The sequence below is a fragment of the Stylophora pistillata genome, chromosome 12 (genome assembly GCF_964205215.1).
Source record: "Stylophora pistillata chromosome 12, jaStyPist1.2, whole genome shotgun sequence".
NCBI lineage: Eukaryota > Metazoa > Cnidaria > Anthozoa > Scleractinia > Pocilloporidae > Stylophora > Stylophora pistillata.
Window position 1 is genome coordinate 11,651,348 of NC_142530.1, and position 72,089 is coordinate 11,723,436.

At 40.4% G+C, this 72,089-nt stretch overlaps 3 protein-coding genes across 3 annotated transcripts; all 3 read left to right on the plus strand.

The window, feature by feature from the left end:
• The first annotated feature begins 23,178 nt into the window (after positions 1-23,178).
• On the plus strand, positions 23,179-23,997 carry LOC111344404 (putative transposon-derived protein F54H12.3). The gene has a single exon (XM_022951627.2). The coding sequence runs from the start codon at positions 23,179-23,181 to the stop codon at positions 23,995-23,997; it is 819 nt and encodes a 272-aa protein (XP_022807362.2).
• A 3,187-nt stretch (positions 23,998-27,184) lies between these two features.
• Positions 27,185-28,402, plus strand: LOC111339828 (uncharacterized). Its single transcript, XM_088740010.1, has 2 exons — positions 27,185-27,254; positions 27,339-28,402. The coding sequence occupies exons 1-2, from the start codon at positions 27,185-27,187 to the stop codon at positions 28,400-28,402; spliced, it is 1,134 nt and encodes a 377-aa protein (XP_088596136.1).
• Positions 28,403-38,196: 9,794 nt separating this feature from the next.
• On the plus strand, positions 38,197-39,448 carry LOC148718831 (uncharacterized). Its single transcript, XM_088740011.1, has 2 exons — positions 38,197-38,320; positions 38,493-39,448. Exons 1-2 carry the CDS (start codon positions 38,197-38,199, stop codon positions 39,446-39,448), a joined length of 1,080 nt encoding a protein of 359 aa, XP_088596137.1.
• Positions 39,449-72,089: the final 32,641 nt, after the last annotated feature.

Genomic DNA, 72,089 nt, shown 5'->3' on the forward strand with positions numbered 1-72,089 from the left:
AAGAACATGATTTCGGAAAAGCCAAAACCATTTCTTTTTAATAGAATGTGTCAAAAGCTGTAAGAAAATCCTTAAATTTGCTTGATAACTTGATAACAGAAGCAACACTAAAACTTGCCTAAAACCCGTAGTTTCCTGCGAAATTTGGCCAGAGAGAGAATTGGGTCAAGTCTTGCTCAACTCATGCTGAAAGCTCGCTTTTGCAAAAATTATCTAGAAACAAGCCAAAACCAACGTTTTTTAATCGAATGTGTTGAAATATATAAGAAAAAACAGAAATTTGCTAGACACCGTGATGTTTCCTACGAAATTTGTGTAGAGACTAAAATGCGTCAAGTCTTCCTGACCTAGCGCTGAAAACAGAGTTTTGGGAAAAATTAGACGGACTGGTGACCAACTTGCAGATCGCTTGGTGGCTAACTCGGTAATTGAGTAGATGCTTTTCTGGGTGACCGACTGCTTGACTGAGTTAATGGTACCAGAGCGCCTGACAAAGTTGTTGACTGAGTGGTTGACTGATTGACAGAATTACTGGTTACTGACTGGTCTAAAAACTCAAGATGGCGGAAGTGAAAAGAGGGTCCCTTAACACTAACTCCATTTAACTTTTGACTCATTCATGCTTAAGCCATCAAACTTGTCCCTCTAATGGTCATTGGATTGAATTACGTTGGCATGAAACATGAAGATATTTTATGCAGATGTAACACAGTTATAGTGGTTAAAAGATTGCTGGGGGAGATGAACCATCGCCGAGGGGATATGAACCAAGGTGGTAGATTAACCGTAACCCCATCTAACTTAAACACCATTTCTGCTTAAGAAATGAAATTTCTTACACCATTATACATTGAATTGAACTACTTTGGTATTAAATATAAAGGTATGCACGATTGCGAGATAATATGCAACATCGCCGAGGGGATATGAACCATCGCTGAGGGGATATGAACCAAACTGGTACGTTAACCCTAACCCCATGTAATTTTGGAACCATTCGTACTTAAGCTACGAACCTTGTCACACTGTTGGGCATTATAGTGAACTACTTGCTTGATAAACATTAGCATTCCTTGGAACTCTGACCATCTAGCTTTTGAAAGACTGAAATTCTTAAGTATCATACTACCCCTTTGGAAAAAAGTCCAAGATAGCGGAAATGAAAAGACGGTGCCTTAACCCTAACCCCATCTAACTTTTTACTTATTCATGCTTAAGCCATTAAACTTCTCATACTAGACGTCTTTGGATTCAACTAGTTTGGTATGAAACAAGAAGATATTTCATGCGGAAGCGACAGAGTTATAGGGGTAGCAAGATTGGGAGGGGATATGAAGCATCGCCGACGGATTTGACCAAGCATTAACCCTAACCCCATCTCACTTTTAAACAATGGCTGCTTAACTCCTGAAATCTTTTACACCATCAGACGTTGAATTGAACTACGTTGGTTTTAAGTATTAAATTATTTCATTTAGAATTAAAAGCGTTATAGGGGTTAAATAATTGGGAGAGAATATGCACCATCGCCAAGGGGATATGAACCAAAGTGGTACGTTAACCCTTACCCCATCTCAGTTTTGAACCATTCCTGCTTAAGTCATAAGACTGGTGACACTTTTGGGCATTGCATTGAATTACTTTTGTGATAAATATGAGTATATTGCATTACTGAATGACAGAGTGCCAGTCTTTCGAACAGTGAACATCTGAATTTTGAAAGACTGAAATTCTTAAGTAGGGGTTTACGTGTTGAAAACAAGTTCTACAAAAAAAGTACTTTTCAGACAAAAGTAACTCTTTTAAATGATAATTAAACAAAAATAAAGCGATTTAGACACTGAAAATCTTGACCAGAAGTACCATGCTATTGCTTTGCAAAAAAAATTCAAGATGGCGGAGATAAAAAGAGGGTCCCCTAACCCTAACCCCACGTAACTTTTGTCTCATTCATTCTTAAGCCATGAAACGTGTGACACTATTGGCCATTGGATTGAACTAGTTTGGTATGAAATATGAAATTATTTCATTTAGAAATAATAGACTTTTAGAGGATGAAACATTGCGACAGGATATGAACCATCGCCGAGGGGAAATAAACCTTCCCCGAGAGGAAGTGAAATAAGGTGGTACGTTAACCCTAAACCCATCTAACTTCTGTCGCATTGATACTTAACCCATGAAACTTGTCACACTACGAAACATTGATTTGAAATAGTTTGGTATGAAATTTAAGTTATTTCATTTAGAAACTACAGAGTTATAGGGGTTGGAGGACTCCGAGAGGATATGAACCATCGCCGAGGAGATATCAACCATCGCCGAGGGATATGAACCAGGGTGGTACACTAACCCTAACCCCATCTAACTTTTGAACCATTCGTGCTTAAGCCATGAACCTTATTAAAATGTTGTGCATAGCATTGTAGTACTTGCCTGGAAAATAAGACTATCCTGCATTGCGAAATGACTGAGTTAGAGTCTTTGAAACTTTGACCATCTGAATTTTTAAAGACAGAACCTCTTAAATAAAGGTTTAGGTTTTTAAAACCATTTGTTCACCAAAAAAGTACTTTTCATACGAACGAAGGTAATTCTTTTTAATCATAATCAAACAATAAGAAAGCGTTTTAGACAATGAAAATTTTGACCAAAAGTACCATGCTACCCCTTTGGAAAAAAATCCAAGATGACGGAAATGAAAAGAGGGTGCCTTAACCCTAACCCCATCTAACTTTTGACTTATTCATGCTTAAGCCATTACACTTCTCACACTAGTGGTCATTGGATTCAACTAGTTTGGTATGAAACAAGAACATATTTCATGCAAAAGCTACAGAGTTGTAGGGGTTGGAAGATTACGAGAGGATATGAACTATCGCCGGTGGGATATGAAGAATCGCCGAGGGGATGTGAACCAAGGTGGCACGTTAACCCTAACCCCATCTAACTTTTCAACCATTCAAGCTTAAGTCATGAAGTTGTCACACTATTATTCATTACACTGAACTAGTTTGGTATGAAATATAAAGCTATTTCATGCAGAAACAACAGAGTTATAATGGTTAGAAGATTGAGAGCCTGCACAGCTGATTTGCCCACGTATGCTGATTTGACCCCTTTTTCTGCTGAACTGCCCACCTTGTGTGCTGATATGCCCTTGTATGTTATAAGGTCATTCGGGCCTGAAAAAAACAACAAACATTAAGGTACCAAAAACAATAAACTATTGGAGCTATAAATGACAATGGATCTCATTCAGGAATAACAGAGCTACAGTCTTCCAAAGTTTCACCATTTAAATTGTAAAAATTACTGTATTTGGCTAGTCTGCAAATACTGGGAAGAGGGATACGTTCCCCAGGAGATGAAAGATTCTATTATCTCAACCCTACACAAGAAGAAGGGAGACCGCTATGATCGCAACAATTACCGTGGCATCTCACTTCTGTGCATTGCTGGAAAGCTGTTTTCCCGAGTGGCATTTTACCGCCTTCAAAAGATCGCTGAAAGGGTGTACGCTGAATCCCAGTGTGGTTTCCGCTCTAGTCGGTCGACTGTGGACATGATTTTCTCTTTGAGACAGCTCCAGGAGAAGTGCAAAGAGCAACAACAGCCACTCTACATTGCATTCATCGACTAGAGAAAGGCGTTTGACCTTGTCAGTAGAGACGGCCTTTTCAAGATTCTGCCCTTACTTGGCTATCCTCCTAAACTCCTGAGCTTCATCAAATCGTTCCATGATGGGTCTCGGGGTACAGTGCAGTATGACGAAAACAGGTCTGAGGCATTCGATATAAACAGCAGCGTAAAACAAGGATGTGTGCTAGCCCCAACTCTCTTCAACATCTTCTTAACACTTTTACTGAATCATGCTTTCAAGTCCTCTGAAGAAGGCATCCTGATACGATCTCGTTCTGATGGTAAACTCTTCAACCCTGCACGCCTTAGAGCTAAGACCAAAGTGCGCAAGGTAGCCATCCGTGACCTTCTCTTTGCCGATGATGTTGCCCTCGTTGCTCACAGCGCTGAAAAACTCCAACTCCTCTTCAATCAGTTTTCTGACGCATGTGAGGCCTTCAGACTTACAAGCAGCCTAAAGAAGACGAAAGTCATGTCCCAGGACAATGCATCCACACCTGCCGTAACGATCAAATTTTACATCTGGGAAGCCGTCACACAGTTTACCTATCTCGGCTGCACCACCTGAAACAACAACTGCCTTGAGGTGGAGATTGGAAAGAGAATTGGCAAGGCTGCAACCAACATGGCTAAGCTGTCCACACGTGTCTGGGAGAAGAAGAAGTTAACTACCCAAACTAAAGTTGCTGTGTATCGTGCTTGCATCGTGAGCACCTTATTGTTTGGTAGCGAGTCTTGGATTACCTACGCTAGTCAGGAGAAGCGCTTGAACATCTTCCATATGAGATGTCTTCGTCGCATCCTCTCCATCTCATGGACAGATAAGGTCTCTAACAATGACGTACCTGCAAGAGCCAATATCCCCTCGATTTTCACCCTGGTAAGACAGCGCAGATTGAGGTGGCTCGGTGATGTGTACCGGATGGAGGATGGGCGAGTCCCTAAGAATCTGTTGTATGGCGAGTTGGAATCCGGTTGGAACGCTATTGGCAGACCTAAGCCGCGTTTGAAGGAGATATGCGCAAGAGAGATATGCTCGCCACTGGCCTGCCAACAGATAACTGAGAGCTACATGCTGCAGATCGGAGTGATTGGAGGTCTGTGAGCAGTCTGGCACTCCAGGCTGGAGAAGAAAGGCTGAAAGCTGAAGCCGATGATAGAAAAGCTAAGAGAAGAGCAGCAATGAACAAAGTAACGTGTGTTCTAGTGGCATGTGTCTTCGTGTGCTGTGGATGCGGCCGTGTCTGCCGTTCTAGAATTGGGCTTTTTAGCCACGAGAGAAAGTGTTTGTCGCAATTGCGCTAGTCATAAACATGGTCCGACGACTGCCTACTAGGCAACCATTCAGTCAACCAGCTAATCAACCAGTCAGCCATCAGTGAACTTGTCACTCATTCACAAGGCGATCAGCAAGTCAGTTAACCAGTCAGATAGCCAATCAGGAACCATTGAGTTAGTCAACCTATCATTCAGCCAGTCAGTCAACCACGTAGTCAGCCAGCTCACCTATCATTCAGCCAGTCAGTCAACCACGTAGTCAGTCAACTCACCGGTCAATTAACCACTCAGTAACCAGCCGGTCATCCAGTCAGTTAACCAGTCAGGGAGCCAGTCAAGTACCATTGGGTGAGTGAACCTTTCAGTCAGCTGGTCAGCCAACCAGCCAGTCAGCCATTCAGTCACACAGCAAGTCAGCCAATTAGCCACTCAGTCCCCAGTCGGTCAGTAAGTCAAAGAATTACTCAGATAGCTAGTGAAGTACCACTGGGTCAGTCAGCCTTTTAGTCAGCCGGTCAGTCAACCAGTTAGTCAGCCAGTAAGTCCCAGTCAATTAGCCACTCAGACACCAGTTGGTCAGCAATTGAGTTCATCAGAAAAAAACTTTTGCTAAAACTATCTGGAAGCAAGTCAAAACCAAATATTTTTACTACATTGTGTTTAGATCCATAGGAAAGCGCTAAAATTTGGTTGAGACCCGATGTATTCCGCGAAATTTGGCCAGAGAGTGAAGTGCGCAAAGTCTCTTAATTCGGGCTGAAAACACCGTTTTCCGCAAAATTAACAACCCAAAACCAATTTTTTTTTAATTGATTGTGTTGAAATTTGTAAGAAAACACTAAAATTTCCTTCATACCCGATATTTCCTGCGAATTTGGCCAGATAGAGATCTGGGTCAAGTCTTGCTCAACTCGCGCTCAAAACACGGTTTTGTAAAAAGTATCTGGAAACAACCCCAAACCAATTTTTTTGAATTGATTGTGTTGAGATCCTTAAGAAAACACAAAAAATTTCCTTCATACCTAATCTTTCCTGCGAAATCTGGCCAGATAGAGATTTGAGTCAAGTCTTGCTCAACTCGCGCTCTTAGGACGGTTTTGTAAAATGTATCAGCAAACAAGCAAAAACCAACGTTTTTGGATAGAGTGTATTGAAATGTGTAAGAAAACACTAAGTTTTAGTCGATGCGCGATGTTTCCTGCCAAATTTGGCCACATGGTAAAATGGGTCAACTCTTGCTCAACTCGCCCTCAAAACACGGTTTTGTAGAAAGTATCTGGAAACAAGCCCAAACCAATTTTTTTTTATAGATTGTGTTGAAACTTGTAAGTAAACACTAAAATTTCCTTTATACCCGATATTTCCTTTGAAATCTGGCCAGAGAGAGATTTGAGTCAACTCTTGCTCAACTCGCGCTCAAAACACGGTTTTGAAAAAAGTATCTGGAAAAAACCCCAAACCAATTTTTTTGAATAGATTCTGTTGAAATATGTAAGAGAACACTAAAATTTCAATGATACCCGATGTTTCCTGCGAAATTTGGCCAGATAGAGATGTGGGTCAAGTCTTGCTCAACTCGCCCTCAAAACACGGTTTTGTAAAAAGTATCTGGAAACAACCCCAAACCAATTTTTTTGAATAGACTGTGTTGAAATCTGTAAGAAAACATTAAAATTTTCTTCATACCCGATGTTTCCTGCGAATTTGGCGAGATAGAGAGTTAGGTTAAGTCTTGCTCAACTCGCCCTCAAAACACGGTTTTGTAAAAAGTCTCTGGAAAATACGCTACAGTAATGTTTCTGAATAGATTGTGTTGAAATGTGTAAAAAAACACTAAAACTTCCTTCATACCGGATGTTTCCTCCCAATTTGCCGAGATAGAGAATTGGGTCATGTCTTGCTCAACTCGAGCTCAAAGCACGGTTTTGTGAAAAGTATCTGGAAACAACCATAGACCAATTTTTTTGACTAGATTGTGTTGAAATATGTAAGAAAACACTAAAATCTCCTTGATACCCGATGTTTCCTGCGAAATTTGGCCATATAGAGATTTGGGTCAAGTCTTGCTCAACTCGCGCTCAGAACACGGTTTTGTAAAAAGTATCTGGAAACAACCCCCAATCAATTTTTTTTTAATAGATTGTGTTGAAAACTTCCTTCATACCCGATGTTTCCTTCCATTTTGGCGAGATATACAATTGTGTCAAGTCTTGCTCAACTCGTACTCAAAACACGCTTCTGTAAAAAGTCTCTGGAAGATACTCTACATCGATCCTTTTTAATAGATTGTGTTGAAATCTGTAAGAAAACACTAAAATTTCCGTCATACCTGATGTTTCCTGCCAATTTGGCGAGATAGAGAATTGGCTCAAATCTTGCTAACCTCACGCTCAAAACACGGTTTTTAGGAAAGTATCTCGAAACAGCCCCAAACCAATTTTTTTGAATAGATTGTGTTTAAATATGTAAGAGAACACCACAATTTCGTTCATACTCGATGTTTCCTGCGAATTTGACCAGATAGAGAATTGGGCCAAGTCTTGCTCAACTCACGCTCAAAACACGGTTTTTTAAAAAGTATCAGGAAACAGCCCCACACCAATGTTTTTTAATAGATTGTGTTGAAATCTGTAAGAAGACACTAAAATTTTCTTCAGACCTGATGTTTCCTGCGAATTTTGCCAGATAGAGAATTGGGTCAAGTCTTCCTCAACTCGAGGTCAAAACACAGTTTTGTGAAAAGTATCTGGAAACAACCCCAAACCAATTTTTTTGAATAGATTGTGTAAAAAATCTCTAAGAAAACACTAATATTTCCTTCATACCCAATGTTTCCTGTGAATTTCACCAGGTAGAGATTTGGGTCAAGTCTTGCTTAACTCGCGCTCAAAACACGGTTTTGTGAAAAGTTTCTGCAAACAACCCCAAACCAAGTTTTTGACTAGATTGTGTTGAAATCTGTAGGAAAACACTAAAATCTCCTTGATACCCGATGTTTCCTGCGAAATTTGGCCATATAGAGATTTGGGTCAAGTTTTGCTCAACTCGCGCTCAGAACACGGTTTGTAAAAAGTATCTGGAAACAACTCCCAACCAATTTTTTTTTAATAGATTGTGTTGAAATCTGTAAAAAAACACTAAAATTTCTTTCATACCCGATGTTTCCTGCGAATTTGACGAGATAGAGTCTTGGGTCAAGTCTTGCTCAACTCGCGCTCAAAACACGGTTTTGCAAAAAGTACCAGCAAAGAAGCGAAGACCAACTTTTTGGGATAGACTGTTTTGAAATCTGTAAGAAAACCCTAAAATTTCCCTAATACACGAATTTTTTTGGGAAATTTGGCCACATAGAGATTTCCGTCATGTCTTGCTCAACTCGAGCTCAAAGCACGGTTTTGTAAAAAGTTTCTAGAAACAACCCCAAACCAATCTTTTTCAATAGATTGTGTTGAGAACTATAAAAAAACATGAAAATTTGCTTGATACCTAAATTAAATGGGTTAAGTCTCGCTCAAATGGTGGTGAAAACAGGATTTTGCAAAAAGCATCTGCCACAAAACCAAAACCGATTGTTTTCAATAGATTGTGTTGAAATCTCTAAGAAAACACTAAAAATTGAGATATACCTGCTGTTGCCTTCCAAATTTTGCTACAGAGTGAAATGGGTCAAGTCTTGCTCAAGTCTTGCTGAAAACACGGTTTTGGAAAAAGTGTCTGGAAAGAACCCAAAACATGCCTTTTTCAATGGATTGTGTTGAAATTTGTATGAAAACACTAAAGTTCGGTTGATACCTGATGTTTCCTGCAAGATTTGGCCGGAGCATGAAATGGGTCAAGTCTTGCTCAACTCGCGCAGAAAACATGGTTTTGAAGAAAGTATCTTGTTACGAGGATCGAATTATTTTTACTGAATCTGTCACGCAATCCCAGACTTTTCTAGAATTATCTATAATCTGTAATATTCCAGAAACTTCTTTCGTGTGACTCAGCAGTTTCCAAAAATAGTACAACTTGTAATACGCTATAAATAGTAATAGAACATTCTAGATAACTGAAGTAAATGTATAAAAGCTGGCTTGTGAGAAGTACAAAGGAGATTTGCCCGAGGGCATACCCTCGTGGCCGGCTGACAGAAGTTGTGGAGGCTATGATGTGACGAGGCTATGACCTTTTGACCTTGCGATATCCAGAGAGAAGAAAGAGATGAAAAAGACGATAGCCGAGAAGGGAAAAAGATAAAGAATACAGAGTTTACTATGGAGTCCTCCGGAAGAGTTTGTGTACAAGGAAAGTATGCGATAAATCAAAAAAGCCAAGCGCTATGGTCTTCAGTCGTCGGATGTTGGAATTGGAAGTTGATCAAGACGACGAACACTTACACGGCATGAAGGATTGTAAGCCTGCTTTATGAACTGCTTAACTTAATCTTTAACCTAAGTAAATTAGACAATGTAAAACTAATTAAATAATAGATAAAATGCTAACTGCTTGTTGTTACATTTTTGTTGCGTACCATATCTCGTACTCGGGAGTCTATTTTCATATATGCTTTGTTAGCGGACATTTGTTGGTCATTCGTGCACGTAACAATCTGCAAACAAGACAAAGGCGATTCTTTTGAATAGGTTGTCTTGAAAGCTGTGAGAAAACGCTAAAATCCAGATGATATCTGCTGTTTCCTTCGAAATTTGGCCGGAGTGAAATGCGCCAACTCAACTAGTCCACCAGTCAGTCAGCCCCTTCAAAGGCCAGTCAGTAATTAATAAGTCAGTAAGTCAACAAGTCACTCAGTCGGTCAGGTAGCGGTGAGTTAGCCAGTCCGTCACCAAACCATGAGTAAAGCAGTAACCCAGTCAGTCAGCAGGTCAGGTACCCAGTGAGTCAGTCAACTGGTCATTCAGTCCAGCAGTTTTCTGTCAGTTAGCCAATGAGTAAGACAGTCCGTCACCAGTCGGTCAGCGAGTTAGTTAACCAGTCAGTCAACCAGTTAGTCAACCAATCAGATAGTCGTCAGGAGCTACTGAGTCAGTTAACTCGTCAATCAGCTGCTCAGGCACCACTGAGGAAATCGACCAGTCATTCAGACAGTCAGTGGGTCAGGAAGCCGGCTGACCAGACAGATCGCCACTCAAGTACCATTGAGTCAATCACTCTTCAAGTCAGCCAGTCAGTCAACCAGTGACTTACTCACCGGTCAACCAGCCTCTCACTGACCAATCGGTCACCAAGTCATCTAACCAGTCAGATATCCAGTCAAGTACCATTTAATTAGTCAACCCTTCCGTCATCCAGTCGGCCGACAATGCAGTCAGCCAGTCAGTCACCAATCATTAAGCCACTCAGTCTCCAGTCGTTCAGCCAGTCAGTTAACCACTCATATAGTCAGTCACGTACAGATTTCAACACAATCTATTCAAAAAAATTGGTTTGGGGTTGTTTCCAGCTACTTTTTACAAAACCGTGTTTTAAGCGTGAGTTGAGAAAGACGACCCAATTCTCTATCTCGCCAAATTGGCAGGAGACATCCGGTATGAAGGAAGTTTTAATCTTTTCTTACAGATATCAACACAATCTATTCAAAAGCATTGGTGTAGGGTATTTTCCAGAGACTTCTTACAAATAGAAAAAATCCGAGCCCCAGATGGAATTTTTTCTATTACACTAAAAATTGTTTCATCTTTACGTGCTCACTTTTTACAAAACCGTGTTTAAAGCGCGAGTTGAGCAAGACTTGACGCAATTCTCTATCTCGCTAAATTCGCAGGAAACATCGGGTATGAAGAAAATTTTAGTGTTTTCTTAGAGATTTCAACACAATCTATTCAAAAAACTTGGTTTGGGGTTGTTTCCAGATACTTTTTACAAAACCGTGTTTTGAGCATGAGTTGAGCAAGACTTGACCCAAATCTCCATCTGGTCAAATTCGCAGGAAACATAGGGTATGAAGGAAATTTTAGTGGTTTCTTACAGATTTTAACACAATCTATTCAAGAAAATGGTTTATGTTGTTTTCAGATACTTTTCACAAAACCGTGTTTTGACAGCGAGTTTAGTATGACTTGACCCAAATCTCTATATGGCCAAATTTGTAGGAAACATCGGATAAGAAGGAAATTTTAGTGTTTTGTCACATATTTCAACACAATCTATTAAAAAAGATTGGTGTAGGGTTGTTTCCAGATATTTTTTTACAAAACCGTGTTTTGAGCGCGAGTTGAGCAAGGCTTGACCCAAATCTCTATCTGGCCAGATTTCACAAGAAACAAGGGGTATAGACAAAATTTTTGTGTTTTCTTACAGATTTCAACACTATCTATTCAAAAACATTGGTGTAGGGTTGTTTACAGATACTTTCTACAAAGCCGTGTTTTAAGCGCGAGTTAAGCAAGACTTGACCCAATTCTCTATCTGGTCAAATTCGCAGGAAACATCGGGTAGAAGGAATTTTTATTGTTTTCTTACAGATTTCAACACAATCTATTCAAAAAAATTTGTTTAGGGTTGTTTCCAGATACTTTTTACAAAACCGTGTTTTTTAACGCGAGTCAAGCAAGACTTGACCCAAATCTCAATCTGGCCAAAATTCGCAGGAAACATCGGGTATCAAGGAAATCTTAGTGTTTTCTTACAGATTTCAAAACAATCTGTCCAAAAAAAGGTGGTCTTCGCTTGTTTGCTGATACTTTTTGAAAAACCGTGTTTTGGGCGCGAGTTGAGCAAGACTTGACCCGAGTCTTTATCTAGCCAAATTCGCTGAAAACAACGGGTATGAAGAAAACTTTAGTCTTTTCTAATATATTTCAAACAAACTATCGAAAAAAATTGGTTTGAGGTTGTTTCCAGATACTTTTTACAAAACAGTGTTTGGGCGCGAGTTGAGCAAGAATTTACGCAAATCTCTATCCGGCCAAATTTTAGCGTGACCACCGGGTATCAAGGAAATTTTAGTAGTTAGAAAAAGGCCGGTTCTGGCGCATTTTCAAAAATTACTATAAATTCTCGTGAACGTACGATAATTCATATGTCTTTAAGTATAATTTTACATCAAATATTGTGAACATACGATAAATCTTAAGTAAAATTATGTCTTTTAGTATTATTTTGTATCAAATATTGTGAACATACGATAAATCTTAAGTAAAATTGATATTTTAAAATTGATGTTTTGAGATGCGTGCGCACTTTTCAAACAAATTTGTCATCATCAACCAATCAAAATTTGTCTTATGTATAAGACAAATTTATTCACATCACGTTTTACTTCAACTCAAATAATATTGCTCACTAATAAAAAACATGAATGTTAAAACATTCGAAAAAGGTTTGGAACTTGGACTTGAAAACGATCGCAAGAGATCTAAAATCAAAAAGGAATTAGATGAATATAATGATATCAAACAAGGTCTTGCTCTCAAACGTGAAGAAGAATTTAAACCTATTGTAAAAGAGGTCAGGCAGGTCAAAGAGACAATAGACGATAACCAGAACAGAGTCATTGAGAGCCAAAACAAAGTCATTCAGCAATTGCAGGAGAATCAAAAAGCTCTTACTAATGATCTATCTTTTCTCAAAGAGATAGACACTTTTGAAAGTCCACCCGATTCTCCCACCGCTCTTCAACCACCGCCAAAACCGAAGCCAAAAATAAAAGAACCTGATCCAGAGATTGGTTTTAGCCAAGACGAACTTAATTATATTCAAAACAGCGGCTTTCCAACACCGAATGAAGCATTCAAACGAATACTTGATGAGGAGTTTGATCATGATAAACTGTTTTATGATGTGAAAGATAGAATCGGGAGAGCAAACCATAGAAAGGCTGGTCTTTCGAAGGATAAGAAAAAAAATAAGGATGAAATAGATGATATCGTGCGAAAAGTTGATATACTGAAAAAATATATTGACCGCATAAATCTGCTCGTGAGTGGTGAGAAGATTCTTGTCACACAAGAGGGCAAGGGCCACTCAAAGCGTAAATATAAACAGAAGAAGCGAAATGCTTACAAGGTCGACAGCAAAGGGCAGTACGGTGGTCTCTTGATAAACCCCACACGATTAATAAATGAAATGGTTGTTGAAGCGAGCAACCCTTCAACCGGTGCTGTTGTTTATGAAAGACAGGGTGACAGAGGGATTATTGATCTGTTGACAAAGAGATATAATCCCAAAGGACAGTATTCGTCGATGGCGTTAAAAATATTTAAAGATCTCAGCAAGCTTGCAAACATTCCTACTCATAAATCGTCTGTAAAAGCAAAACTGGCAGGAGGAACAATATTGTCTAGTTACAAAGATCTGAAAGAAAGACTCATTAAATTGACAGGGAGTATCAATGCCGGTAATTCAAGCATTCAGTTGAGAAATGAAGCGATAGAAATATTAGATCATCTCCTTAGAAAAAAGAAAATTTCTAAAAACCAATATAATGACTATTTTAAGAAACACTTTAGATCATAGGAGACTTGTTGAGAAATGAAAAAAAATAAAATAAAAAAATAACTATATTTAGATCATGAATAAACTTGTGGAATTGACAGAGCAACTTTTAGCAGTGACAGCGAAAAAAGAAGCACAACATCATTCACCAACACCTATATATCTCAACTCTTATAATGACAAGAAAGGGTCAAGCCACGTTTTTACAACATATTTTAATCCTGTGATAAGGCTTGACCCAAACAGAGATTATTTTATCGCTCTCGATGACATCGCAATGTCATATAGCTGGTACAATGTGAGCAGCAGCTATAACAATAACAAACTAAAATATAGTCACGATTCGGGTACAACATGGCATGAGATTGTGATCCCAAATGGAAATTTTTCATACTCTCAACTGAATGCTTATGTTCAGAGAGAGTTAGAGGGGGCAAAACATTCAAAGAAAGGAATTGAAATAAAATTTGTGCCAGCCCTTTTAAAAGTTCTGATCGGTCTCGAAGATGGTTATCAAGTCGATCTGCAAACCGGAGATTTTGCCAACCTCATTGGCTTTACAAAAAAGGTTGTCACAACCACTAGCTATGGTGATAAAGTACCTGACATAACAAGATCTGTCGATGACATCTACATTCACACAAATATAATATCAGATAGTGTTATTGGCGGTAAACTGAGAGATATATTGTTTCGATTTAGCGTTGACAATCTCCCTCTCTCTTACCCTTTTCATATCCAACCAACTAGAGCAAAATACAGCAAAATAAACACAAATAAGATTACAGATATACAAATCTACATAACTGATTCACTAGGTAGACCGCTCGATCTCAACGGTGTTCCCGTCTCATTAACACTTCTCATCAAATAAGCATCAAACAACAGATATTTTAGTTTATTTACTTAAAATAAAATGGTTCGGCAGCATATGAAAAGAGATTTCAACGGTAAATACGTTTTATACAGTCTTCATGACAATCACACACTTCAAGAGGGTGAAGGGATATTTGACACTCTCAAAAATGTTGGAACCAAAATAGCTACAAAACTTACAGGAAAAGCTGCAAAGGAGATAGCTAAAAAAGCAGCTACAAAAGCGTTTGAAAAAGGAGCAGAGCAGATAGGTGAAAAGACGGGACAGTTAATAGATGAAAAGATTTATGATAAGTTTTCAAAACAAAGTGATAAAATGCCACAAGTCACTGCCGCAGAGGCAGCAGTTCAACACGAAATAACACCGGAAAAGATTGGAAATTGGAAAGAAGATAAAGGTGAAGAGATTGCAAAAGAATTGCAGAAAATGCAACCAAAAAAATCAAAACCAGTAACTAAAAATAAAAAAAAAGTGGAAGAAGACGATCTCTTTAGCAATTTTGATGAACTTTTTTTATAAAAAAAATAATCTCTTCTTCTTTACAAAATGTCCTCTATGCGAACTGCAAAATTTTCAAAGGGGTATGAGTATAAATCATATAAGCTCAATACTCCTCTCGAATCTGCACCAGCGAACAACGAATATCAAGAGAAAACTGGATACAGATTTACAGTAGACACAACATCAGCACCAGATACTATAACTGACTGGTACAATGCTTATTTTGAAATAGATTTTTAAATCACAAAGTTGGATAACTCAACTTATGGTGCAGCTGATGCAGCTGCAATAATCAATGGTGGTTTTAGTATGATAAATGATGTCAAAGTTGATTTTGAGAGCACGAGAGTTGTTGATCTGCCAAGAGCAAATCACGTTGCCAATATGAAGAATCTCACCGAGTTTACAAAAGAATATTCAGAAGATCTAGGCCCCCGCCAATTTCACTACCTCGACACAGCCACTGGTGCAGTCACACAAAAGTATGATGCACTTACCGTTACAATCGCTGCTGGTGGTGGAACTGTAACTCCAATTCCAAAAGACAACACTAATTACAATGAAGGGTTTGCAAAAAGAAAGGTTCTTCTCGCCGCAGGTGCTAAAAACAACATCCATCTACCGCTCAACCGATTTGGCTTCTTTGAGTCTTTGGAAGAGCAGTTGGCACCCAATGCAAAGGTTACTATTGAGGTTACTCTTGAAAAAGATGCAAATGTGTTGTTCAGAACAAATGCTGCTGGGGCAGGTAGATACATCGTGACAAAGTTTCTCTTGTGGGTACCGAGAATTAGACTGACTGAACCTGGAAAAAAGATATATTTAGATGACTTTCTCAAACCTAAGAGATGGTCTTATCTGAAAGAGACAGCTGTTTTTTCGAAACCACTTCGACAAGAAAGTGGAATATGGAATCTTACAACTGCTATCAAAAGTCCAAGGCATGTTTTTATTTGGGTTCTGAATGCAGCCAAGTTTAACAGTCAAGAACAGAATATGCACTTACAACATCGCAGGAAATGAGAGGTACTTAACAAATGCACAACTTCATGTAGAAAATGGTGATAGTTATCCTTTTCAAAAACTGAACCCAAAAGGTGAGATAACAAGAGCATGGACAAATCTTTTAGACTATGTAAAGTTTGTAAACGGTAATCTGTTCGGTCCAACAATTAATTTGAAAAGGTTTCAAGATCTCTATGGAATACTCTACTTTGATCTAACAAAACAAGATCCAGGGCTTCGTTCAGCTAAAACAAGTCTAGATTTTGAGTTTAGTCTCAACGATGCCCCCAACGCAGACTATTACTTTTATGCATTGATTCTCAGTGAAGAAGAAATCGGTATTGAAGGCAAAGATAATAAAACAACCATCAAGAAATAAGTTATTTTTTATCTTTTTTTTGAATTTTTATTATGCGAGTCACATAATAAAAAGATGACGACTTATATTACATATGGTGTAACTCTTTCAGGTAATCAGAGAAGGAAACTTGCCAAAGCTTTCAACGAAAAATCACCCATCACTCTACGTCTCTCACACAACGAACTTACTGGTTCTGATGAGATGATGCTGACAAAGACACAGATAAATAGGATTCATAAAGCAATAAATGGTGGGAAAGGAGTTGATCTCAAAATCAGCAAGACACAGATAACAAAGGTTGCACAGAAAGGTAGTAGTCTATTCTCATCACTTTTAGCACTTGGTACAAAACTTTTACCAAAAGCAATGAATTTAGCCACAAAGGCACTAGCAGGATTGGCGACAGGAGCACTCTCAAGTCTGGGAAATTTTGCTACTGACAAGATTCTTGGAGGCGGTCAGTCAGGTGGTCTGATAATTCCTCATTCAAAGATTCCACAACTTTTACCTTTTGAAAACCGTCTCTCAGAAAAGCAGAAACGAGACATTGCAATTGCTCTTCAATCAGGTGGTGACTTGAAAATGAAACCAACAAAGAGTCAAAGTGGTGGTTTTCTCGGTACTCTTCTCGCTTCAATCGGTGTACCGATACTTCTCAAGGCGTTGACTGGAAGTGGTTTACAGAACCGACCGGCTGTGAGAGGAAGAGGGATGCAAAACAGACCAATTTGGTTTCCACCACAGTTTGATGGGCCTATACCAACAATTGGAAGAGGGGTAAAAAAAAAGTGGGAAAAAAAAGTAGAAAGGACAAGGTCTGTTGCTGGGAAAAAACTCTCCCTTCAACGGAGTACCACTACTGGGGGCCATACTGTAAAAAGACCACCCTTTAAAAATATACCAATCACAAACATTGACATTCAAAACTGGGTTGAATATCTCAAGATTCCAAACTTTGGTGGGGTAATCTCAAGAGATCGTATAAAAGATTGTAAAACAGGACACTCTTTTGTCATCAATCTGAACGAGTCATATGAGTCTGGTTCACACTGGGTGGTGATATTCTTTGGCTCTGATCTCATATTGTATTTTGATAGTTTCGGTCTTCATCCACCACAAGAGATTGTAACTCTTTCAAACAAACATAAAGTCAATTATGTATTTAACAACACACATTATCAATCGTTGACAAGTGTGTTGTGTGGTTATTATTGTCTCTTTTTCTTGAATGAAACAAGTAAAAGGTTGAAACCTAAATATACTCAGCAAAGCTTATACTCTGTATTCAATGATGTGACAGAACCACTATCATACAGTAACACTTTTTCAAATGAATGTTTTATCATAAATTATTTTAAAACTGTTTGAGTAAAAAAAAACACCTTTAAATTTTCTAAAGATGTTTTAAATAATGGGGTTTTCTGACGGTTATCATAATGTTGATCACAGACAAGAAGGTGCAAGTAAAGAAGGACCTGAAGGACCACCAGGTGCAAAAGGACAAAAAGGAGATACTGGCGCACAAGGACCTACTGGTCCAAAGGGTGATACAGGATCACAAGGACCAAAAGGAGACACAGGATCTCAAGGGCCAGTTGGTCAAAGAGGACCTGCCGGTTCTGACGGTTCAAACCTTGATCTTTCAAATTATCTCGACAAAACAAAGGGAGGTGATTTGAATAAAGCTTTAAAATTTGTCAGCTCACACGGAGCTGATAGGCAGATCAGCGGTCTGTCTGATCAACCACTAAACGGCACTGCAGCTGTCAATCTGAATAAACTCAACACCGAACTCGGAAAGAAGGCTGACACATCGACTGTGTTAAACGGTCTAAGTGCAAAACTCGATACATCCACATCTAATACACAGATAGCAACAAAAGCAGATACATCATCTGTGGTACTCTTAGATGGAAGTCAAAAGATGATTGGTAATCTTGATCTGAATGGTAACGATGTGATTAATTCCAAGAGAGAGAATTATCTGGGTATGACTACCGCTCAACAATCTACTTATGAAAATTCAAACACACTCGTCTCTCGATATGAAGCAGGGGCAATGAACAGACATCTAAAAGGTTTACTCGATATTTCTACTCTCTCAAATGCAAATCAACAATACGTTGACAATGTGAAAAAGACAGTGTCGAGTTTTAGAAATATAGACGACAAACAGCATCTTGATGCTCGAAAGAGAAAGATAATAAATCTACCAGACACATTTTCAGATAATGATGAAGCTGTGAGTAAAAAGTATGTTGATCAAAAAAACACAACTGTTACAAATTTAGCCAACACCAAGGTAAATTAATCAGGTGACACAATGACAGGAAACCTCAATCTCGGTAATAATAAAGCAATTAACTCTGCTGCACCAAGCAGTGGAGGTGATCTCTGCAACAAAACATATGTCGACGCCCTTGTGAGGACGACCAAAACCAACCTTGAAAAACATGTCGATGACCACATTGCTCATAGCATCAGATCCACTAATTTGAAAAACCATCTCGGTTATATCATGAATGAAGTTATGGGTAATGAGTTTAGCGATGAAGATGATATCACCGTCAAAGTACAAGTTTCCAAAGACTTTCATAAATTCAACAAGAGGTTAAAACCGTTTGATCTTCTTCTCGACACGTCAAAAGGTTACTATTTAAGTCGCTTTGGTGTGAACATGTACTCTGCCGCAAAATCAGAGTACACAGTTGTCTGTGAAATGTGGTGGGAATCCAATAAAGTTGATTCGACCTCTGTGACTCTGACTGCCACAAGCTCTGTCGAGACAGTTTCAAGACGGCGCAGCAATCGATTCTCAAATCATATTGTCAGTCTCATACATTTGACAAAATGGAGTGACGCAACACCCAATTATTTGATGTTCGACATCGTGATAAAAAACAATTCAGGACAGGCCTATGATCAGAAACTTCCGATTTGGGTTGTGGTTTACGGAAGCAAGGGATATCATAACAGTTTGCCTGAAGATGTTTGGGACCAATGGTTCGCCTTTAGTGGTGGAGAAATGTACATTTATCCAGCACTGCTTCTGAATGGGGAACCAAAAGATAATGCAAACCCAGCCACAAAGAAATATGTTGATAATATTAAAACAACATTACAAACAAAGATCAATTCAAAAGCGACAAAGACAGCGTTGACAAACGCAACAAAAAAGATCTGGTATCGAGGAAACTGTGCTCATGACAATTCAACACAGGTGAGATTTTACATAAATGGAGCATCAGATCATACCGCAAACGTTTCACAGAGCGCAAACGCTGATTTCACAGTGAACGGTTCTGACAACACAAAACTCACAATCAAAAACGCTGGTATGTATCTGATCACATACACCGATGGTATCAAGTCTAAACATCTATCACATCTCAGGTTCATATTGAGCAATCCGTTCATAACCACAGCAAACGGTATATTGGTACCGCTACCCAACACAAGAAGTGCTTGGACGACACTCGCTAATACCGTTCTTTTATATTTCCAAGCAAACACATCACTGAGCATAGCGACAGATAACAGCAATACTCAACTCGATGGAACTGATGACAGCTATCTGATGATTGTGAAGCAGGATTGAATAAAAAATTTAATTTTATTATGAAAATCTCATAATAAAATGACTGACACACACATTTTCAAATTTAACCATATCGACTACTCTATGGGAGAGGAGAAGATTGATGAACTCAAAGCTCTTTACAAATACTATCACAAAAAGTGGTGGTGCTCGAGAAAGACCTTTATGAATTTTAAACAAAAGAGTCTTTTATGCAAGTTGGGGATTACTGTACTCATCGTGACTGGAGGGATAGCTGGAGGGGTAACTATGAACCCAATCATCCTTGCCACAATATCAGGTACTGGTCTCTTACTCAAGACATATACTGATGTGAAAAAGTTTGACAGAAAAATTGATATGTGTAAATTTGCCTTTACAACTTATGAAAAGATCTTGACTGAATTGAGGACTTATCTTAGAGGAAGACAGTTTGACATGGAATCTTTTCTCAATGAGGTGGGACTCATCGATGATACAATCACAGATCTGTGTCCAATCTTTCTATCAGATAAAATACTGAAAAAGTATAAAAAACGATTTGAGTGTTGAGGTTTTTAAATACTTTTCTCTTTCGTTTCAAAAGAGAAAAGTGTACAGTCTTCCATTTAGTAGACAGGATCATAACCTTAATCTTATTCTTCTTCTTCATCAGAAAGGGTGACTAACGGCTGTCTCTTCTGTAGTGTTTTGACATAGACGTCATTTACCTTGATCTGCACCGATACACTCTCGTCAGTAATATAGATTGACTCGATTATCAACGCCATCTTTACTTTGCAATATTCATCAAGATAATCAAGTGGATCTTTGTTTTCACTTTTTATATGTGTGTCTGATCGAAAAATTGTGTGTATCTTATCTCTCTTTTTAGAGTAGATGAGCTTTGGATAAAAAATTGGAGCTTTTCCCTCTCTCTCAACTAGAGGGAGTTTTAACATTTCTGCAGTCTCTGGTCCAAAAATATCCTCAAGATGTTCACAACATATACTTTTAAAATTTTTTAATCCATCATAAAAGTTAAGCTCTTTATCTACTATTTCAACAGTAAGATCATCACCCCAGAGACATGTTGGTATTGAATAACCGGTGAGATTACCAGCTTTATCTAGATTTTTTTGTACACCGAAAGAGAAGAGGAGAGGAGACTCAACCACCAACGGTTCTGGTTTATTTTTACCACCTCCCACCTCAATCTTAATACTTTGATGACCATATTGGTTGACAACAAAATCGCTAAAAATGACATTTGATTTGTTGAGCTTGTTGATACTTGTGAGTTGCATTGTTAATATTACCAAATATTTTTTTTAAAACATTTTTTAAAAAACTTTTTTTAAAAAAGTGAAAGAATCACTTATCTCTGAAGATAAATGTTGCTTTTGTTTTTTGTATTATAACACTTATCTTTTAAGATAAGTGTTTCTTTTGTTTTTTCTTTTGTAACACTTATCTTTTGAGATAAATGTTGCTTTCACTTTTTGTATTATAACACTTATCTCAAAAGATAAGTGTTTCTTTTGTTTTGCCTCTACTTTTTACAAATTCAACAGTTAAATTTTTAATGATATAAACAAAATGGTTAACATTCCAAAATTTACAACAGAGAGTACAAATAAAAAGAGAAAAGGACCTGGTGTTGACTTTCTCGATGAAGAGTATAGGATGCTGATCGCTGGTCCGAGTGGGAGTGGAAAGACAAACACACTCATGTATATGTTGAGAAAGCCACTTGTGATTTACGATCAGATTTACATCTATACTCCAAATGTTCACCAAGAGTTGATACAAGATCTCCAAAAGATTATGCATAAACTATCACAGAAATTTGGATATGATATATTGCATCTGATGAATCCCGATGAAATTCTTGACACAGCAGAGTATCCAAGAGGGGGTAGGAAGGTTGTGATTTTTGACGATCTCATCACTGCTCCTAAAGACGTGCAAAAAAAGATTTTGAAGCATTTTATTGATGGAAGACATCATTCAATCTCACCGGTGTATCTGAGTCAATCATATCACGAGACTGATATGAACATCAGATTGAACTGTTCTCATCTGATATTGTACAAACCTGTAATGGATTCTCATTGCGCTATTATAATAATATAATAATAATAATAATATAGATCAATTTCTATAGCGCATTTCCATGTAAATGCTCTAATGCGCTTTACAACACTGTGCGGGGGACTTTTCCAGACTGCCGGCGGCAGTTTACAATTAATAAAGGAGAAATTTTTACAGATGCCCCCTCCCCCCCTTCCCAGTAAACAGGCCAGACCACATCACAGTAATCTCGTGATGTGGGTTCTTTAACGTCCCTTGCCGAAATTAACTAATTGATAGGTGCAGGATTATCGCTCGTCAGAATAGGTGCAGCATTATCGCTCGTCAGAATGGTTTTGAACCAGATATGTTTTCAAGATTGAAACCTTTTGATTTTCTTTTTCTCGACAAGGCAAAAAAGACATGTATGAAAAATTTTGATGAAAAAATATAACACTTTTTCAAGATGAAGAGTTGTGTCAAACAGAGAAAAAAGACCGAGTCTGTACCCGGGAGTGAAAGACAAGAGATTGAAAAAAATGGTCGGTTGATGGTTAAATCAACATGTGCAGAGTGTGGTATCACAAAGGTAACTTTCGGTGGTACAGAAAAAGGTGGATCTTTGTTTGATGTTGGAAATAGTCATTTATTAGGTGAGATGGCTTTGAAAGGATTGGCAAACATGGCACAGCAAGGTGTTGCGAGAGCTGTCAAATCAGATTTTGCAAAGAATAAGTTCAAAAAGACAGCTGACAAATATCTCAATCAAGCTCTTGACAGTTTCACCAATGATTTGAGTAAAAAGATAAGTGGAGGAAGTGTTTATTATAACCCTTATGACATCAATCAAATGTTGCCAATGTCAATGTATGCTCCTGATGGTGTTAATGATCCAACACACCCTCTTTATGAAGGAGGATCTTTTGATATTCACAAAGCAATCGGTAAACTTCCAAAACCAAAATCTGGTTGGACTCTTCCAGGGCATAAGTATACAGGACCGTTCAACGACCTTGAAAATCAGTTGAGGTATGACCCACAGACTGGAGAGATTCTTGAGATTTTTGATAAACCAACCGGACCGACTGATGCTGTAGCCATGCAACATGATGTTGATTACAGTGTCTGTTCAAATAAAAAAAATTCAAAAAAGTGTAAAAATGTAGCTGATCGTAAGATGGTAAAAGCTCTCGATGCGATACCCAATAGTGATAGGCAGTGGGGACATTGGGTTGCGAGAAACGTTATCAATACCAAGCAACAGCTCGGTCTAGGTGCAAAAAAAAGCTCGAGAAAAAAAGCTCAAAAAAAGCTCAAGGCCTAAAGGGTGACCAAGGGTGGCAAAAAGAATTAGCAGATGAGTTGCACAGACCGGTGAGACGAAACTTTAGAAAACGACGCGTTATTGTCAACAGAATCGATGAGATTTGGTGCTCTGACTTGGTTGAGATGCAAAAGTTTGTAAAGTGGAATGAGGGTTATAGATATCTGCTGATGGTGTTGGATGTCTTTAGCAAATACGGTTGGATCGTACCGTTGAAAAACAAAAAAGGTGAGAGTGTTTCAGAGGGGTTCAGAAAGATTTTTGTTGGAGGGAGAAAACCGAAGAGACTCTGGGTTGATAAGGGTTCTCAGTATAGCAACAGTCATGTCAAAGATTTGATGAAATCTGAAGGTGTTGAGATGTACTCGACAGAAAATGAAGAAAAATCATCTGTCTGTGAGAGGTGGAGTCGAACGATCAAAACTGAGATGTGGAAGCAGTTTACCATTCAAAACAACACACAGTATCTCGACATTTTGCCACGCATTGTTCAAAAGTACAACAATCGAAAACATAGATCAATCGGTATGACACCGGCAGAGGCATCCAAGAAAAAAAATGAGAATGTTGTCTTTCTGAAACTTTACGGTGATGATTTGAGTAGACTGCAAGAGAGACCAAAGTTTGCAGTTGGTGATCATGTTAGAATCTCTAAATTCAAACGAAAAGTGTTTGACAAAGGATTTACCCCGAATTGGACAGAAGAGATTTTTGTTGTTGACGAGGTACAATATTCCAACCCGATCACTTACAAGTTAAAAGATCTACTCGGAGAAGAGATCAAAGGTTCTTTTTACGAACAAGAGATGTTGAGAGCAAAACAAGTTGTTTTCCGCATTGAGAAGGTTATTCGAAAGAGTAAAGGAAAGGCTCTCGTGAAGTGGAGTGGTTATCCAGAAAAATTCAACTCATGGATTGATGAGAGTGAGCTTCAAAAAATATAAAATATATTTTAAAAAAATTGAATAAAAGATCTTAAAAAAAATGTTTAACATAAATAAGATGGATGAGCTTGAGTTTTTTTCAAAGCGTGCACTCATGAGAAAGGCAGAGGAGATGGGATTGCAACGATGTTATTTACTCAACAAACAAGAGTTGATAAAGATTATCAAAAATCCACCTGTGTTAGATGAGCTTGAAACTCTATCAAAAAAAGAACTCTTCAACAGAGCAAAAGAGTCTAGATTACATGGTTATTCTACAATGAAAAAACGAGAGTTGATTGAACTGATCAAAAATCCACAACCTCCTCGCATAAGACACATTGGTGTGAGAAAAAAAGTAACACTTCAACCTGTAGATTCATCAGATTCATCTGTAGATGAACTCGTTTTTCCCTCAATCAGTGCTGCTGCAAAACATTTCAATGTGAACCCTTCAGTGTTTGCATCAAAGTTGAATGCACTCAAAGAGAGTACAAGAAACTTTGTCACACCTGATGGAAAAAAATTTGCTCTCCATTTCGAAGATTACCGTTTAAAAGAGTAAAGATATTTTTTTCATCACTTGAAACTAGTGATGAAAAAAAACTTAAAAAAAACTTAAAAAAGTTTTAATAATATTAGATATGCAGAAAATGGAAAAACATACTGTTGTACAACTTCGTCAGATTGCAAAGGAGAATGGTCTTCGTGGTTATTCAAAACTTCGAAAAGCAGAACTTATCAATTTTATAAATCAATCACTTAATAAAAAAGTGGTTTCAGAGAGACATAATTTACTCGATGATCCGATTCCTGAAAATGAAATTCCGGAGGAACAAGATATATTAAAACCTTCAAAACCAGTATTGGTAAAAAAGATAGATAAGGTTGTTGATTGGGGAAAGAGGAAGGTAGAAGATTGGGGTCAGTGGTTGAAAGAACAGGTTGATACACCGAGAGTTGTGGTTGATGACAAGTTGAAAGATTTCAAAACACATATTGCTAATCTTTACGAGAAAAGAGATCAGTACCGTTTCAAACTTGTTGAGAAAAAGTCTTCATTGAAACAGTTTGCAAAGATGTACACCATTGATGGGGTGGGAGGTTTTGAACCGATGGGTATTCTTCAGGCTGTAAAACCAACCGTAATCAAATTTCTGTTAACGCAAAAGAATATCAGGGTAGAGCTAGTTTTGAAGTGTAATATGTCAAAGACAAATATTATGACGGGTGAGACTGTGCTAGAGCTTGTATATTTTAATTCTTCCACAAAGAATGTCTTTCAAGAGACTGATCGAGAAGAACTTTATCAAGAATGTGTTGACAAAATGATGGAGAGTTTGGCTGCGTTTACAAGAAATGGAAGTGGTTGGGTTGTGCATTCGGTTGAGGGTTTAGATTTGCATACAGTGAAATACACTCCTTTGAAAGGCTCTTCATACATTAAACTACCAAACTTTCTCGCAGATAAGAAGGCTATCATAAACATGAAAAATAAAGATAATGAATGTTTTAAATGGTGTGTTACAAGAGCGTTAAATCCTGTAAAAAAAGACCAAGAGCGTATCTCAAAGACATTGAGAGAGCAGGCAAAAAAGCTTGTGTGGGATGGGATAAAGTTTCCGATGGAGGTGAAAAAAATTTACCGCTTTGAAACGTTGAATCCTGGTATTGCTGTCAACGTCTACATGTATGACGGTGGACTCAACCCCTTGAGAGTGAGTAAGGTCGAGAGTAGCAAGATCCATATTGATCTTCTTCTCATTACTAGTGAGAAAAGTGAGAAAAAGCATTATTGTCTCATCAAATCTTTAAGTCGACTCATATCGAGTGATCTATCGAAAAAAGAACATAAGAAGTTTATCTGTAAGAGATGTCTCAATTTTTTCGGTTCTCAAAAACTTCTTGATATACACAGTGAACTTTGTCGAGATCATGAGGCTGTGAGAGAGAAGATGCCACCTTCGAAAACTTTTCTCTCTTTCCAAAACCACTATAAGAAGAAGGACATGCCATTTGTCATCTATGCTGACTTTGAGTCGATAATCAAACCTTTACATTCTGTTCAACCAAATCCTAAAGAGTGTTATACTGAGAAAAAGCAAAAACATATCCCGGTGAGTTTTTGCTACTTTGTTAAATGCTCTTTCGATGATAGATATTCGAAACTGGTTGAGTATACAGCAAAGTCTGAAGATGAAGATGTTGCACAGATATTTGTTAACATGCTTGAAGAAGAGGTTAAGGCAATTTACAAAAACCACCCCAAAAAAGAGATGATCTTTGAAGGCAGTGATGCTAAAATCTTTGAAAATGCAATGTGTTGTTGGTTGTGTGGAGAAGATTTCAAGATAGAAGATGTAAAGGTTCGTGATCATTGTCATTACACCGGTAAATTTAGAGGGGCTGCACATAACAGTTGCAACCTAAGATTCCAACGACCAAAATTCACTCCTGTCGTCTTTCACAATTTGACAAACTATGACGCACATCTCTTTGTTAAAAATCTGGTGTTTTAGAAGGTGAGATTGATTGTATCCCCAACAACGAAGAAAAATATATCAGCTTTACAAAACACATTGAAGTTGACAAGTTTTTCAACAAAAAGAAAAAAGAAGACGTTGTTGTCAAGAGAGAGTTGAGGTTCATTGACAGTTTTAAATTCATGGCTTCCAGTCTTGACAAGCTGGTTAACAACCTCACCAAAAAGGGTGACTCTTTAGTGAATACAGGAAGATATTTTGATGGAAAAAAGCTTGATCTGTTGAAGAGAAAAGGTGTCTATCCTTACGAGTGGTTGAATTCTATCGATAGACTTGATGAGACTGAACTTCCTCCGATTGAATCTTTCTTCTCTGTTCTCAGTGGTAGGGGTATAGAGAAAGCAGAATATAATCATGCAAAAGAGGTGTGGAAAACATTTGAGATGAAAACGATGCGAGATTATCACAATCTCTACAATAAAAGTGATGTTCTCTTGCTGTGTGATGTTTTTGAAAACTTTCGAAAGGTTTGCAAAGAAAACTATGACCTCGACCCCTGTTGGTACTACACTGCACCAGGTTTAGCTTGGGATGCATGTCTCAAGATGACTGAGATAGAGCTTGAGTTGTTGAGTGATCCAAATATGTTACACATGTTTGAGTAAGGAGTTCGTGGTGGGATTTCTATGATCACGACAAGACATTCTCAAGCTAACAACAGATACATGAGCGAAAAGTTTGACACCACCAAACCTTCAAAGTTTATCACATATCTTGATGCAAACAACCTGATGAGTAAGAGTCTGCCTACAGGTGGCTTTGAATGGGTGGATGAGAATGAATTTTAAAAGTGGAAAAATTTTCCCTGTATTCTCGAAGTTGATTTGTGTGGTGTCAAAGAAGAGTTGTACGATAACTTCAACGACTATCCACTCGCTCCTGAAAATCTGTTGATTGGTAAAGTTCATAAGCTGGTCTGTACCTTATGTGAAAAAAAGAAGTATATTGTTCATCATGAGACTTTAAAGCTTTACATGAGTCTCGGAGTTGAAATTGGAAAGATTCATCGCATCATCAGGTTTGAAGAGAGTCCTTGGATGAAGAAGTACATCGATTTGAATACAGAGTTGAGAGCAAAGGCTGACAACGACTTTGAGAAAGACTTTTTTAAACTCATGAACAACTCTGTCTTTGGAAAGACGATGGAAAACATTCGAAAACGGGTTGATGTGAGACTTGTCAACTCGAAAGATAATGCAGAAAAATTGGTAAATAAGGTCAACTTCAAACACTGTACCATATTCTCTGAGAATCTCTGTGCGATAGAGATGAGAAAGACGCAAATTCTCTTCAACAAACCTCTCTATCTCGGAATGTGTATCCTCGATCTCAGTAAGACTCTGATGTATGACTTTCATTACAACTACATCAAACCTAAATATAGAGATAAAGCAAAGCTTCTTTTCACTGACACAGATAGTCTTTGCTATGAGATTCAGACTGAAGATTTTTACAAAGATATAATTGATGATGTAGACTGTTTGTTTGACACGAGCAATATTCCAAAAGATCATTCTTCTGGGTTACCAACCGGTGTAAACAAAAAAGTTATTGGAAAATTTAAGGATGAAGCAGGTGGAAAAATCATTGAAGAGTTTGTTGGTCTGAGAGCGAAACTGTACAGTTACAAGATGCTTGATAGAGGAGATGAGAAGAAAAAGTGCAAGGGAGTGAAGACGGGGGTGGTAGAGAGTACCATCAACTTTGATGACTACAAAAGATGTCTGTTTGGTGGTGGAAAACAACATAGGAAAATGAATACTCTTAGAAGTCGAAAGCATGAGATGTTTATGGAAGAGATAAACAAAGTCGCTTTATCTGCTGATGATGACAAGCAAATCATTTTACCAGACAAAGTGAACACACACGCGATAGGTCGTTAAAAAAATCTGTCATAAAAATTAAAAAAATAATTCAAAAAAAATTAAATACATCAAATAAAAAAATTTAAATACATCAATTTTACTTAAAAAGTTACTAATTCATCGACGTTCACACTATAATTCATAGCAATTTACCATATAAATTATACTTAAAGACATATGAATTATCGTACGTTCACGAAAATTTATAGTAATTTTTGAAAATGCGCCAGAACCGGCCTTTTTCTAACTACTAATTTTAGTGTTTTCTAACAGATTTCAACACAATCTATTAAAAAAATTGGTTGGGGGCTGTTTCCAGATACTTTTTACAAAACCGTCTTTTAAGCGCGAGTTGAGCAAGACTTGACCCAAATCTCTATCTGGTCAAATTCACAGGAAGCATCCAGTTTGAAGGAAATTTTAGTGTTTTCTTAGCGATTTTTACACAATTCATTCAAAAAAATTGGTTTGGGGTTGTTTCCAGATACTTTTCACAAAACTGTGATTTGAGCTCGAGTTGAAAAAGACTTGACCCAGTTCTCTGTCTGGCAAAATTCGCAGGAAAAATCGGGTATGAAGAAAATTTTAGTGTTTTCTTACAGATTTGAACACAATCTATTCAAAAAAACTGGTGTGGGGTTGTTTCCAGATACTTTTTACAAAACCGTGTTTTGAGCGCGTGTTGAGAAAGACTTGACCCAAATCTCTATCTGGTCAAATTCACAGGAAGCATCGGGTATGAAGGAAATTTTAGTGTTTTCTTAGAGAGTTTTACACAATCTATTCAAAAGAATTGGTTTGGAGTTGTTTCCAGATACTTTTCACAAAACTGTGATTTGAGCTCGAGTTGAAAAAGACTTGACCCAGTTCTCTGCCTGGCAAAATTCGCAGGAAAAATCGGGTATGAAGAAAATTTTAGTGTTTTCTTACAGATTTGAACACAATCTATTCAAAAAAAAAATTGGTGTGGGGTTCTTTCCATATACTTTTACAAAACCGTGTTTTGAGCGCGTGTTGAGCAAGACTTGACCCAAATCTCTATCTGGTCAAATTTGCAGGAAACATCAGGTATGAAAGAAATTTTAATGTTTTCTCACAGATTTTTACATATTCTATTCAAAAAATTTGGTTTTGGGTTGTTACCAGATACTTTTCAGAAAACTGTGTTTTGAGCGCGAGGTGAGGACGACGACCCAATTCTCTAACTGCCTAAATACCCAGGAAACATTGGGTAAGAAGAAAATTTTAGTGTTTTCTTACAGATTTTAACAGAATCTATTCAAAAACATTAGTGTAGGGTTGTTTCCAGATACTTTTTTGAAAACCGTGTTTTGAGCGTGAGTTGAGCAAGACTTGGCCCAATTCTCCATCTGGTCAAATTCGCAGGAAACATCGGGTATGAAGAAACTTTTAGTGTTTTCCTACAGATTTCAACACAATCTATTCAAAACAATTAGTTTGGGGTTGTTTCGAGATACTTTTCACAAAACCGTGGTTTGAGCGCGAGTTGAGCAAGACTTGAGCCAATTCTCTATCTCATCAAATTGGCAGGAAACATCCAGTATGAAGGAAATGTTAGTGTTTTCTTACAGATTTTAACACAATCTATTAAAAAAGATTGGTGTAGGGTATTTTCCAGAGAGTTTTTTCAAAACCGCTTTTTTAGCGCGAGTTGAGCAAGACCTGACCCAATTCTATATCTCGATAAATTGGAAGGAAACATCGGGTATGAAGGAAATTTTAGGGTTTTCTTACAGATTTCAACACAATCTATTCAAAGAGATTTGTTTGGGGTTGTTTCCAGACACTTTTCACAAAACCGTGCATTGAGCACGAGTTCAGCAAGACTTGACCCAAATCTCTATCTGGCCAGATTTCGCAGGAAACATCGGGTATGAAGGAGATTTTAGTGTTTTCTTACAGATTTCAACACAATCTATTCAAAAAAATTGGTTTGGGGTTGTTTCCAGATACTTTTTACAAAACCGTGTTTCGAGTGCGAGTTGAAAGACTTGACCTAAATCTCTCTCTGGTCAAATTCGCAGGAAACATCGGGTATGAAGGAAATTTTAGGGTTTTCTTACAGATTTTAACATAATCTATTAAAAAAAACTGCTCTGGGGTTGTCTCCAGATACTCTTCACAAAACTGTGTTTTGAGCCTGAGTTGAGGAAGACTTGATCCAATTCTTTATCTGGCAAAATTCGCAGGAAACATTGGGTATGAAGAAAAGTTTAGTGTTTTCTTACAGATTTCAACAAAATCTATTCAAAAGCATAGGTGTAGGGTTGTTTCCAGATACTTTTTACACAACCGTGTGTTGAGGGTGAGTTGAGCAAGACTTAGCCCAATTCTCTATCTGGTCAAATTCGCAGGAAACATCGGGTATGAACGAAATTTTGGTGTTTTCTTACATATTTAAACACAATCTATTTAAAAAAATTGGTTTGGGGTTGTTTCGAGGTACTTTTCACAAAACCGTGTTTTGAGCGCGAGTTAAGCAAGACTTGAGCCAATTCTCTATCTCGCCAAATTGGCAGGAAACATCCGGTATGAAGGAAATTTTAGTGTTTTCTTACAGATATCAATACAATCTTTTCAAAAACATTGGTGTAGGCTTTTTACAGAGACTTTTTACAAAACAGTGTTTTGAGCGTGAGTTGAGCAAGACTTGACCCAATTCTATATCTCGCCAAAATGGAAGGAAACATCGGGTATGAAGGAAATTTTTAGTGTTTTCTTACAGATTTTAACACAATCTATTCAAAATAATTGGTGTGGGGTTGTTTCCAGATACTTTTTACGAAACCGTGTTTTGAGCGCGAGTTGAGCAAGACTTGAAAGACTTGAGCAAGACCCAAATCTCTATCGGGCCAAATTTCGCAGGAAACATCGGTTATGAAGGAAATGTTAGTGTTTTCTTACAGATTTCAACAAAATCTAATCAAAACAATTGGTTTAGGGTTGTTTCCAGATGCTTTTTACAGAACCGTGTGTTGAGGGCGAGTTGAGCAAGACTTGACCCATTTTACCATGTGGCCAAATTTGGCAGGAAACATCGCGCATCAACCAAAACTTAGTGTTTTCTTACACATCGCAATACATTCTATCCGAAAAAGTTGGTTTTCGCTTGTTTGCTGACACTTTTTTGCAAAACCGTGTTTTGAGCGCGAGTTGAGCAAGACTTGACCCAAGTCTCTATCTGGCTAAATTTCGCAGGAAAGATTGGGTATCAAGGAAATTTTAGTGTTTTCTTACAGATTTCAACACAATCAATTAAAAAAAAATTGGTTTTGGTTTGTTAGCAGGTACTTTTCGGAAAACGGTGCTTTCAGCCCGATTTAAGAAAGACTTTGCGCTCTTCACTCTCTCGACAAATTTCGCGGAAACCATCGGGTCTCAACCAAATTTTAGTGCTTTCCTATGGATCTAAACACAATGTACTAAAAATATTTGGTGTTGGCTTGCTTCCAGATAGTTTTAGCAAAAGTTTTTTTCTGATGAACTCAATTGCTGACCAACTGGTGTCTGAGTGGCTAATTGACTGGGACTTACTGGCTGACTAACTGGTTGACTGACCGGCTGACTAAGAGGCTGACTGACCCAGTGGTACTTCACTAGCTATCTGAGTAATTCTTTGACTTACTGACCGACTCGGGACTGAGTGACTAATTGGCTGACTTGCTGTGTGACTGAATGGCTGACTGGCTGACTGGCTGACTGGCTGACTGACTGGTTGACTGACCCGCTGACTGAAAGGTTCACTGACCCAATGGTACTTGACTGGCTCTCTGACTGGTTAACTGACTGGGTGACCGGCTGGTTACTGAGTGTTTAATTGACTGGTGAGTCGATAGCTGACTACGTTGTTGACTGACTTGCTGAATGATAGGTTGACTAACTCAATAGTTCCTGTTTCGCTATCTGACTGGTTAACTGACTTGCTGATCGTCTTGTGAATGAGTGACTAGTTCACTGATGACTGACTGCTTGATTAGCTGGTTGACTGAATGGTTGACTAGTAAGCAGTCGTCGGACCATGTCCATGACTAGCGCAATTGCGACAAACACTTTCTCTCGTGGCTAAAATGCCCAATTCTACAATGGCAGACACGGGCGCATCTACTGCACACGAAGACACATGCCACTGGAACACACGTTGCTTTGTTCATTGCTGCTCTTCTCTTAGCTCTTCTATCATCGGCTTCAGCTTTCAGCCTTTCTTCTCCCGCCTGGAGTGCCAGACTGCTTACAGACCTCCAATCACTCCGATCTCCAGCATATAGCTCTCAGTTATCTGTTGGCAGGCCAGTGGCGAGCATATCTCTCTTGCGCATATCTCCTTGAAAGGCAGCTTAGGTCTGCCAATAGGCCTCGAACCGGATTCCAACTCGCCATACAGCAGATTCTTAGAGACTCGCCCATCCTCCATCCGGTACACATGACCGAGCCACCTCAATCTGCGCTGTCTTACCAGGGTGAAACTCGAGGGGATATTGGCTTTTGCAAGTACCTCATTGTTAGAGACCTTATCTGTCCATAAGATGGAGAGGATGCGACGAAGAGACCTCATATGGAAGATGTTCAAGCGCTTCTCCTGACTAGCGTAGGTAATCCAAGAGTCGCTACCAAAACATAAGGTGCTCACGATGCAAGCACGATACACAGCAACTTTAGTTTGGGTAGTTAACTTCTTGTTCTTCCAGACACGGGCAGAGAGCTTAGTCGTGTTGGTTGCAGCCTTTCCAATTCTCTTTCCAATCTCCACCTCAAGGTAGTTGTTGTTTGAGGTGGTGCAGCCGAGATAGGTAAACTGTGTGACGGCTTCCAAGATGTAATCTTTGATCGTTACGGTAGATGTGGCTGCATTGTCCTGGGACATGTCTTTCGTCTTCTTTAGGCTGCTTGTAAGTCTGACGGCCTCACATGCGTCAGAAAACTGATTGAGGAGGAGTTGGAGTTTTTCAGCGCTGTGAGCAACGAGGGCAACATCATCGGCAAAGAGAAGGTCACGGATGGCTACCTTGCGCACTTTGGTCTTTGCTCTAAGGCGTGCAGGGTTGAAGAGTTTACCATCAGAACGAGATCGTATTAGGATGCCTTCATCAGAGGACTCGAAAGCATGATTCAGTAAAAGTGAAAAGAAGATGTTGAAGAGAGTTGGGGCTAGCACACATCCTTGTTTTACGCCGCTGTTTATATCGAATGCCTCAGACCTGTTTTCGTCATACTGCACTGTACTCCGAGACCCATCATGGAACGATTTGATGAAGCTCAGGAGTTTAGGAGGATAGCCAAGGAAGGGCAGAATCTTGAAAAGGCCGTCTCTATTGACAAGGTCAAACGCCTTTGTCAAGTCAATGAATGCAATGTAGAGTGGCTGTTGTTGCTCTTTGAACTTCTCCTGGAGTTGTCTCAAAGAGAAAATCATGTCCACAGTCGACCGATTAGAGCAGAAACCACACTGGTATTCAGCGTACACCCTTTCAGCGATCTTTTGAAGGCGGTAAAATGCCACTCGGGCAATATCTGGCCTAATTTGCAGGAAAGATAGGGTATGAAGGAAATTTTAGTGTTTTCTTACAGATATCAACACAATCTACTCAAAAACATTGGTGTAGGGTATTTTCCAGAGACTTTACAAAACCCTTGATTTGAGCGCGAATTGAGCAAGATTTGACCAAATTCTCTATCTCGCCAAATTCGCAGGAAACATCGGGTATGAAGAAAATCTTAGTGTTTTCTTACATATCTTAGCACAGTCTATTCAAAAAAATTGGTTTGGAGTTGTTTCCAGATAGTTTTTGCAAAACTGTGTTTTGAGCGCGAGTTGAGCAAGACTTGACCCACATCTCTATCTGGACAAATTCGCAAGAAGCATCGGGTATAAAGGAAGTTTTGGTGTTTTCTTACAGATTTCAATACAATCTATTGAAAATCAATTGTTTGGGGTTGTTTCCAAATATTTTTTACAAAAGCGTGTTTTGAGCGTAAGTTGAGCAAGACTTGACTTCATTCTCTATCTGGTCAAATTCGCTGGGAACATCGGGCATGAAGGAATTTTTAGTTATTTTTTACATGTTTGAACACATTCTATTCAAAAAAGTTGGTTTGGGGTTATTTCCAGATACTATTTACAAAACCGTGTTTTGAGCGCGAGTTGAGCAAGACTTGAACCAGATTCGGCCAGATTCGCAGGAACCATCGGGTATGAAGAAAATTTCAGTGTTTTCTTACAGATTTCAAAACAATCTATTCAAAAAAATTGGTTTGGGGTTATTTCCAGATACTTTTTACAAAACCGTATTTTGAGCGCGAGCTGAGGAAGACGTCACTCAATTCTCTATCTCGCCAAATTCGAAGGAAACATCGGGTACGAAGGAAATTTTAGTATTTTCCTACAGATTTTAACACAATCTATTAAAAAACAATGGTTTGCGATTGTTTCCAGATACTTTTTACAAAACCGTGTTTTGAGCGCGAATTGAGCAAGACTGGACCCAAAACTCTATCTCACCAAACTCTCTGGAAACATTAGGTATGAAGGAAATTTTAGTGTTTTCTTACAGATTTCAACACAATCTATTCAAAAATATCGGTTTGGGGTTTTTTCCAGACACTTTTTACAAAACCGTGGTTCGAGCGCGAGTTGAGAAAGACTTGACCCAAATCTCTATGTCGCCAATTTGGCAGGGAACATCTAGTATCAAGGAAATTTTAGTGTTTTCTTACAGATTTTAACACAATCTATTCAATAAAATTGTTTTGGGGTTGTTTCCAGGTACTTTTCACAAAACCGTGTTTTGAGCGCGAGTTGAGCAAGACTTGACCCAAATCTCTATCTGGCCAAATTCGCAGGGAACATCGGGTATGAAGGAAATTTTAGTGTTTTCTTACAGATTTCAACACAATCTGTTCCAAAGCATTGGTGTAGGGTTCTTTTCAGATACTTTTTACAAAACCGTGTTTTGAGGGCGAGTTGAGCAAGACGACGCAATTCTCTATCTCGTCAAAGTCGCAGGAAACATAGGGTATGAAGGAAATTTTAGTGTTTTCTTACTTATTTGAACAAAATTTATTCAAAAAAATTGGTTCGGGGTTGTTTCCAGATACTTTTCACAAAAACCGTACTTTGAGGGCGAGTTGAATAAGACTTGAATCAAATCTCTATCTGGCCAAATTCGCAGGAAACATAGGGTATGAAGGAAATTTTAGTGTTTTCTTCCAGATCTCAACACAATCTATTCAAAAACATTCGTGTAGGGTTGTTTCCAAATAGTTTGTACAAAACCGTGTTTTGAGCGCGAGTTAAGCATGACTTGACCCAATTCTGTATCTCGCGAAGTTGGCAAGGAACATCGATTTTAAAACAATCTATTCAAAAACATTGGCCTGGGCTTGTTTCCAGATAGTTTTTACAAAACTGTGTTTTGAGCGCAAATTGAGCAAGAATTGACCCAAAACTCTATCTCACCAAATTCGCTGGAAACATTAGGTATGAAGAAAATTTTAGTGTTTTCTTAAAGATTTCAACACAATCTATTAAAAAAAAATTGGTTTGGGGTTTTTTTCCAGATACCTTTTACAAAACTGTGGTTCGAGCGCGAGTTGAGAATGACTTGACCCAAATCTCTATCTCGCCAAATTGGCAGGAAACATCTAGTATCAAGGAAATTTTAATGTTTTCTTACAGATTTTAACACAATCTATTCAATAAAATTGTTTTGGGTTGTTTCCAGGTACTTTTTACAAAACCGTGTTTTGAGCGCGAGTAGAGCAAGACTTGACCCAATTCTCTATCTCGCCAAATTCGCAGAAAACATCGGGTATAAATTTTAGTGTTTTCTTACAGATTTCAACACAATCTATTGAAAAAAGTTGGTTTTGGTTTTTTTCCAGATGCTTTTTTTAAAAACCGTGTTTTGAGCGCGATTTGAGCAAGACTTGACCCAAATCTCTATCTCGCCAAATTTCGCAGGAAACATCGGGTATCAAGGAAATTTTGGTGTTTCCTTACAGATTTCAACAAAATCTATTCAAAAAAATCGGTTCGGGGCTGTATCCAGATACTTTTTACAAAACCGTGCTTTGAGTGCGAGTTGAGCAAGACTTGACGCAAATCTCTATCTGGTAAAATTTCGCCGGAAACATCGGGTATCAAGGAAATTTAAGTGTTTTCTAACAGATTTCAACACAATCAGTTCAAAAAAATTGGTTTGGGGCTGTTTCCAGATACTTTTTACAAAACCGTGTTTTGAGCGCGAGTTGAGCAAGACTTGACTGATTTTACGATGTAGCCAAATTTTGCAGCAAACATTGCGCATCAACCAAAACTTAGTGTTTTCTTACACATTACAATACAATCTATACAAAAAAAGTTCGTTTTCGCTTGTTTGCTGATAGTTTTTGCAAAACCGTGTTTTGAGCGCGAGTTGAGCGAGACTTGACCAAAATCTCTATCCGGCCAAATTTCACAGGAAAGATTAGGTATCAAGGAGACTTTAGTGTTTTCTTAGTGATTTCAACACAATCAATGCAAAAAAATTGGTTTTGGGTTGTTAGCAGATACTTTTCGAAAAAACGGTGTTTTCAGCCCGCGTTGAGAAAGACTTTACGTACCTCACTCTCTGGCCAAGTTTCGTGGAAAACATCGGGTCTCTACCACATTTTAGCGCTTTCCTATAGATCTAAACACAATGTAGCAAAAAAGTTTGGTGTTGGCTTGCCTCCAGATAGTTTTTAGCAAAAGTTTTTTTTCTGATGAACTTAATTGCTGATTAACTGGTGACTGAGTGACTAATTGACTGGGACTTACTGGCTGACTAACTAGTTGACTGACCGGCTGACTAAAACACTGACTGACCCAGTGGTACTTAACTCGCTATCTGAGTAATTCATTGACTTACTGACCGACTGGGGACTGAGTGGCTAATTGGCTGACTTGCTGTGTGACTGAATGGCTGACTGGCTGACTGGCTGGTTGACTGACCCGCTGACTGAGAGGTTCACTCACCCAATGGTACTTGACTGGCTCTCTGACTGGTTAACTGACTGGGTGACCAGCTGGTTACTGAGTGGTTAATTGACTGGTGACGCAGTGGCTGACTGCGTGGTTGACTAACTGGCTGATTTAATCACAAAGTCATCTAGCCAGTCAGATACCCAGTCAAGTACTATTCAATTAGTCAACCCTTTCGCCATCCAGTCGGCCGACAATGCAGTCAGCCAGTCAGTCACCAATCATTAAGCCACTCAGTCTCCTGTCGTTCAGCCAGTCAGTTAGCCAGTCATATAGCCAGTGACGTACTACTTGGTCAGTGAACCATTTAGTTAAGCGGACGGTAAGCCCGCCACTCGGCCAGTCAATCACCAATTAATTAGTCACTCTTTCACCAGTCGGTCAGGAGCTCAGTTAACCAGTCAATCAAGTAGGATTGAGTCAGTCAACACTTCAGTCAGCCAGTAAGCACCAGTAAATTAGCCACTCAGTCACAAGTCGGTCAGCCAGTCAGTTAACCAGTCACATAGCCAGTCAATTACCACTGCGTCAGTCAAACATTCAGTCAACCAGCTACTCAACCAGTCAGTCACCAGTTAACTAGTCACTCATTCACTAGGCGATCAGCAAGTCAGTCAACCAGTCAGATAGCCAATCAAGGACCATAGAGTTAGTCAACCTATCATTGAGCCAGTCAGTCAACCACGTAGTCAGCCACTGACTCACCAGTCAATTAACCACTCAGTCACCAGCCGGTCACCCAGTCAGTTAACCAGTCAGAGAGCCAGTCAATTACCACTTGAACGTCCGAACGATGCTGACCGGACTTATCACGGACATACGCAACATTGATGGGGTACGCAAAACAGCTGTCGTCAGCAGAGAATTGCCAAGGCTCAAAGTTGATATTGCAGCTTTACCGGGAACGCGCATAGCTGGTTGCGAAGCCTAACGGAGAAGGAATACACATTTTTCTGGCAGGGTAGAGATGAAGATCAGCCTAGAGTACACGGAGTTGGTTTTGCTTTCAGCTACAAGCTAGTACAGATTGTGGAGCCCGGCTCAACCAAGTCTGAGCGCATCATGCACATAAAACTCAATACGATCTAGGTCCCACCAATTTGCTTTCTGTCTACGCTCCAACCCTGACTTCGAGTCCCGATGCCAAGGATACCTTTTACAGCCACTTGGATGATGCTATCAAACATATCCCAAACAACGAAGTGCTGATTCTACTCGGCAACTTTAACGCTAGAGTGGGCAACGATCAAGGCTCCTGGCCTGATTGTCTTGGTTACTTTGGTGTTGGCAAATGCAATGAAAATGGTCAACGCCTTCTGGAGATTTGCACCTATCATCACCTCTGTATCACAAACACATTCTTTGGCGTGAAGCTGCACCATAGGTTCTCGTACATGTACCCCAGATCTAAAAACTGGCACCAACTCGACCTCATCATCTCAAGACGGGAACAATTTAATAACATTCGTACTACAAGGGCATACCACAGTGCTGATTGTGACAGTGATCACTCCCTTGTCTGCACAAAGATACAGTTACGTCCAAAGAAGTTGCATCGTGTCAAACAATCTGCTACACTTCGCATTAATGCCACCGCCATCCCTGAAAATATCTCTATATTTAACGATATCCTGACCTCGAAACTCGGAGACTGCCTGGAACTTAACACAGAGGATCACTGGAGCAATATCAAGGACACAATCCTTGCTGCAGCATTAAAGGCCTTTGGCAAGAGTGTACGCAAAAGCCAGGATTGGTTCAATGCAAACATCGTGACTCTCCAGCCGCTCATCGAAGCAAAGAGGAATGCCCTGCAGAACTACCAGCGTAATCCATCACCTAGCTCTTTGGAAGCACTTCGGGAGGCCAGGCATCGTGCGAATGAAATATGTAACATCTGTGCCAACAACTTTTGGATGAATCTCTGTGCTGAAATCCAGTCAGCTGCTGACACTGGAAATTCCAGGGGCATGTCTGAGGGTATGAAGAAGGCGACTGAGACATACACAGTCCAAGTCCTCACCACTCAAAACATCAACTGGTGAGATCATTACTGATAAATTAAGACTGACGGAGTGCTGGGTGGAATACTATATCGAGTATATCGAGCTCTTTGGTAGATAGAGCTCTGTCTTACCCTCTGTCCTTGACTGCATTGAAAGGCTTCCCATCATGTTTGAACTAGATGAGCCCCCCTCCAAGGAAGATCTCTCAAACGCAATCAGTCACATATAATCTGGAAAGGCCCCTGGGCTTGACGGTATTCCGGCTGAAGTCTTCAAATACAGTGGAAACCAATTTCTCGACAATCTCCACCAGTTAATCTGCAAATGCTGGAAAGAGGGATACGTTCCCCAGGCGATGAAGTATTCTGTTATCTCAACCCTATACAAGAACAAGGGAGACCGCAATCCTCGCAACAATTACCGTGGCATCTCACTTCTCTGCATTGCTGGAAAGCTGTTTGCCCGAGTGGCATTTTAACGCCTTCAAAAGATCGCTGGAAGGGTGTACGCTGAATACCAGTGTGGTTTCCGCTCTAATCGGTCGACTATGGACATGATTTTCTCTTTGAGACAACTCCAGGAGAAGTGCATAGAGCAACAACAGCCACTGTACATTGCATTCATTGACTTGACAAAGGCGTTTGACCTTGTCAGTAGAGACGGCCTTTTCAAGATTCTGCCCGTCCTTAGCTATCCTCCTAAACTCCTGAGCTTCATCAGATCGTTCCATGATGGGTCTCGGGGTACAGTACAGTATGACGAAAACAGGTCTGAGTCATTCGATATAAACAGCGGCGTAAAACAAGGATGTGTGCTAGCCCCAACTCTCTTCAACATCTTCTTTTTACTCTCACTGAATCATGCTTTCGAGTTCTCTGAAGAAGGCATCCTAATACGATCTCGTTCTGATGGTAAACTCTTCAACCCTGCACGCCTTAGAGCAAAGACCTAAGTGCGCAAGGTAGCCATCCGTGACCTTCTCTTTGCCGATGGTGTTGCCCTCGTTGCTCACAGCCCTTAAAAACTCCAACTCCTCCTCAATCAGTTTTCTGAGGCATGTAAGGCCTTCAGACTTACAAGCAGCCTAAAGAAGACGAAAGACATGTCCCAGGACAATGCAGCCACACCTGCTGTAACGATCAAAGATTACATCTTGGAAGCCGTAAAACAGTTTACCTATCTCGGCTGCACCACCTCAAACAACAACTACCTTGAAGTGGAGATTGGAAAGAGAATTGGCAAGGCTGCAACCAACATGGCTAAGCTGTCTGCCCGTGTCTGGGAGAACAAGAAGTTAACTACCCAAACTAAAGTTGCTGTGTATCGTGCATGCATCCTCAGCACCTTATTTTTTGGTAGCGAGTCTTGGATTACCTATGCTAGTCAGGAGAAGCGCTTGAACGTCTTCCATATGAGATGTCTTCGTCGCATCCTCTCCATCTCATGGACAGATAAGGTCTCTAACAATGAGGTACTTGCAAGAGCCAATATCCCCTCGAGTTTCACCCTGGTAAGGCAGCGCAGATTGAGGTGGCTCGGTGATGTGTACCGGATGGAGGATGGGCAAGTCCCTAAGAATCTGCTGTATAGCGAGTTGGAATCCGGTTCGAGGCCTATTGGCAGCCCTAAGCTGCCTTTCAAGGAGATATGCGCAAGAGAGATATGCTCGCCACTGGCCTGCCAACAGATAACTGAGAGCTATATGCTGGAGATCGGAGTGATTGGAGGTCTGTAAGCAGTCTGGCACTCCAGGCGGGAGAAGAAAGGCTGAAAGCTGAAGCCGATGATAGAAGAGCTAAGAGAAGAGCAGCAATGAACAAAGCAACGTGTGTTCCAGTGGCATGTGTCTTCGTGTGCAGTAGATTCGGCCGTGTCTGCCATTGTAGAATTGGGCATTTTAGCCACGAGAGAAAGTGTTTGTCGCAATTGCGCTAGTCATGGACATGGTCCGACGACTGCTTACTAGTCAACCATTCAGTCAACCAGCTAATCAAGCAGTCAGTCATCAGTGAACTAGTCACTCATTCACAAGACGATCAGCAAGTCAGTTAACCAGTCAGATAGCGAAACAGGAACCATTGAGTTAGTCAACCTATCATTCAGCCAGTCAGTCAACAATGTAGTCAGCTACTGACTCACCAGTCAATTGACCATTCAGTAACCAGCCGGTCACCCAGTCAGTTAACCAGTCAGAGAGCCAGTCAAGTACCATTGGGTCAGTGAACCTTTCAGTCAGCGGGTCAGTCAACCAGGCAGTCAGCCACTCAGCCATTCAGTCACACAGCAAGTCAACTAATTAGCCACTCAGTCCCCAGTCGGTCAGTAAGTCAAAGAATTACTCAGATAGCTATTGAAGTACCACTGGATCAGTCAGCCTTTTAGTCAGCCGGTCAGTCAACCAGTTAGTCAGCCAGTAAGTCCCAGTCAATTAGCCACTCAGTCACCAGTTGGTCAGCAATTGAGTTCATCAGAAAAAAACTTTTGCTAAAACTATCTGGAAGCAAGCCAAAACCAAATATTTTTACTACATTGTGTTTAGATCCATAGGAAAGCGCTAAAATTTGGTTGAGACCCGATGGTTTCCGCGAAATTTGTCCAGAGAGTGAAGAGCGCAAAGTCTTTCTTAAATCGGGCTGAAAGCACCGCTTTCCGAAAAGTATCTGCTAACAAACCAAAACCAATTTTTTTTAATTGATTGTGTTGAAATCTGTAAGAAAACACTAAAATTTCCTTGATACCCAATCTTTCCTGCGAAATTTAGCCAGATAGAGACTTGGGTCAAGTCTTGCTCAACTCGCGCTCAAAACACGGTTTTGCAAACAAGTGTCAGCAAACAAGCGAAAACCAACTTTTTTGGATAGAGTGTATTGCAATGTGTAAGTAAACACTAAGTTTTGGTTGATGCGCGATGTTTCCTGCCAAATCTGGCCACATGATAAAATGGGTCAAGTCTTGCTCAACTCGCCCTCAAAACACGGTTTTGTAAAAAGCATCTGGAAACAACCCCAAACCAATGGTTTTGATTAGATTTTATTGAAATCTTTAAGAAAAGCACTAACATTTCCATCATACCCGATGTTTCCTGCGGAATTTGGCCAGATAGAGATTTGGGTCTTGCTCAAGTCTTTCAAGTCTTGCTCAACTCGCGCTCAAAAAGTATCTGGAAACAACCCCACACCAATTTTTTTGAATAGATTGTGTTAAAATCTGTAAGAAAACACTAAAATTTCCTTCATACCCGATGTTTCTTGCGAGATTTGGCCAGATAGAGATTTGGGTCAAGTCTTGCTCAACTCGCGCTCAAAGCACGGTTTTGTGAAAAGTATCTGGAAACAAGCCCAAACCAATTTTTTTGGAATAGATTGTGTTGAAATCTGTAAGAAAACACTAAAATTTCGTTCATACCGGATGTTTCCTGCCAATTTGGGGGGATAGAGAATTGGCTCAAGTCTTGCTCAACTCGCGCTCAAAGCACAGTTTTGTGAAAAGTATCTCGAATAAACCCCTAACCAAGTTTTTTGATTAGATTGTGTTGAAAGATGTAAGAAGACACAAAAATTTCGTCCATACCCGATGTTTCCTGCGAGTTTGACGAGATAGAGAATTGGGCGAAGTCTTGCTCAACTCACGCTCAAAACACGGTTTTGATAAAAGTTTCTGGAAACAACCCTACACCAATTTTTTTTTAATAGATTGTGTCGAAATCTGTAGGAAAACACTAAAATTTTCTTCATACCCGATGTTTCCTGCGAATTTAGCCAGATAGAGAGTTGGGTTGTCGTCCTGAACTCGCGCTCAAAACACAGTTTTGTGAAAAGGATCTGGAAACAACCCCAAAACCAATTTGTTTGAATAGATTATGTGAAAATCTGTAAGAAAACACTAGAATTTGTTTCATACCCGATGTTTCCTGCAAATTTGACCAGATAGAGATTTGGGTCAAGTCTTGCTAAACTCGCGCTCAAAAAAAAAAGTAAACAAAAAGTATCTTGAAACAACCGCACACCAATTTTTTTGAATAGATTGTGCTGAAATCTGTAACAAAACACTAAAAGTTTCTTCATACCCGATGTTTCCTGCGAATTTAGCGAGATAGAGAATTGCGTCAAGTCTTGCTCAATTCGCGCTTTAAACACGGTTTTGTAAAAAGTGAGCATGTACAGATGAAACAATTTTTAGAGTAATAGGAAAAATCCCATCTGGGACTCGGATTTTTTCTATTTGAAAGAAGTCTCTGGAAAATACCCTACACCAATGCTTTTGAATAGATTGTGTTCATATCTGTAAGAAAACACTAAAACTTCCTTCATACCGGATGTTTCCTGCCAATTTGGCGAGATAGAGAATTGGGTCAAGTCTTGCTCACTTCGGGCTCAAAACACGGTTTTGTAAAAAGTATCTGGAAACTACCCCACACCAATTATTTATTTCAACACAATTCATTAGAAACAATTGCGTTTGGCTGTGTCCAGATAGTTTTGCAAAACGGTGTTTTGAGTGCTAGTTGAGCAAGACTCGACGCAAGTCCATATCTGGCCAAATTTCAAAAGAAACATCGGATATCAAGCAATATTGACTGTTTTCTTACAGATTTTGACACATTCTATTCAGAAAAATTGCTTTTTGCTTGTTTCCAGAAACTTTTTTAGAAACCATGTTTTCAGCACGACTTGAGCAAGGCCTCACCCAATTCTATCGCTGGAGAGAATTCGTAGGAAACTTCGGGTGTTAAGCAAATTTTAGTGTTTTCTTACAGATTTTAACACAATTCATTAGAAACAATTGCTTTTGGCCTGTTTGCAGATAGTTTTTGCAGAACGGTTTTCAGCGCGAGTTTAGCACGACTTGACGCAAGTCATATCTTGCGAGATTTCGAAGGAAACATCGGATATCAAGCAATATTTACTGTTTTCTTACAGAGTTTGACACATTCTACTCAGAAAAATTGCTTTTGGCTTGTTTGCAGAAATTCTTTTAAAAACCGTGTTTCGAGAGATATCAGGTAAATTTTAGAGTTTTCTTAACTGACTCAGTGATACTTGACTTGTAGACCTAACTGACTTGTCGACCCATCGGTGACTAAGTAGCTTATTGACTGGTGACTGACAGGCTGACTGGCTGTTTGGCTGACTAGCTGATTGAATGGTCACCTAACTCAGGGGTATTTCCCTGGCTATCTGACTGGTTACATGAATTGATGACTGACTGGTGACTTCTTAGCTCATTGCCTGCTGACTGACTGGCTGACAGCCTGGTTGACAGTCTAGCTGACTAAAGGGCTGACTAACCCAGTGGTACTTGACTGGCTATCTCCTTGGTTGTCTGATCGTCTGACTGAAAGGTTGACTGATCCAGTGGTACCTCACTGGCTATTTAACTTGTTAACGGACTTGCTGACTGACTTGTGACTGAAGGAAAGTGAGTGGTGACCGACTGGCTTATTGACTGGTGACTGACTGGCTGATACCCTGGATGGCTGAGTAGCTGACTGAATGGTTGACTAACTCAATGGTCCTTGACTCGCTCTCTCACTGGTTAAGTGAATTGCTGACTGCCTGGTGACTGAGTTGCTCATTGGCTGCTGACTGGCTGCCTACATGGTTCACTCACTGGCTGCTTGAAAGGGTGACTGGTTAACTGACTGAAGACTGAGTGGCTAACTGACTGCTGACTGAGAGGCTGTCTGCCTAGTTGAGCTACCCGCTGACTAAATGTTTGACTGACTCAAAGGAACTTGACTGGCTGTATGATTAGTGTACTGACTTGCTCAACGACTGGTGACTGAGTGGCTGACTGGCGACTGACTGAATGACTGGCTGTTTGACTGATTGGATGAATGAATAGTTGACTAAGCCAGTGGTACTTGACTTGCTATCTGCTTGTTTAAATGACTTGCTAACCGACTGGTGAGTGATTTGGTAATTGAATGGTGATTGACTGGCTTATTGTCTGACTGGCTGATTGAAAGTTTGACGGAGTCAGTAGTAAGTGGCTATCTGTTTAGTAAAGTGACGAGCTGACCGACTCTTGTCTGAGTCGCTAATTCACTGCAGACTGACTGGCTGACCTCCTGGTCTACTGACTGGATGACTGAACGGTTGAGTGACTCAGTAACACTTGACTGGCTCTCGGACTTTGTAGCTCACTTGCTGTCCGATCGGTGATTCAGTGCCTAATTGGTGACCTAGAGGCTTACTGGCTCGTTAAATGATTGGCTGACTAAATCCTTGGGTAAATAACTAGTTATTGAGTGGTTATATGACTGGTGAACTGACTTCCCCACCTACTGGTGAATCAGTGGCCTATTGACTGGTGACTGACTGACTGGTTGACTGACTGACTGACTAAATGGATGACTGACTCACTGGTAGTTGAGTGACTATGTAGTTGACTGACTCCCTGGTTCCTGTTCACTGACTTGTCGACCGACTGGTAACTGAGTGACTAGCTGACTGATGACTGCTTGGCCAACGTGCTGGTTGACTGACTCAGTGGTACCAGACCGGCTGTAACTGGTTGACTGACTGATTGACTAAATGGCTGATTCACTGACTTGATGGCTGCTGAATTAGGATTGAATGGCTGACCGACTGGATGACTGGTGCACTGACTCCTTGACTGACTTGTGACTAGGTGTGTCTTTGACTAGTGCTTGACTGAATCAGTGAATGGTTGACTGATTCACTAGTACTTGATTCGCTGACATTCTGGTTGACTGACTGGGTGACTGAACGGCTAAATCACTGGCTTGAAGGCTACTGAATGAAGAGTGACTGGTTGACCGAGCGGCAAACAGGCCGACTAACTCCTTGACTGACGTGTGACAAAGTAGCTATTTGACAATTCACTGACTAACTCAGTGACTGGCTTGTTTCTAGATACATTGTATAAAACCGTCTTTCTAGCGCGCGTTGAACAAGATTTGACGCATTTATGTTTCAAAAGTTAGATGGGGTTAGGAAGTCAATCAACCAGTCAGCTAGCCGGTCAAGTACCAGTGAAGCAGTCAACCATTAAGTCAAGGGATCAATTATCTAGTTAGTCACCAGTCAGCCAGCCCTCTAGGTGCAACTTGGTCGGTCAATGAGTCGGTAATCAGTCATTTAGACAGTTAGTTGGAAGTCGGCCACCATGGGATTGAACCAGTGAGGTAACAGTAACTCAGTCAACATGTGATTCTGTCAGCCAGTCACTGAAGTAGTCAACTATCAGTCGGTGAGGAATGCAGTCAACCAGTCAGTCAGTGAATCAGTCAGTCAGTCCGTCTGTCGATTACACGTCGGTCAGCCAGTCCATTAGCCAATTAGGTACCAGTCAATCAATCACTCAGCCACTAACCAGTCTGTTAGTGAGTTAGCCAGTCAATCAGCATTAAGTTACGTAGTCAGTCCCTAGTCGGTCAACAAGTCATTTAGCCGGACAATCAACCTGTCAGTCAGTCATTCAGTCAACCACTCAGTGACTGCAACGAAATTCAGTCAGCTACGCGGTCAACTACCAGTCAGTCACTAGTCAGTTATCCATTCATTCACCTCTTGGTCAGCAAGGCAGTCACTCAGTCAGCTAATCAGTCGTGAATCACTCACAGTCATTTCGTCAGTCACATACCAGTCGGTCAGCAAGTCAGTTAACCATTCAGATACCCTGTCAAATACGATTGATTTACTCAACCATTGAGTCAGCCAGTCAGTCAAAAGGCCAATCAGTCACCAGTCAATTACCCACTCAGTCAGCAGCCGGTCAGTAAGTCAGTTAACAGTCAGATAGACAGTCAAGTGCTACTTAATCAGTCATCAACTCAGTTCATTCGGTCAATCATCGAGCCAGTCAATAGGACACTCAGTCACCAGTCGCTAAGCAAGTCAGTTAACTAGTCAGATAGCCAATCAAATACCAGTGAGTCAGTCAACCATCGAGTCACCTAGTCAGTCAACCAGTCAGATATGCAGTCACGTACCAATGAGCCAGTCAACCACTAAGTCAGCCAATCAGTCAAACAGCCAGTCAGTCACCACCGATTACCCACTCAGTCACGAGTCATTCAGCAAGTCATTTCACCATTCCGATAGGCAGTCAAGTTCAAGACTAGCTGAATGGATGGTCGCCTATCTTAGATTTACCTAACTGGCTATCTGACTGGTTATCTGCATTTCTGAGTGACTAGTGATCTCGTAGTTCATTGCCTGTTGACTGACTGGCTGACAGCCTGGCTGACTGTCTCGCTGACTGAGTGGCTGACTGACCCAGTGGTACTTGACTGGCTATCAACTTGGTTGTCAGACCGGCTGACTGAAAGGTTGACTGACCCAGTGGTACTGGACTGGCTATCTAACTTGTTAACGGACTTGCTGACTGACTTGTGACTGAATGGTAATTGACTGGTGCGTGACTGGGCTACTGCCTGGTGACCAACTGGCTGATTGGCTGGTTGGCTGAGTAGCTCACTGAATTGTTGACTCACTCAATGGTACTTGACTGGCTCTCTCGCTGGTTAAGTGAATGGCTTACTGCCTGGTTACTGAGTTGCTCATTGCCTGCTGACTTGCTGCCTACATGGTTCACTCACTGGCTGCTTGAAAGGGTGACGGGTTAACTAACTGGCTGACCGACTGGAGACAGAGTGGCTAATTAACTGCTGACTGAGAGGCTGACTGCCTAGTTGAGTGACTCGATGACTGAATGTTTGACTGACTCAAAGGAACTTGACGGGCTGTATGAGAAGTGTACTGACTTGCTCACCGCGTCGTGACTGAGTGGCTGATTGGCAACTGACTGGATGACTGGCAACTGACTGGATGACTGCCTGTGTGAATGCTTGTATGACTGAATGGTTGACTAACCCAGTGGTACTTGAGTTGGTATCTGATTGTTTAAATTACTTGCTAACCGACTGATGAGTAATTCGCTAATTGACCCGTGACTGACTAGCTTATTGTCTGACTCGGTTATTGAAAGTTTGACTGAATTAGTAGTAACTGGCTATCTAATTAGTTAAGTGATCTGCTGACCGACTGAGTCGCACTTTCATTGCAGACTGACTGGCTGACCTACTTGTTGACTGACTGAATGACTGAACGGTTTAGTAACACTTGCCTGGCTCTCAGACTCTGTAGCTTACTTGCTGACCGACCGGTGATTGAGTGCCTAATTGGTGAATGAGAGGCTTACTGGCTCGTTAAGTGACTGGCTGACTAAATGGTTGACTAAATAAGTAGTACTTCAGTAGTTATCTGACTGGTGAACTGCTTTCCTCACCTACTGGTGAATCAGTAGCTTATTGACTAGTGACTCACTGACTGGTTTACTGACTGAGTGACTAAATAGATAACTGGCTCACTGGTAGTTGAGTGGCTATTTGATTGGTTGACTAAACTGCTGACTTATTCGTTGACTTACAGAGTGGAACTTGACAGGCTATCTGACTGGTCAACTGACTTGCTGCCCGACAGCTGACTGAGTGGCTTATAGATTGCTGAGTGTCTGGCAGGTTGACTGACTGGATAAATGACTGGTTGACTGACTCAGTAGCACGTGACTTGCTTTTTGACTGGTTGACTGACTTGCTGACTTACTGGTGACTGAGTGGCTAACTGACTGCTGACTGAGAGGCTCACTAGCTGGTTGAAGGAACTGAACTTGACTGCCTATCTGAATGGTTAAATGACTTGTTGACTAACTGGCGACTGAGTGACTAATCGGTGGTGAGTGACTGGCTGGTTGACTGATTGGCTGACTGAGTGGTTGACTGGCTCATTGGTACTTGACTGGGTATCTGACTGGTTGACTGACTAGCTGACTCGATGGTTGCCTGACTTACTGGTATTTGACTGGCTATCTGACTAGTTAACTGACTTGCTTAACGAATGGTGACTGAGTGGCGTATTGATTGGCTAGATGTCTGACGGAATGAACTGAATGGTTGACTGATTTAGTGGCGCTTGACTGGTTGACTGACTTACTCACTTACTTCTGACTGAGTGGATAATTGATTGGTGACCGCTTGGCCTGTTGACTGAATGGCTGACTCAATGGTTGAGTGACTCAATGGTATTTGACAGGCTATCTGACTGGTTAACTGACTTGTTGACCGACTGGTAAGTGACTGGCGAAATGACTGTGTGAGTGATTCACGACTGATTAGCTGACTGATTGAGTGACTGCCTTGCTGACCGAAAGGTGAATGAATATAAAACTTTCTGGTGACTGACTGGTAGTTGACCGAGCAGCTGACTGAATTTCGTTGCAGCCACTGAGTGTCTGACTAAATGACTGACGAACAGGTTGATTGTCCAGCTAACTGACTTGTTGACCGACTAGTGACTCACTAGGTAACTTAATGCTGATTTACTGGCTAACCTACTAACAGACTGATTAGTGACTGAGTGATTGATTGATTGGTCCCCAACTGGCTAATGGTCTGGCTGACCGACTTGTAATTGACAGGCGGACTGACTGATTCACTGACTGACTGGTTGACTGCTTTCCTCACTGACTGATAGTTGACTGCTTCAGTGACTGGCTGACATAATCACATGTTTGCTGAGTTACTGTTACATGACTGGTTCACTCACTTGGTGGCCGACTCCCAACTGACTGTCTAACTGACTGATCAACTACTGACTGACTGACCGACCGAGTTGCACCTGGAGGGCTGGCTGACTGGTGACTACACAATTGATCCTTTAAATTAATGGTTCACTGACTCACTGGTACTTTACGGGCTAGGTGACTGGTTGACTGCTTCCTAACCCAATCTAACTTTTGAACCATTTATGTGTCAAATCTTGCTCAGCCCGCGCTAAAACGAGGGTTTTCTAAAGTTTCTTTGGAAAAAAGCCACTCCCTGAGTTAGTCAGTGATTATTCAAATAGCCACTTAGTCACACGTCAGTCAAGGAGTCAGTCGGCCTGTTTGCTAGTCGGTCAACCAGTCACTCTTCACTCAGTAGCCTTCAAGCCAGTGAATCAGCTGTTCAGTCACCCAGTCAGTGAACCAGAGAGTCAAGCACTTGTGAATCAGTCAACTATTCAAAGAGCCACCTAGTCACAAGTCAGTCAGGGAGTCAGTGAACCAGTCATCCAGTCGGTCATCCAGTGACTCTTCATTCAGCAGCCATTAAGTCAGTGAATCAACCATTTAGTCAATTAGTCAGTCAACCAGTCACAGCCGGTCTCTTACCAGGGAGTCAATCAACCAGCACGTTGGCCAGTCAATCACCAGTCAGCTAGCCACTCAGTCACCAGTCGGTCAACAAGTCAGTGAACAAGAACCAGGGTCAACTACATAGGGTCAACCAGTCAACTACATAGTCACTCAACTACTAGTGAGTCAGTCACCCATTTAGTCAGTCAGTCGGGCAACCAGTCAATAAGCCACTGATTTACCAGTAGGTGAGCAAGGCAGCTCACCAGTCAGATAACCAGTCAAGTACTACTTCTTCAGGCAGCCATTTAGTGAGCCAGTCATTTAAAGAGCCAGTAGGCCTCTAAGTCACCAATTAGGCACTCAATCACCAATCGGTCACCAAGAAAGCTAGAGTATGAGAGCCAGTCAAGTATTACTGAGTCACTCAACCGTTCGATCATCCAGTCAGTCAACCAGGAGGTCAGCCAGTCAGTCTACAGTGAATTAGCGACTCAGACAAGAGTCGTTCAGCAGGTCACTTAACTAATCAGATAGCTAGTTACTACTGGTTCGGTCAAACTTTCAATCAGCCAGGTAGAAAACAAGCCAGTCAGTCACCTGGGAATTAGCGAATCACTCACCAGTCGGTTAGCAAGTCATTTAAACAATCAGATAGCAAGTAAAGTACCACTGGGTTAGTCAACTATCCAATCATCCAATCAGTGAAAGAGTCGGTCGCCCGTCAGCCACTCAGTCACCAGTCGTTGAGCAAGTCAGTACACTAATCATACAGCCAGTCAAGTTCCATTGAGTCATTCAAACATTCGGCAAGCGAGTCACTCAACTAGGCATTCAGCCTCTCAGTCAGCAATCAATCAGCCACTCTGTCTCCCGTCAGTCAGCCAGTAAGTTAACCAGTGACCCTTTCCAGCAGCCAGTCAGTGAACCATGTAGGCAGGCAGTAAGCAGGCAATGAGCAACTCAGTCACCAGGTAGTCAGCAATTCACTTAACCAGTGAGAGAGCCAGTCAAGTACCATTGAGTTAGTCAACCATTCAGTCAGCTACTCAGCCATCCAGCCATTTAGCCAGTTAGTCACCAGTCAATAAACCAGTCAGTCACTAGACAATAACTCATCAGTCACAAGTCAGTCAGCAAGTCCACTAACAAGTCATATAGCCAGTCTAGTACCACTGGGTCAGTCAACCTTTCAGTCAGCCAGTAAGACAACCAAGGAGATAGCCAGTCAAGTACTACTGGGTCAGTCAGCCAATCAGTCAGCTAGACAGTGAACCAGGCAGACAGCCAGTCAGTGAGCAGGCAATGAGCTACGAACTCACCAGTCACTCTGCAATTCAAATAACCAGTCAGATAGCCAGTCAAGTACTCCTGAGTTAGGCGACCATTCAATCAGCTAGTCAGCCAAACAGCCAGTCAGCCAGTCAGTCACCAGTCAATAAGCCACTTAGTCACCGATCGGTGGAGAGGTCAGTTAGAGTTACCAATCAAGTACCACTGAGTCAGTCAAAAAAACTCTAAAATTTACTTGATACCTGATTTTCCTACGAAATTTTGGCCAGAGACTGTAATCCGTCAGATGTCGCTCAACGCGCGCTGAAAAGACGGTTTAGCAAAACGTATCTGGGAACGAGCCAAACCCAATGTTTTGTTATAGATTGTGTTGAGATCTGTAAGAAAACATTATAACTTACATGATGATCAATGTTTCCTGGGAAATTCGGTCAGAGAGAGAAGTTAGGTCAAGTCTTTCTCGACTCGTGCTAAGAACATGATTTCGGAAAAGCCAAAACCATTTCTTTTTAATAGAATGTGTCAAAAGCTGTAAGAAAATCCTTAAATTTGCTTGATATATTATGTTTCCTCCAAAATCTGGCCAAAGACTGAAATGCGTCAAGTCTTGCTCAAGTCCTGCTGGAAACACGGTTTATAAAAATCTATCTGCAAACAAACCAAAAGCAATTTATTTGAATAGAATGTGTCGAAATCTTTAAGAAAAAAGTAAATATTGCTTGATGTCCGATTTTTCCTTCGAAGTGTGGCCAGATATTGACTTCCGTCAAGTCTTACTCAACTCGCGCTGAAAACACGGTTTTGCAATAACTATCTGCAAACAGGCCAAAAGCAATTGTTTCTGATGGATTGTGTTGAAATTTGTAAGGAAACACTAAAATTTGCTTAATAACCGAAGTTTCCTGCGAAATCTTACCAGAGATGGAATAGGGTCAAGTCTTGCTCAAGTCCCGTTGGAAACACGGCTTTTAAAAAACTATCTTCAAACAAGCCAAAAGCAATTTATTTGAGTAGAATGTGTCGAAATCTGTAGGAAAACACTAAAATTTGCTTGATATTCCATGTTTCCTTCGAAATTTGGCCAGATATTGAATTACTGAACTTGTGCTGATATTGCTGAACTTGTGCTGAAAACACGGTTTTGCTAAAATTATCTGCAAACAGGCCAAAAGCAATTGTTTCTAATGAATTGTGTTGAAATCTGTAAGCAAACACTAAAACTTGCTTAATACCCGAAGTTTCCTGCGAAATTCTACCAGAGAGAGAAATGGGTGAAGTCTTGCTCAAGTCGTGCTCAATACACAGTTTTGTGAAGAGTATCTGGAGACAACCCCAAAGCAATTTTTTTTAATAGATTGTGTTAAAATCTGTAAGAAAAAACTAAGATTTCCTTCATACCCGATGTTTCCTGCGAATTTGACCAGAGAGAGATTTGGGTCGTCTTTCTCAACTCGCGCTCAAAACGCGGCTTTGTAAAAAGTATCTGGAAACAAACCCAAACCAATCTTTTTGAATAGATTGTGTTGAAATCTGTAAGAAAACACTAAAATTTCCTTCATTCCCGATGTTTCTTTCCAATTTATCGAGATATAGAATTGGGTCAAGTCTTGCTCAACTCGCGCTCAAAACACGGTTTTGTAAATAGTCTCTGGAAAATACCCTACACCAATCTTTTTGAATAGATTGTGTTGAAATTTGTAAGAAAACACTAAAATTTCCTTCATACCGGATGTTTCCTGCCAATTTGGTGACATAGAGAATTGGCTCAAGTCTTGCTCAACTCGCGCTCAAACCACGGTTTTGTGAAAAGTATCTCGAAACAACCCCAAACTAATCTTTTTGAATAGATTGTGTTGAAATAAGTAAGAAGACACTAAAATTTCGTCCATACCCTATGTTTCCTGCGAATTTGACCAGATAGAGAATTGGGCGAAGCCTTGCTGAACTCACGCTCAAAACACGGTTTTGAAAAAAGTATCAGGAAACAACCCCACACTAATGCTTTTTGAATAGATTGTGTTGAGATCTGTAAGAAACACTAAAATTTTCTTTACACCCGATGTTTCCTGCGAATTTTATCAGATAGAGAATCAGGTCAAGTCTTCCTCAACTCGATCTCAAAACACAGTTTTGTCAAAGGTATCTGGAAACAACCCCAAACCAATTTTTTTGAATATATTGTGTAAGAATCTCTAAGAAAACACTAAAATTTCCTTCATACCCGATGTTTCCTGTGAATTTGACCAGATAGAGATTTGGGTCAAGTCTTGCTCAATTCGCGCTCAAAAGACGGTTTTGTAAAAAGTGTCTGGAAGCAACCCCAAACCAACTTTTTTGAATAGATTGTGTTGAAATCTGTAAGAAAACACTAAAATTTCCTTCATACCCGATGTTTCCTGTCAAATCTGGCCAGATAGAGGTGTGGGTCAAATCTTGCTCAACTCGTCCTCAAAGCACGGTTTTGTGAAAGGTATCTGGAAACAACCCCAAACCAATTTTTTTGAATAGATTGAGTTCCAATATGTAAGAAAACACTAAAATTTCCTCCATACCCGATGTTTCCTTCGAATTTAACCAGATAGAGAATTGGGTCAAGTCTTTGTCAACTGGCACTCAAAATACGGTTTTGTAAAAAGTATCTGGAAACTATCCTACACCAATGTTTTTCAATAGATTGTGTTGAAGTCTGCAAGAAAACACTAAAATTTCCTTCATACCCGATGTTTCCTTCGAATTTGGCCAGATAGAGATTTGGGTCAAGTCTTGCTTAACTAGCACTCAAAACACGGTTTTGTGAAAAGTTTCTGCAAACAACCCCAAACCAATTTTTTTGACTAGATTGTGTTGAAATCTGTAGGAAAACACTAAAATCTCCTTGATACCCGATCTTTCCTGCGAAATTTGGCCATATAGAGAGTTGGGTCAGGTCTTGCTCAACTCGCGCTCAGAACACGGTTTTGTAAAAAGTATCTGGAAACAACCCCCAACCAATTTCTTTTAATAGATTGTGTCGAAATCTGTTAGGAAACACTAAAATTTCCTTGATACCCGATGTTAACGCTGAAATTTGGCCGGATAGAGATTTGCGTAAATTCTTGCTCAACTCGCGCCCAAACACTGTTTTGAAAAAAGTTTCTGGAAACAACCTCAAACCAATTTTTTTCGATAGTTTGTTAGAAATGTGTACGAAAAGACTAAAATTTTCTTCATACCCGAATGTTTCTTGCGAATTTGGCTAGATAGAGATTCGAGTCAAGTCTTGCTCAACTCGCGCCCAAAACACGGTTTTGCAAAAAGTATCAGCAAACAAGCGAAGACCACCTTTTTTGGATAGATTGTTTTGAAATCTGTAAGAAAACCTTAAGATTTTCTTGATACCCGATGTTTCCTGCGAATTTTGGCCAGATAGAGATTTGGGTCAAGTCGCTCAACTCGCGTTAAAAACACGCTTTTGTAAAAAGTATCTGGAAACAGCCCCAAACCAATCTTATTTAATTGATTGTGTTAAAATCTGTAAGAAATCACTAAAATTTCCTTGATACTCGATGTTTCCTCCTAAATTTGGCGATATAGAGATTTGGGTCAAGTCTTGCTCAACTCGCCCTCAAAACACGGTTTTGTAAAAAGCATCTTGAAACAACCCCAAACCAATGTTTTTGTCTAGATTGTGTTGAAATCTGTAAAAAAAACACTAAAATTTCCTTCATACCCGATGTTTCCTGCGAAATTTGGCCAGATAGACATTTGGGTGAAGTCTTGCTCAATTCGCGCTCAAAACACAGTTTTGTAAAAACTATCTGGAAACAACCCCGCAACAATTTTTTTTTAAGAGATTGTGTTGAAATCTGTAAGAAAACACTAAAATCTCCTTGATACCCAATGTTTCCTGCGAAATTTGGCCAGATAAAGATTTGGTGATAAAGATTTGGCCAGATAAAGCCTTGCTGAAATCGCGCTCAAAACACGGTTTTGTAAAAAGTATCTGGAAACAACCCCAAACCAATTTTTTTGAATAGATTGTGTTGAAATCTGTAAAAAAACAAAAATCTCCTTCATAGGCAATGTTTCCTGCGAAATTTGGCGAGATAGAGATTTAGGTCGTCTTTCTCAACTCACGCTTAAAACACGGTTTTGTAAAAAGCAGCTGGAAACAACCCCAAACCAATTTTTTTGAATAGATTGTGTTGAAATCTGTAAGAAAACACTAAAATTTCCTTGATAGTTGATGTTTCCGGTGAAATTTGGGGAGATAGAGATTTGGGTTAAGTTTTCCTCAATTCGCGCTGGGAGCACAGTTTTGTAAAAAGTATTTGGAAACAACCCAAAACCCATTGTTTGAAGAGATTGTGTTGAAATTTGTAAGAAAACACTAGAATTTCTTTCATACCCGATGTTTCCTGCGAATTTGACGAGATAGAGTCTTGGGTCAAGTCAAGTCAAGTCGCGCTCAAAACACGGTTTTGCAAAAAGTATCAGCAAACAAGCGAAGACCAACTTTTTTGGATAGACTGTTTTGAAGTCTGTAAGAAAACCCTAAAATTTCCCTAATACACGATTTCTTTTGGGAAATTTGGCCACATAGAGATTTCCGTCATGTCTTGCTCAACTCGAGCTTAAAGCACGGTTTTGTAAAAAGTTTCTAGAAACAACCCCAAACCAATTTTTTTCATTAGATTGTGTTGAGATCTGTAAAAAAACATGAAAATTTGCTTGATACCCGTTGTTTTCTGCAGAAGCTGGCCAGAGAGCTAAATGGGTCAAGTCTCGCTCAAATGGTGGTGAAAACAGGATTTTGCAAAAGCGACTACCACAAAACCAAAACCGACTGTTTTCAATAGATTGTGTTGAAATCTCTAAGAAAACACTAAAAATTGAGATATACCCGCTGTTGCCTTCCAAATTTTTCCACAGAGTGAAATGGGTCAAGTCTTGCTCAACTATTGCTGAAAACACGGTTTTGGAAAAAGTGTCTGGAAAGAGCCCAAAACATGCTTTTTTCAATGGATTGTGTTGTAATTGGTATAAAAACACTAAAGTTCGGTTGATACCCGATGTTTCCTGCAAGATTTGGCCGGAGCATAAAAAAAAGGGTCAAGTCTTGCTCAACTCGCGCAGAAAACATGGTTTTGAAGAAAGTATCTGCAAACAAGACAAAGGCGATTCTTTTGAATAGGTTGTCTTGAAAGCTGTGAGAAAACGCTAAAATCCAGATGATATCCGCTGTTTCCTTCGAAATTTGACTGGAGTGAAATGCGCCAAGTCAACTAGTCCACTCGTCAGTCAGCCCCTTCAAAGGCCAGTCAGTAATTAATAAGTCAGTAAGTCAACCAGTCGGTCAGGTAGCGGTGAGTTAGCCAGTCCGTCACCAAACCATAAGTAAAGCAGTAACCCAGTCAGTCAGCAGGTCAGGTACCCAGTGAGTCAGTCAACTGGTCATTCAGTCCAGCAGTTTTCTGTCAGTTAGCCAATGAGTAAGACAGTCCGTCACCAGTCGGTCAGCGAGTTAGTTAACCAGTCAGTCAACCAGTTAGTCAACCAATCAGATAGTCGTCAGGAGCTACTGAGTCAGTTAACTCGTCAATCAGCTGCTCAGGCACCACTGAGGAAGTCGACCAGTCATTCAGACAGTCAGTGGGTCAGGAAGCCGGCTGACCACACAGATAGCCACTCAAGTACCATTGAGTCAATCACTCTTCAAGTCAGCCAGTCAATCAACCAGTGACTTACTCACCGGTCAAACAGCCTCTCACTGACCAATCGGTCACCAAGTCATCTAACCAGTCAGATATCCAGTCAAGTACCATTTAATTAGTCAACCCTTCCGTCATCCAGTCGGCCGACAATGCAGTCAGCCAGTCAGTCACCAATCATTAAGCCACTCAGTCTCCAGTCGTTCAGCCAGTCAGTTAACCACTCATATAGCCAGTCACGTACAGATTTCAACACATTCTATTCAAAAAAATTGGTTTGGGGTTGTTTCCAGCTACTTTTTACAAAACCGTGTTTTAAGTGCGAGTTGAGAAAGACGACCCAATTCTCTATCTCGCCAAATTGGCAGGAAACATCCGGTATGAAGGAAGTTTTAGTGTTTTCTTACAGATATCAACACAATCTATTCAAAAGCATTGGTGTAGGGTATTTTCCAGAGACTTCTTACAAATGGAAAAAATCCGAGCCCCAGATGGAATTTTTTCTATTACACTAAAAATTGTTTCATCTTTACGTGCTCACTTTTTACAAAACCGTGTTTAAAGCGCGAGTTGAGCAAGACTTGACGAAATTCTCTACCTCGCTAAATCCGCAGGAAACATCGGGTATAAAGAAACTCAGTGTTTTCTTACAGATTTCAACACAATCTATTCAAAAAAATTGGTTTGGGGTTGTTTCCCGATACTTTTCACAAAACTGTGTTTTGAGCTCGAGTCGAAAAAGACTTGACCCAATTGTCTATCTGGCAAAATTCGCAGGAAAAATCGGGTATGAAGAAAATTTTAGTGTTTTCTTACAGATTTCAACACAATCTATTCAAAAACATTGGTGTGGGGTTGTTTCCTGACACTTTTGAAAAAACCGTGTTTTGACCGTGAGTTCAGCAAGACTTGGCCCAATTCTCTATCTCCTCAAATGCGCAGGAAACATCGGGTATGAACAAAATTTTGGTGGTTTCGTACATATTTCAACACAATCTATTTAAGAAAGTTGGTTTGGGGTTGTTTCGAGATACTTTTCAAAAAACCGTGTTTTGAGCGCGAGTTGAGCAAGACTTGAGCCAATTCTCTATCTCGCCAAATTTGCAGGAAACATCTGGTATGAAGGAAATTTTAGTGTTTTCTTAGAGATTGCAACACAATCTATTCAAAAAGATTGGTGTAGGGTATTTTCCAGAGACTATTTACAAAACCGTGTTTTGAGCGCGAGTTGAGCAAGACTTGACACAACTCTATATCTCGCCAAAATGGAAGGAATCATCGGGTATGAAGGAAGTTTTAGTGTTTTCTTACAGATTTCAACACAATCTATTGAAAACAATTGGTTTGGGGTTGTTTCCAGATACTTTTCACAAAACCGTGCTTTGAGCGCGAGTTGAGCAAGACTTGACCCACACCTCTATGTGGCCAGATTTTACAGGAAAAATCGGGTATGAAGTAAATTTTAGTGTTTTTGTTCAGATTTCAGCACAATCTATTAAAAAAAAAATTGATGTGGGGTTCTTTCCATATACTTTTTACAAAACCGTGTTTTGAGCGCGTGTTGAGCAAGACTTGACCCAAATTTCTATCTGGTCAAATTTGCAGGAAACATCAGGTATGAAAGAAATTTTAGTGTTTTCTTACAGATTTTAACATAATCTATTAAAAAAATTTGGTTTGGGGTTGTTACCAGATACTTTTCACAAAACTGTGTTCTGAGCGCGACTTGAGGACGACGACCCAATTCTCTAACTGGCTAAATACGCAGGAAACATTGGGTAAGAAGAAAATTTTAGTGTTTTCTTACAGATTTCAACACAATCTATTGAAAAAATTGGTTTGGGGTTGTTTCCAGATACTTTTCACAAAACCGTGCTTTGAGCGCGAGTTGAGCAAGACTTGACCCACACCTCTATCTGGCCAGATTTTACAGGAAACATCGGGTATGAAGTAAATTTTAGTGTTTTCGTACAGATTTCAGCACAATCTATTAAAAAAAAATTGATGTGGGGTTTCTTCCATATACTTTTTACAAAACCGTGTTTTGAGCGCGTGTTGAGCAAGACTTGACCCAAATTTCTATCTGGTCAAATTTGCAGGAAACATCAGGTATGAAAGAAATTTTAGTGTTTTCTTACAGATTTTAACATAATCTATTAAAAAAATTTGGTTTGGGGTTGTTACCAGATACTTTTCACAAAACTGTGTTCTGAGCGCGACTTGAGGACGACGACCCAATTCTCTAACTGGCTAAATACGCAGGAAACATTGGGTAAGAAGAAAATTTTAGTGTTTTCTTACAGATTTCAACACAATCTATTGAAAAAATTGGTTTGGGGTTGTTTCCAGATACTTTTCACAAAACCGTGCTTTGTGCGCGAGTTGAGCAAGACTTGACCCACACCTCTATCTGGCCAGATTTTACAGGAAACATCGGGTATGAAGTAAATTTTAGTGTTTTCGTACAGATTTCAGCACAATCTATTAAAAAAAAATTGATGTGGGGTTTCTTCCATATACTTTTTACAAAACCGTGTTTTGAGCGCGTGTTGAGCAAGACTTGACCCAAATTTCTATCTGGTCAAATTTGCAGGAAACATCAGGTATGAAAGAAATTTTAGTGTTTTCTTACAGATTTTAACATAATCTATTAAAAAAATTTGGTTTGGGGTTGTTACCAGATACTTTTCACAAAACTGTATCCTGAGCGCGACTTGAGGACGACGACCCAATTCTCTAACTGGCTAAATACGCAGGAAACATTGGGTAAGAAGAAAATTTTAGTGTTTTCTTACAGATTTCAACACAATCTATTGAAAAAATTGGTTTGGGGTTGTTTCCAGATACTTTTCACAAAACCGTGCTTTGAGCGCGAGTTGAGCAAGACTTGACCCACACCTCTATCTGGCCAGATTTTACAGGAAACATCGGGTATGAAGTAAATTTTAGTGTTTTCGTACAGATTTCAGCACAATCTATTAAAAAAAAAATTGGTGTGGGGTTCTCTCCATATACTTTTTACAAAACCGTGTTTTGAGCGCGTGTTGAGCAAGACTTGACCCAAATTTCTATCTGGTCAAATTTGCAGGAAACATTAGGTATGAAAGAAATTTTAGTGTTTTCTTACAGATTTTAACATAATCTATTAAAAAAATTTGGTTTGGGGTTGTTACCAGATACTTTTCACAAAACTGTGTTTTGAGCGCGACTTGAGGACAACGACCCAATTCTCTAACTGGCTAAATACGCAGGAAACATTGGGTAAGAAGAAAATTTTAGTGTTTTCTTACAGATTTCAACACAATCTATTGAAAAAATTGGTTTGGGGTTGTTTCCAGATACTTTTCACAAAACCGTGCTTTGAGCGCGAGTTGAGCAAGACTTGACCCACACCTCTATCTGGCCAGATTTTACAGGAAACATCGAGTATGAAGTAAATTTTAGTGTTTTCGTACAGATTTCAGCACAATCTATTAAAAAAAAATTGATGTGGGGTTTCTTCCATATACTTTTTACAAAACCGTGTTTTGAGCGCGTGTTGAGCAAGACTTGACCCAAATTTCTATCTGGTCAAATTTGCAGGAAACATCAGGTATGAAAGAAATTTTAGTGTTTTCTTACAGATTTTAACATAATCTATTAAAAAAATTTGGTTTGGGGTTGTTACCAGATACTTTTCACAAAACTGTATCCTGAGCGCGACTTGAGGACGACGACCCAATTCTCTAACTGGCTAAATACGCAGGAAACATTGGGTAAGAAGAAAATTTTAGTGTTTTCTTACAGATTTCAACACAATCTATTGAAAACAATTGGTTTGGGGTTGTTTCCAGATACTTTTCACAAAACCGTGCTTTGAGCGCGAGTTGAGCAAGACTTGACCCACACCTCTATCTGGCCAGATTTTACAGGAAACATCGGGTATGAAGTAAATTTTAGTGTTTTCGTACAGATTTCAGCACAATCTATTAAAAAAAAATTGGTGTGGGGTTCTCTCCATATACTTTTTACAAAACCGTGTTTTGAGCGCGTGTTGAGCAAGACTTGACCCAAATTTCTATCTGGTCAAATTTGCAGGAAACATTAGGTATGAAAGAAATTTTAGTGTTTTCTTACAGATTTTAACATAATCTATTAAAAAAATTTGGTTTGGGGTTGTTACCAGATACTTTTCACAAAACTGTGTTTTGAGCGCGACTTGAGGACAACGACCCAATTCTCTAACTGGCTAAATACGCAGGAAACATTGGGTAAGAAGAAAATTTTAGTGTTTTCTTACAGATTTCAACACAATCTATTGAAAAACATTAGTGTAGGGTAATTTCCAGATACTTTTTCAAAACCGTGTTTTGAGCGTGAGTTAAGCGATGTGGCCCAATTCTTTATCTCGTCAAATTCGCAGGAAACATCGGGTATGAAGAAACTTGTAGTGTTCTCTTACAGATTTCAACACAATCTATTAAAAAAAAATTGGTTTGGCGTTGTTTCGAGATACTTTTCACAGAACCGTGGTTTGAGCGCGAGTTGTGCAAGAAGACTTGAGCCAATTCTCTATCTCACCCAATTGGCAGGAACCATCCAGTATGAAGGAAAATGTTAGTGTTTTCTTACAGATCTTAATACAATCTATTCAAAAAGATTGGTGCAGGGTATTTTCCAGAGAGTTTTTACAAAACCGTGTTTTGAGCGCGAGTTGAGTAAGACCTGACCCAAATCTATATCTCGATAAATTGGAAGGAAACATCGAGTATGAAGGAAACTTTAGTGTTTTCTTACAGATTTCAACACAATCTATTCAAAGAAATTTGTTTGGGGTTGTTTCCAGATACATATTATAAAACCGTGTTTAGAGCGCGAGTTGAAAGACTTGACCGAAATCTCTCTCTGGTCAAATTCGCAGGAAACATCGGGTATGAAGGAAATTTTAGGGTTTTCTTACAGATTTTAACATAATCTATTAAAAAAAATTGCTCTGGGGTTGTCTCCAGATACTCTTCACAAAACTGTGTTTTGAGCGCGAGTTGAGGAAGACTTGACCCAGTTCTTCATCTGGCAAAATTAGCAGGAAACATCGGGTATGAAGAAACTTTTTGTGTTTTCTTACAGATTTCAACACAGTCTATTCAAAAACATAGGTGTAGGGTTGTTTCCAGATACTTTTTACACAACCGTGTTTTTAGGGTGAGTTGAGCAAGACAGCCCAATTCTCTATCTGGTCAAATTCGCAGGAAACATTGGGTATGAACGAAATGTTGGTGTTTTCTTACATATTTAAACACAATCTATTTAAAAAAAACTGATTTGGGGTTGTTTCGAGATACTTTTCACAAAACCGTGTTTTGAGCGCGAGTTCAGCAAGACTTGAGCCAATTCTCTATCTCGCCAAATTGGCAGGAAACATCCAGTATGAAGGAAATTTTAGTGTTTTCTTACAGATTTCAACACAATCTATTCAAAAACATTGGTGTAGGCTATTTTCCAGAGAAGTTTTACAAAACCGTGTTTTGAGCGCGAGTTGAGCAAGACTTACCCAATTCTATATCTCGCCAAAATGGCAGGAAACATCGGGTATGAAGGAGATTTTTAGTGTTTTCTTACAGATTTTAGCACAATCTATTCAAAAAAATTGGTGTGGAGTTGTTTTCAGATGCTTTTTACAAAACAGTGTTTTGAGCGCGAGTTGAGCAAGACTTGAAAGAGTTGAGCAAGACCCAAATCTCTATCGGGCCAAATTTCGCAGGAAACATCGGGTATGAAGGAAATGTTAGTGTTTTCTTACAGATTTCAACAAAATCTAATCAAAACAATTGGTTTGGGGTTGTTTCCAGATGCTTTTTACAAAACCGTGTTTTGAGGGCGAGTTTAGCAAGACGACCCATTTTACCATGTGGCCATATTTGGCAGGAAACATCGCGCATCAACAAAAACTTAGTGTTTACTTACACATTGCAATACACTCTATCCAAAAAGGTTGGTTTTCGCTTGTTTGCTGACACTTTTTTGCAAAACCGTGTTTTGAGCGCGCGTTGAGTAAGACTTGACCCAAATCTCTATGTGGCCAAATTTCGCAGGAAAGATTGGGTATCAAGGAAATTTTAGTGTTTTCTTACAGATTTCAACACAATCAATTAAAAAAAATTGGTTTTGGTTTCATAGGAGATACTTTTCGGAAAACGGTGCTTTCAGCCCGATTTAAGAAAGACTTTGCGCACTTCACTCTCTGGACAAATTTCGCGGAAACCATTGGGTCTCCACCAAACATATTTGGTTTTGGCTTGCTTCCAGATAGTTTTAGTAAAAGTTTTTTTCTAATGAACTCAATTGCTGACCAACTGCTGACTGAGTGGCTAGTTGACTGGGACTTACTGGCTGACTAACTAGTTGACTGACCGGCTGACTAAAAGGCTGACTGACCCAGTGGTACTTCACTAGCTATCTGAGTAATTCTTTGACTTATTGACCGACTGGGGACTGAGTGGCTAATTGGCTGACTTGCTGTGTGACTGAATGGCTGGCTGGCTGGCTGACTGCCTGACTGCCTGGTTGACTGACCCGCTGACTAAAAGGTTTACTGACCCGATGGTACTTGACTGGCTCTCTGACTGGTTAACTGACTGGGTTACCAGCTGGTTACTGAGTGGTTAATTGACTGGTGACTCAGTGGCTGACTAAGTGGTTGACTAACTGGCTGAATTAATCACAAAGTCATCTAGCCAGTCAGATACCCAGTCAAGTACCATTCAATTAGTCAACCCTTTCGCCATCCAATCGGCCGACAATGCAGTCAGCCAGTCAGTCACCAATCATTAAGCCACTCAGTGTCCAGTCGTTCAGCCAGTCAGTTAGCCAGTCATATAGCCAGTCACGTACTACTTGGTCAGTGAACCATTTAGTTAAGCGGACGGTAAGCCTGCCACTCGGCCTGTCAATCATTAATTAATTAGTCACTCTTTCAGCAGTCGGTCAGGAGCTCAGTTAACCAGTCAATCAAGTAGGATTAAGTCAGTCAACACTTCAGTCAGCCAGTCAGTCACCAGTAAATTAGCCACTCAGTCACAAGTCGGTCAGCCAGTCAGTTAACCAGTCACATAGCCAGTCAATTACCACTGCGTCAGTCAAACATTCAGTCAACCAGCTACTCAACCAGTCAGTCATCAGTTAACTAGTCACTCATTCACTAGGCGATCAGCAAGTCAGTTAACCAGTCAGATAGCCAATCAAGGACCATAGAGTTAGTCAACCTATCATTGAGCCAGTCAGTCAACCACGTAGTCAGCCACTGACTACCCAGTCAATTAACCACTCAGTCACCAGCTGGTCACCCAGTCAGTTAACCAGTCAGAGAACCAGTCAATTACCACTTGAACGTCCGAACGATGCTGACCGGACTTATCACGGACATACGCGACATTGATGGGGTACGCAAAACAGCTCTCATCAGCAGAGAATTGGTTTGGCTCAAAGTTGATATTGCTGCTTTAGAGGAAACGCGCATAGCTGGTTGGGAAGCCTAACGGAGAAGGAATACACATTTTTCTGGCAGGGTAGAGATGAAGATGAGCCTAGAGTACATGGAGTTGGTTTTGCTTTCAGCAACAAGCTAGTACAGATTGTGGAGCCGCGCTCAACCAAGTCTGAGCGCATCATGCACATAAAACTCAATAGCGATCTAGGTCCCACCAATTTGCTTTCTGTCTACGCTCCAACCCTGACTTCGAGTCCCGATGCCAAGGATACCTTTTACAGCCAATTGGATGATGCTATCAAACATATCCCAAACAACAAAGTGCTCATTCTACTCGGCAACTTTAACGCTAGAGTGAGCAACGATCAAGGCTCCTGGCCTGATTGTCTTGGCTACTTTGGTGTTGGCAAATGCAATGAAAATGGTCAACGCCTTCTGGAGATTTGCACCTATCATCACCTCTGTATTACAAACACATTCTTTGGCGTGAAGCTGCACCATAGGTTCTCGTACATGTACCCCAGATCTAAAAACTGGCACCAACTCGACCTCATCATCTCAAGACGGGAACAACTTAATAACATTCATACTACAAGGGCATACCACAGTGCTGATTGTGACAGTGATCACTCCCTTGTCTGCACGAAGATACAGTTACGTCCAAAGAAGTTGCGTCGTGTCAAACAATCTGCTACACTTCGCATTAATGCCTCTGCCACCGCCATCCCTTAAAATATCTCTATATTCAACGACATCCTGAGCCCGAAACTCGGAGACTGCCTGGAACTTAACACAGAGGATCACTGGAGCCATATCAAGGACAAAACCCTTGCTGCAGCATTAAAGGCCTTTGGAAGGAATGTACGCAAAAGCCAGGATTGGTTCAATACACACATCGTGACTCTCCAGCCGCTCATCGAAGCAAAGAGGAATGCCCTGCAGAACTACCAGCGTAATCCATCACCTAGCTCTATGGAAGCACTTCGGGAGGCCAGGCATCGTGTGAATGAGAAATGTAACATCTGCGCCAACAACTTTTGGATGAATCTCTGTGCTGAAATCCAGTCAGCTGCTGACACTGGAAATTCCAGGGGCATGTCTGAGGGTATGAAGAAGGCGATTGAGACCTACACAGTCCAAGTCCTCACCACTCAAAACATCAACTGGTGAGATCATTACTGATAAATTAAGACTGATGGAGTGCTGGGTGGAATACTCTATCGAGCTCTATGGTAGACCGAGCTCTGTCTTACCCTCTGTCCTTGACTGCATTGAAAGGCTTCGCATCATGTTTGAACTAGATGAGCCCCCCTCCAAGGAAGATCTCTCAAACGAAATCAGTCACATATCGTCTGGAAAGGCCCCTGGACTTGACGATATTCCGGCTGAAGTCTTCAAATATAGTGGAAACTAATTTCTCGACAATCTCCACCAGTTAATCTGCAAATGCTGGGAAGAGGGATACGTTCCCCAGGAGATGAGGGACTCTGTTATCTCAACCCTATACAAGAACAAGGGAGACCGCAATGATCGCAACAATTACCGTGGCATCTCACTTCTGTGCATTGCTGGAAAGCTGTTTGCCCGAGTGGCATTTTAACGCCTTCAAAAGATCGCTGAAAGGGTGTACGCTGAATACTAGTGTGGTTTCCGCTCTAATCGGTCGACTGTGGACATGATTTTCTCTTTGAGACAACTCCAGAAGAAGTGCAAAGAGCAACAACAGCCACTGTACATTGCATTCATTGACTTGACAAAGGCGTTTGACCTTGTCAGTAGAGACGGCCTTTTCAAGACTCTGCCCTTCCTTGGCTATCCTTCTAAACTCCTGAGCTTCATCAAATCGTTCCATGATGGGTCTCGGGGTACAGTGCAGTATGACGAAAACAGGTCTGAGGCATTCGATATAAACAGCGGCGTAAAACAAGGATGTGTGCTAGCCCCAACTCTCTTCAACATCTTCTTTTCACTTTTACTGAATCATGCTTTCGAGTCCTCTGAAGAAGGCATCCTAATACGATCTCGTTCTGATGGTAAACTCTTCAACCCTGCACGAGGGTTTCGAGTCCTCTGAAGAAGGCATCCTAATACGATCTCGTTCTGATGGTAAACTCTTCCACCCTGCACGCCTTAGAGCAAAGACCAAAGCGCGCAAGGTAGCCATCCGTGACCTTCTCTTTGCCGATGATGTTGCCCTCGTTGCTCACAGCGCTGAAAAACTCCAACTCCTCCTCAATCAGTTTTCTGACGCATGTGAGGCCGTCAGACTTACAAGCAGCCTAGAGAAGACGAAAGTCATGTCCCAGGACAATGCAGCCACACCTGCCGTAACGATCGAAGATTACATCTTGGAAGCCGTCACACAGTTTACCTATCTCGGCTGCACCACCTCAAACAACAACTACTTTGAATTGGAGATTGGAAAGAGAATTGGCAAGGCTGCAACCAACATGGCTAAGCTATCTACCCGTGTCTGGGAGAACAAGAAGTTAACTACCCAAACTAAAGTTGCTGTGTATCGTGCTTGCATCGTGAGCACCTTAATTTTTGGTAGCCAGTCTTGGATTACCTACGCTAGTCAGGAGAAGCGCTTGAACATCTTCCATATGAGATGTCTTCGTCGCATCCTCTCCATCTCATGGACAGATAAGGTCTCTAACAATGAGGTACTTGCCAGATCCAATATCCCCTCGAGTTTCACCCTGGTAAGACAGCGCAGATTGAGGTGGCTCGGTGATGCGTACCGGATGGAGGATGGGTGAGTCCCTAAGAATCTGCTGTATGGCGAGTTAGAATCCGGTTCGAGGCCTATTGGCAGACCTAAGCTGCGTTTCAAGGAGATATGCGCAAGAGAGATATGCTCGCCACTGGCCTGCCAACAGATAACTGAGAGCTACATGCTGGAGATCGGATTGATTGGAGGTCTGTGAGCAGTCTGGCACTCCAGGCGGGAGAAGAAAGGCTGAAAGCTGAAGCCGATGATAGAAGAGCTAAGAGAAGAGCAGCAATGAACAAATCAACGTGTGTACCAGTAGCATGTGTCTTCGTGTGCAGTAGATGCGGCCGTGTCTGCCATTCTAGAATTGCGCATTTTAGCCACTAGAGAAAGTGTTTGTCGCAATTGCTCTAGTCATGGACATGGTCCGACGACTGCTTACTAGTCAACCATTCAGTCAACCAGCTAATCAAGCAGTCAGTCATCAGTTAACTAGTCACTCATTCACAAGACGATCAGCAAGTCAGTTAACCAGTCAGAAAGCCAAACAGGAACCATTGAGTTAGTCCACCTATCATTCAGCCAGTCAGTCAACAACGTAGTCAGCTACTGACTCACCAATCAGTTAACCACTCAGTAACCAGCCGGTAACCCAGTCAGTTAACCAGTCAGAGAGCCAGTCAAGTACCATTGCGTCAGTGAACCTTTTAGTCAGCGGGTGAGTCAACCAGCCAGTCAGCCAGTTAGCCATTCAGTCACACAGCAAGTCAGCCAATTAGCCACTCAGTCCCCAGTCGGTCAGTAAGTCAAAGAATTACTCAGATAGCTAGTGAAGTACCACTGGGTCAGTCAGCCTTTTAGTCAGCCGGTCAGTCAACTAGTTAGTCAGCCAGTAAGTCCCAGTCAACTAGCCACTCAGTCAGCAGTTGGTCAGCAATTGAGTTCATTAGAAAAAAACTTTTGCTAAAACTATCTGGAAGTAAGCCAAAACCAAATATTTTTAGTACATTGTTTAGATCCATAGGAAAGCGCTAGAATTTGGGTGACACCCGATGGTTTCCGCGAAATTTGTCCAGAGAGTAAAGTGCGCAAAGTCTTTCTTAAATCGGACTGAAAGCACCGTTTTACTAAAAGTATCTGCTAACAAACCAAAACCAATTTTTTTTAATTGATTGTGTTGAAATCTGTAAGAAAACACTAAAATTTCCTTGCTACCCAATCTTTCCTGCGAAATTTGGCCACATGGAGATTTGGGTCAAGTCTTGCTCAGCTCGCCCTCAAAACACGGTTTTGTAAGAAGCAGCTGGAAATAACCCAAAACCTGTAAATCTGGAAATCTGGAAATCTGTAAGAAAACACTAACATTTCCTTCATACCCGATGTTTCCTGCGAAATTTGGCCAGATAGAGATTTGGGTCTTGCTCAACTCTTTCAAGTCTTGCTCAACTCGCGCTCAAAACACGGTTTTGTAAAAAGTATCTGGAAACAACCCCACACATATTTCTTTGAATAGATTATGTTAAAATCTGTAAGAAAACACTAAAATTTCCTTCATACCCGATGTTTCTTGCGAGATTTGGCAAGATAGAGATTTGGGTCAAGTCTTGCTCAACTCGCGCTCAAAGCACGGTTTTGTGAAAAGTATCTGGAAACAAGCCCAAACCAATTTTTTTTTTCAGATTTTGTTGAAATCTGTAAGAAAACACTAAAATCTTCTTCATACCGGATGTTTCCTGCCAATTTGGCGAGATAGAGAATTGGCTCAAGTCTTGCTCAACTCGCGCTCAAAGCACGGTTTGTGAAAAGTATCTCGAAACAACCCAAACCAAGTTTTTGGAATAGATTGTGTTGAAATATGTAAGAAGACACTAAAATTTCGTCCATACCCGATATTTCCTGCGAGTTTGACCAGATAGAGAATTGGGTCAAGTCTTGCTCAACTCACGCTCAAAACACGGTTTTGAAAAAAGTATCTGGGAACAACCCTACACCAATGTTTTTGAATAGATTGTGCTGAAATCTGTACGAAAACACTAAAATTTTCTTCATACCCGATGTTTCCTGCGAATTTAGAAGTGGGTCGTCGTCCTCAACTCGCGCTCAAAACAAAGTTTTGTGAAATGGATCTGGAAACAACCCCCAGACCAATTTTTTTGAATAGATTATGTGAAAATCTGTAAGAAAACACTGGAATTTGTTTCATACCCGATTTTTTTTTGCAAATTCGACCAGATAGAGATTTGGGTCAAGTCTTGCTCAACTCGCGCTCAAAACACGGTTTTGTAAAAAGTATCTGGAAACAACCCCACACCAATTTTTTTTTTTAATAGATTGTGTTGAAATCTGTAAAAAAACAATAAAATCTACTTCATACCTGATGTTTCCTGTGATATCTGGCCAGATAGAGATTTGGGTCAAGTCTTGCTCAACTCGCGCTCAAAGCACGGTTTTGTGAAAGTATCTGGAAACAATCCCAAACCAATTTGTTTGAATAGATTGTGTTGAAGTCTGTAAGAAAACACTAAGACTTCCTTCATACCTGGTGTTTCCTTCCATTTTGGCGTGATATACAATTGTGTCAAGTCTTGCTCAACTCGCGCTCAAAACACGGTTTTGCAAAAAGTCTCCGGAAAATACCCACCAATCTTTTTTTTAATAGATTGTGTTGAAATCTGTAAGAAAACACTAAAATCTCCTTGATACCCAATGTTTCCTGCGAAGTTTGGCCAGATAGATATTTGGGTCAAGCCTCGCTTAAATCGCGCTCAAAACACGGTTTTGCAAAAAGTATCTGGAAACAACCCTAAACAAATTTTTTTGAATAGATGGCTTTAAAACTGTAAGAAAATACTAAAAATTCCTTGATACTCGATGTTTCCTGCCAAGTTTGGCGATGTAGAGACTGAAAGGTTGACTGACCCAGTGGTAGTTGACTGGCAATTTAACTTAATAACGGACTTGCTGACTGACTTGTGACTGAAGGAAAGTGAGTGGTGACCAACTGGCTTATTCACTGGTGACTGACTGGCTGATACGCTGGATGGCTGAGTAGCTGACTGAATGGTTGACTAACTCAATGGTACTTGACTTGCTCTCTCACTGGTTAAGTGAATTGCCGACTGCCTGGTGACTGAGTTGCTCATTGCCTGCTGACTGGCTGCCTACATGGTTCACTCACTGGCTGCTTGAAAGGGTGACTGGTTAACTGACTGAAGACTGAGTGGCTAACTGACTGCTGACTGAGAGGCTGTCTGCCTAGTTGAGCTGCCCGCTGACTAAATGTTTGACTGACTCAAAGGAACTTGACTGGCTGTATGATTAGTGTACTGACTTGCTCAACGACTGGTGACTGAGTGGCTGACTGGCGACTGACTGAATGACTGGCTGTTTAACTAATTGGATGAATGAATAGTTGACTAAGCCAGTGGTACTTGACTTGCTATCTGATTGTTTAAATGACTTGCTAACCGACTGGTGAGTGATTTGGTAATTGAATGGTGACTGACTGGCTTGTTGTCTGACTGGCTGATTGAAAGTTTGACGGAGTCAGTAGTAAGTGGCTATCTGTTTAGTAAAGTGACGAGCTGACCGACTCTTGTCTGAGTCGCTAATTCACTGCGACTGACTGGCTGACCTCCTGGTCTACTGACTGGATGACTGAACGGTTGAGTGACTCAGTAACACTTGACTGGTTCTCAGACTTTGTAGCTCACTTGCTGTCCGATCGGTGATTCAGTGCCTAATTGGTGACCTAGAGGCTTACTGGCTCGTTAAATGATTGGCTGACTAACTCCTTGGGTAAATAACTAGTTATTGAGTGGTTATATGACTGGTGAACTGACTTCCCCACCTACTGATGAATCAGTGGCCTATTGACTGGTGACTGACTGACTGGTTGACTGACTGACTGACTAAATGGATGACTGACTCACTGGTAGTTGAGTGACTATGTAGTTGACTGACTCCCTGGTTCCTGTTCACTGACTTGTTGACCGACTGGTAACTGAGTGACTAGCTGACTGATGACTGCTTGGCCAACGTGCTGGTTGACTGACTCAGTGGTACCAGACCGGCTGTAACTGGTTGACTGACTGATTGACTAAATGGCTGATTCACTGACTTGATGGCTGCTGAATTAGGATTGACTGGCTGACCGACTGGATGACTGGTGCACTGACTCCTTGACTGACTTGTGACTAGGTGTGTCTTTGACTAGTGCTTGACTGAATCAGTGAATGGTTGACTGATTCACTAGTACTTGATTCGCTGACATTCTGGTAGACTGACTGGGTGACTGAACGGCTAATTCACTGGCTTGAAGGCTACTGAATGAAGAGTGACTGGTTGACCGAGGGGCAAACAGGCCGACTAACT

Excerpts from the sequence above, each read along its gene's own strand:
- LOC148718831 (XM_088740011.1), top strand. The coding sequence starts at position 38,197 with ATGCTGACCGGACTTATCACGGACATACGCAACATTGATGGGGTACGC. Across the intron at positions 38,321-38,492 it reads ACCGGGAACGCGCATAGCTG|GTCCCACCAATTTGCTTTCT; the intron begins GTTGCGAAGCCT and ends AATACGATCTAG.
- LOC111339828 (XM_088740010.1), top strand. The coding sequence starts at position 27,185 with ATGAGCGAAAAGTTTGACACCACCAAACCTTCAAAGTTTATCACATAT. Across the intron at positions 27,255-27,338 it reads TGATGCAAACAACCTGATGA|TTGATTTGTGTGGTGTCAAA; the intron begins GTAAGAGTCTGC and ends GTATTCTCGAAG.
- LOC111344404 (XM_022951627.2), top strand. The coding sequence starts at position 23,179 with ATGCAAAAGTTTGTAAAGTGGAATGAGGGTTATAGATATCTGCTGATG.